General features: G+C 38.2%; 1 non-coding gene across 1 annotated transcript; it reads left to right on the plus strand.

Annotated features, from left to right (window-relative positions):
* Positions 1–24,622: 24,622 nt before the first annotated feature.
* LOC127190259 (U6 spliceosomal RNA) lies at positions 24,623–24,729 on the plus strand. Its single transcript, XR_007830755.1, has one exon. It is a non-coding gene; the product is annotated as a U6 spliceosomal RNA (small nuclear RNA).
* Positions 24,730–72,089: the final 47,360 nt, after the last annotated feature.

A 72,089-nucleotide genomic window follows, 5' to 3' on the forward strand; every position in this document is an offset into this window, starting at 1 on the left:
TATATATATATATATATATATATGTGTGTGTGTGTGTGTGTGTGTGTGTGTGTGTGTGTGTGTGTGTGTGTGTGTGAATAATCTTACATTTGAATTTTATACCACAGTATCTAGAATTACACTTATTTTGCAGCTATATATCAAATTCTATACCAATGAATTAAAAATAACCTTGTGAGTGACAATTGAGGCATTAAGTTAAGGAATAGATTTACTAATCTGCTTTTTGTTTTATCTTCACTATTTCTATATTCCACTTTATTCTTCTTTCTTTTCAACACCTATCTCCAAACCTAAGACTATAAGATAAAGGAGGAGAGAGACATTGCTGAGACTGACTGAGACATGAATGTCTAGGCATAGACAATGCTTCTTGTTGACTGCAGACCCCTATGAACTGTGGTCAGATGCCACTCTCATATGGCATGAATGAAGATTTATAGATGTCTTTTTTTTTTTTTTTTTTCTCATACAAAGAGCGGGAAACCAGCCTTAATTGTTCTGTGCATCACACACACCTACTCATTTATAATTTTAGGACTGTATAATGCTTGTGAGAAATTCTGTGCTTTCAGAACAAAAGAACTAAACACTGACATTGGATCAGACCTGACAGGATTCATTCCTCTCAGCATGCTGGACACTGACATCCTGTATCCTTCATGTTCCAGCACCAAGTGCTTCAATTGTTGTTCCTCATTAGAACAAGACAGCTCCCAGGACACTTTTAGAGAAAGCTTCCAAACTCAATTGGTCCAGCATTTCATAATGTCCCACACAGGATTCTAATTAAGCCTGGAATTTCTCACCATTTAGAAATTGGACCACAAATGCTATTCCTACTTGTTTAACCATTTCCCTATTTTATTTGGTCCCCTACAAAGATATTATTAAGAGAACAACATCTCATTTCCTTTAAGGGGGTCTGGTAGATTTTTGGTTGCTTTCTTGGGCTATGGAGGGTTATTTTCTATGGGAGTTAGTTACAAGTCCCATTGGTCTTATTTAGAGAGACAACTACTTTAGTCTCAGTGATGTCTCTCTTTTTCTTTATCTTAAATTTAAATTTATTTTTAATTTTCTCACTTTATATCTCAATTGTAGGCTTCTCCCTCTCTGCCTCCCAGTCCCACTCTCCTTCCCTTATCTCCCACCCCACTCCCCTAGTCCTCAGAAAAAGGGAGACCTCCTCTCTTTACATCTGATGTCAGCCTATCAAGTCTTATCTGGACTACCTGTAACCTCTTCCACTGTGGCCTGGCAAGGCCACCCACCAGAAGGAGGTGTTCAATAAGTGGGCACCAGAGAACATGTCAGAAGTAGCTGGGGAGATTCTTTGGATTTTTATAGAATAGAGGAAACTCACACAGAAAACAATAATGAAGGAGTGTTTAAAAGTTGACTTTGAATATTCGATTGAATGTTTTCAATTCAAAATACATGACTTCAAAACAGCTAATAGTAACAGTTGGACCTTGATAGAGTTATTGCAAACCAGAGTTGAAATAAATACAATTTTTCAAAATTTAGATTTGTCTAAATCAAATATACATATACAATGTGTAAATTTTAGTGATATTTTTACATTCTATTTTCACTCTCTAAATTGCTTCAGTGTATTTATGAAAGTACAGTAAAGAAGATAAGCAACATATTGTTTCCAGGACCATTATCAGTGAATGCAGAGAAACAAAATCATTTTCTCTAAATATGCATCTGTACTAGATTCAATATGGCCATTCCATCTCAGGTACTAAATCTAAACTAATATAAAGTCTTTTCTTAGTAGAAGAATGGACTAAGAAACTGTGGTACATTTACACTATGGAATACTACTCAGCTATTAAAAACAAGGAATTCCCGAAATTTGTGGACAAATGGATTGATCTAGAAATTATCATAATGAGTGAATTCACCCAGAAGCAAAAAGAGACAAATGGTATATACTCACTTATATCAAAACACTAGTCCAAGGGATACGTACCATGAAAAACTTTACTTACCAAAAAAGTGGGTCAGAAGAGAGGACATCCTATTAAGACTCTAGGCAAGAGTAGCATGGAAGAATGGGGAAATAGTAGGACCCACAGGGTCCTGGAAACCTACAAGAAGAACTTTATAACAGGCAGATCTGGGTCCTGGGGTCCTCCTCAAACTAAGGCACCAGCCAAGAAGAATATAGGCAGTAAGCTTCGAACCCCTACCAGGACCTAGCCGACAAACATGATATTCTCCACCATTGAGTGGAGAGTGAGATCTGACTCTCACATGAACTCTGGTGCCCCTTTTCTGACCATGTTCCCTGGATGGGGAGGCCTGGCGGCACTCAGAGGAAGAACAGCAAGTTACCAAAAAGAGACTCGATATTCTAAGAGCATATATAGGGGGAGGAGGTCTCCCTCAATCACAGACATAGGGGAGGGGAGAAGGGGAGAAGTGGGAGGGAGGGAAGAATGGGAGGAAACAGGGGAAAGGCTAACAATCGAGATGTAATATGAATAAATTAATAAAATTTTTTTAAAAAAGTATTTTCATGTCTGAGTCAGGATCAAAGCAGTTGTCAATCTTGCTCTATTCCTCTAGCTATCCTTAATGAATATTTCAAGGAAGTTACTTTCTGATATCTTTCTCTATAGGAATGGTATCAAACAGAATTGCCTGATGTAAAGTCAGTGCCCATATTCTTTAAGACATTAGCTCAAATGACATCAACTAATGTTCTTGGAAGTTAAGAAAGGCTGGTTTTCTAACCAAAAGACCCAAGATTAGAATTGTTCCCTGGTTCTTTCATACTCCTTCATGAATCTTGCCAATTGTGTCTACTATCATCCTGTTATCAGCTCTAATGATGATCAGAAGATCGTACATGAACATGACATTACATAAGAAAATGTGCATTAACACAAATCAGGATCTTAGATATTCATACAATGTCTTGAGTTGTTACTGAAGTTTGGTTTATCCCACTCTGTGTCTTCAGGAATTCAACATTTCTCTTATCCTTTAATAGGACTTTATTTACTAGTCACCTTTATATGTTTATGTTAATTTGAGAGTGTGGGGACTCATGACAAATTCTGCCATGTCAGAAATCCTGTGCTTAGGCTGTAAGCTGTGACCTTCGAGTTGCTGACCTTTTCCTCACCATGAGGTCTTGTGTTCTAGGCCATCCTTGAACTATTTACCTTTGAAAGAAATAGAGAAGTCTCAACTTGTAACCACCCAAAAGAGCTAGGAAGTTCTTACAAGGAACTGCTCAGAGAACTAGGAAGTTCTACAGGGAGCGATTTAGGCTATTGCATTCTTGCCCGGGGGCTACAATGAGTGAGATAAGAATAGATCCTCTTGACCTTGCCCTATATACGTTCCTGCTAGTCGGCAATAAAGTGAATCTTGATCAGAAATGTCCTGACTTGATTCGTTATTTCTCGCGTCTCTGTATCCTACTTTCAATCCCCACTCCCTCTTTCAGGTGAACCCTGATTCAATTCTTCCCATGGGCTGGGACCCAACATGAGAGTTTTAGCTAAGCAATTTCTCATTTAGTTCAACGTTCTCCACAGGATGATCTTTCCAAGTGGTAGGTAGAACATAGCTGTCTATCATCCTTCTCCTCACTCAGCAACACACATGGCCCTGAGCCTTGCCTTTCTATCACCGCCTAAATGACACTACTAGGTTGCCAGAGTGGAGAAGTATACTTGGGGACAATAAGAATAAAGTCATGAATTAGACCCCAGGTATTCTCAGCCCTGGCTCTTCATAGCTTCCCTCTAGAGGCATCATAAGTGTGAATAGCTAATGAAGCCTTGAAATTCCAGCCTTTCAAAACCCCTTCTGAAGACACCAGAAGAGAAGTTTCATCCAAGCCCCTAACACAGACTACAGAAAAAAAAAGGAATGTTGCTTTCACCAACTTTTCTCATATCAGACATTTTTGTAACTGGCTTAGAGGTCTTTGTATAATGAGTGGTTTGAGTGAATGCCCCATGAACTATCATTAGTCAGAGTCATAACTATATTGTGGAAGAGGTATTATTGCCTTCTTTATATTTAGTGGATGCTAGGTTTATAAATTGATCCTAAATATTTTTTATGAAGATTTCTTGCCTACTGGTTTTTAGTTTCAGAAAAGGTAGTGAATTTCATTTGCATTAAGAATGTGAGATGACATTTGACCATGTCCCCTGGAGGGGGAGACCTGGTGGCACTCAGAGGAAGGACAGCAGGTTACCAAGAAGAGACTTGATACCCTATGAGCATATACAGGGGGAGGTAATCCCCTTCAGGAACAGTCATAGGGGAGGGGAATAAGGGGAAAATGGGAGGGAGGAAAGAATGGAAGGATACAAGGCATGGGATAACCATTGAGATGTAACAAGAATAAATTAATAAAAAAATAAAATTAAATTAAAAAAAAAAAGAATGTGAGATGAGGATCCAGAGGGTCCTGGAAAACTACAGGTGGGTCTGGGCCCTGGGGTCCTCCTCAAACTATGGCACCAGCCAAGGAAAATATAGGCAGTAAACTTCGAACCCCTACCCAGACTAGTCGATGGACAGGACATTCTCCACCGTTAAGTGGAGAAGGAGATCTGACTTTCACACAAACTCTGGTGCCCCATATTTGACCATGTCCCTTGGATGAGGACACCTGGTGGCACTCAGAGGAAGGATAATAGGTAATCAAGAAGAGACTCGATACCCTATGAGCATATACAGGGGGAGGAGGTCCCCCTCCGTCACAGACATAGGGGAGGGGAATGGGGGGGGAAGCGGGTGGAGGGAGGAATGCGAGGATACAAGGGATGGGCTAACAACTGAGATGTAATATGAATAAATTAATAATAAAAAAAGGAAAAAAGAAAATAATAAAAATATTTTTTAAAAAAAGAGAATGTGCTAGATCTGTGCAATTCCCCCAGATCTAGCCAATGGTCAGAATATTCTCCACAGTTGAGTGGAGAATGTGATACGACTTTCTCACGTACTCTGGTGCCTCACATTTGACCATGTCCCCTGGAGGGGGAGACCTGGTGGCACTCAGAGGAAGGACAGCAAGTAGCCAAGAAGAGACTTGATACCCTATGAGAATATACAGGGGGAGGTAATCCCCCTCAGGAACAGTCATAGGGGAGGGGAATAATGGGAAAATGGGGGTGGGGGGGAGGAATGGGAGGATACAAGGGATGGGATAAACATTGAGATGTAACAAGAATAAATTAATAAAAAAAAATAAGTTCAAAAAAAAATAAAAAAAAATAAATGGGGGAAAAAAAAAAAAAAAGAGAGAATGTGAGATGACAGTTGAAACATCCTAAGTACATAACTCATTGCACACAGAGAAGTCAAGCTGGTCCAGCCTACAGCTTTGACCCCTGTAGGCTAGTGTTCTTGGTACAGGAAGGTGCCCTTCATGATAGCAAAGTGGAAATGTAAACAAGAACCCAACAACAAACCCTTAGATATATAATAGTATTCTGCCTTTAAGACATCCTGCTACCCCAGTGGCACAACTGTGGGACTAACCCACCAATATCGGATTTGACATAAAGCCCACTCCATGAGATGTCACCCATACCTGACACTTTGGGTGACAAAGAACCTGAGAATAGATATCAGAGGGTTCCAGGGTAAAAACAAAAACTACTGTTCTACTAAAAGAACCTAGGAATAAATTGACTCCTAATGACAGTCTGCTATACTCATAGATTTGTGCCCTGGTCAGCCACCATCAGAGAAGATATTCTTCTGCAGTGAATAGGAACAAATAAGAAACCCACACCAGGCGATGTGCAGAGTAAGAGTTCTAGGGTCACATTGTCTTCAGTGGGATGATTCTGTCAAATCCCTGCCTTAAGGGCTCAGTGAACTCTACAGTAAAGGACGTGGAAAACGTGCAAAAGCTTGAGCGGATGGAGGATACCAAGGAAATTAGCCCTTCTAAACAGAACAGGACTGATGCACATATGAACTCAGAAACTGAGGCAGCATGCACAGGGCCTGCATGGGTTACACCACAAACGGTCCTGGAGCTGAACAGATAAATGGGTACACTCTCCCCTCGCTAACCCGGAAGTATCTCCACTTGCAAATGAAAGTTTAGTTTCTTTCAGTGGAGTCTCACGGAGAAAACAAACTTACACTCAAGAGTGGACAGCATGCTCAGCACCAGCGGCCAACAGACAGGGGACTAAGCAGTATTTTGGAAGTTCCTTTCTCATAATGCTGTGTCAAGGCTTTTCCTTATTTTTTCTGTAATTCTAATTTTACATTTTTATTTTTTAATATTAACATATAAATGCATATATATACATACACATACAAATATATATTCTTTTTTTTTATCCCACAGGTCCTTTGTGTATATAGTATATCTTCCATTGTAGCCTGAGTGTGCAAATGACTGGTTCTCTTTGTCTATATATGTTTCTTATACCTTTTCCTGACCTCTTTTCCTTTTGTTTGTTTGTTCGTTTTGTTCTGTTCTCTTCTGATCTGTTAGTTTTGAGGGTTTTTTTTTTTAATTTTGTACGTTTTATTTTATTTTATCTTAATATTATCCCTTAGATGTTTGTTTTCTAATGAGAGAGAGAGAGAGAGAAAGAGGGTGGATCTGGACGGCAGGGAAGTTGGGGTGGACCTGGGAGGAGTAGAGGGTAGGAAACCTACAATCCGGATATATTATTTGTGAAAAAAAAAATCTATTTTCAAAATAAAAGAGAAAACAAAACTGAACAATGATAGCATGAGTCTGAATAGTCTTCACAGGAGTAGTGTTGCTAGCAAGGAGAGGAGATCCAGGTCTCTGGTACCCCATCTTATCCTCCTCTTCAGGTGAACATCACTGTGCCTGAGTACCTGCCTTCTAGATAGGCTGAACAGTAGCAAGGGTCCAAGGCCAACACTTGAACCTCTTTCAGCCACAGTATTTGCTATTCTAATTGTATGATTAATTTCTTTCACTTCTCCACTTTTTTTACCCAGTTTCCTAATCTTTTCCAAGGTCGTAAAGTTCTACAACCAAACACCGAAATTGCACCCTGGACTCTACTACATAACTTGGACCGTTGCCTTGGTGTTTTCACTGGTCCCTTAAGAACTGTCACGCAAACATTGTCACTGGTATCTTGTCAGAACTCTGTTATTATCTTAATCAAATAGGAAGGCTCAGCACAAGCTCCTTGAAAAGAATCTGCAAGACAATTGCTTCCATCGGTTGATCATACAAAATATTTCCTGTATACTGGATATGGTTGAAAACTGTCATAAGAACTTCTAAATATTTGGTTTGTCTACAAGAATACAAGCTTTTGTGTTTGAATTTGCATTAGCAATAATTGAAGATTTTTTTCTAACCAATGTTTTTTTTCTGCATCTGCACATAATATTTTCAGAAATATATGTGTTGCAGAGGATAAAGGACTTGCCTTAAGGCAGCTCCCATGTAACTGCTCTAATTCGGTTGATAACACAAAGCAAGCACAGCAGTGGGACATGACTATAATGATTTGCACTATAGAAGTTCCACTGGACTAGGTAGGTTGCACATGCCAGTTCCCAAGCTTAACAACAGCATCACAATATATCACTAATTGTTTCAGCTGCAGAGATTAGAGTTGAGATCCAGACATCTCGGGGCCAAGGTCACTCAACTTGCTAAGAACAGTCAAGAATGTCTGACTATAGTGCTGGCACTGTTTCCAGCCAGTGAATTGATTGATGGCTCACTGTGAATTAGCATTTCAGTACATTGTAATCTATAAGAACTGAACCACATCTTTGGGGATTCTAAGTATTAGCAACTTTGTGTGTGTGTGTGTGTGTGTGTGTGTGTGTGTGTGTGTGCTTAAAATGGGTGGTATTAACAGTATATTCCCAAATGTTAAAGGTTGTGGTTGACTTTCAGAAGGAAGAATTTTCATATGGGCAACTAAAAGCAGGTACTAGCGTGATATTGTTTGCCTCTAAGAGTGGTTTTGTCATCCACAGAACACGCTACATCAGCTTCTGTTAAAGCAAAAAGAAAGACATGTGCAAAAAAAAAAAAAAAAAAAAAAAAAGAAAGAAAGACATGTGCAACAGACAGTGGAAGCATGTGCATTACATATTTCATTTTATAATTTGCTTTATAGATATAACCTTTTCTTCAATCATTACAACTTCATGCAGACAGGAGAAAGACTGGGTTAAGAAATCAGCTATGAGGGATTCCCTTTGGAATGAGAAACCTGAAACTGAGAGTGCTTTCCTGACTTTCTGACGTCATACAACTAACTAGTCATATGACTCAGTACTCCTTACAGTACAGAACTCTCACGTGGTTGGCTCACACCCGTGTAACTGAATCAGCATTCATAACAAATTGATGTGTTTGATCAATAATTCAAAGAACTACTTATTGAACAGGGCAAAGGGTAGGGGAAAGTTTAAATGAGTTGCTTCCTAATGGCATGTCATAAAATCTCACACAGCAGAGGTAACTAAACCCGCACAATACTACACAGTCCTCAAAATAATATAGAGTAAAATACTGCTGTACGTTAGCATTCAGGGAAATGCTGATAAACACGTTTCATCCCAAGCTATTTAGGTAAAACTATTTCTTCCAAACCGTTTATATTACTGTAAGCACATTTTAAGCCCAAGCTCGGTGAAGACAATAATAGGAAAGTGCTTTTCAGCCAAGGAAAATTCTCAAATTTGCTTGTTATTTTCCACAGAACTATACATTCTGCATGCTGTTTTACACATACCAATTCAGAAACAAAAGTAAATGGTAATTAGAGCGTGATTTTACACAGACGGTACAGGCAGAGAGGAGCAGAAATGAGCACGTCATGATGTGGCTGTCTGCTCATAAGCTAAGATCTAAGGCTGTAATAGCCATCAAACATGATATTCTGAAATGTGACCTTGTTCTCTCTCACCTAGGAATTTTTCTTGTATTTTGTCTCTTGTTTCTTCCTGTTTGGCTGTTGTCTTTTGGACCTCTTCTCTTTTTTAAAGATGAAACATCAGGAAGTGGACCTGGGGTAGAGGAAGGGGGAAGGAGGGATCTGGGAGGAATAGAGGGAGAGAAAAGTGTGTTCTGGATGGGTTGCATGGGAGAATGATCTATTTACAATTTTAAGATGTTTACCTATCTACTCAGTGAAACTTGATTTCTCACTGGCAGCTTTAACGAACAAATTATACTGGAAATTGTATTCTGTGACCTCTGGATCTTGTTCTTCACTGGTTGGGCCTGGCAATTTCTGATTTCTCAAAAACCTCTGAGCACAGCTCATGTTATCAGTGTATGTTATCTGAGACCCATAAACCAAAAATATTAAAACCTCATGATCAAGCCTTGAGGATGAGCCAGTAGAGAAAGTTGGAGCTAGGCATGGGGCTGGGTAGGGAGGAGCCATTAGTGGGGCAATAGGGGCAAATAGTGAAGAGAGGGATAGATGGAGACAGGGTCAGAATGGAGGAGCCCTGACAGCGTAGACTAGTTTAGCTTGATGTCACATTATGTTTCCAAAGAAGAACTGACAAATAAGACTCAACCTAAGGTAAGAAGTTTGTTTTGGGGGTGCTTTGTTATGTTAACATTGGATAATAACTTTAAGTGAAAATATTTTTTTGAAAAAAAAATCTCTTTCTCTATTCTAATTATCATCATTATATTCATTGTCTCTTAAGGAATGTTAATCTAACATAGTTTAAGATATTGTTTTTAAATAAATCTGATATCTCTGTAATATTCATCACATAAAAATGTACTTCACTGATTTAATGTGAAAGTCAGCTTATAATTTACTGCTTGCAATCCACCTTCATTAACACTCTCAGAACACTGACTTGCTTTATAGATACACAGGTAATAAAATAGGCATTTTGCCATTTTCTCAAGTACAATAGATGGCTCTGAGGTGCTTAAACTCTTTAATGAAGAAAACAGAATTTTCAAATTCATAGGTTAAGCCATCATTTACAGGAAGTATTTACCCATCATTCTGGTTATATTTCATTCAGAAGAATTAAAGTCAGGAGATATGGCCGTTTGTTGAACTCACTGTCCACTAATGAGCCTTCAGAGATGGTGACTAAAATACTGGGCATAGCTGAGTCCCACAAAGTTCTACAGCTCCAAATATTTAACAATTGATAATGTATTATATACATCAGATCGTTCAAAATTCACATTTTTCCTATCACCCTATGAGTATTTTTGCCTCAGATGTGAAGATCATATGATTATCTCAGAGAAACTGGCTGCATCACCATTATGTAGTGAAGTCTGTACTAATAATAGGAAATGTTCATGCCATTCAGCTTTGTAGATTACCGAAAAAGAAGTCCATTTATTCGAGGTGTTCGTGAGGGTTAATTTTCACTGGACGTTTACAAAAGCATTTTAAAGTTGAACAGTTTGAAGCAACACACACACACACACACACACACACACACACACACACACACACACACACACACACACACACTTAATCCACCCCACATCTTGAAGAGTTATTCTCCTCAAATATTTACAAACTGATAGTTGATAGGTCCTCGGCTATGGATGGACCCTCATGAATTGACAGTTGATAATTCTGCAGCTACATGCAGACTTTCATGAGCTTCCTCCCCTCATCCATACTGTAGTAGGTTTTACCTACAGAAATATTTGATTGGATCCAAGACTCTAAAACTTCAATTTACAAGATCTAGACTCAGTTGTAACACATCTTCCATGAATATAGAAGAGATGAGGGGTAGCCAAATAAATCAACTGTCACTCTTCAAATGCACAAAGAATGTGCAGTACCTTTGCAGTACAGTCACCTGGACACTGCAGAAGTAGCTTAGTGGAAGCACTTTCCTAACACACAGTCGAGGCCATGGAGAAAATCAAGGGGGAGATGTTCTAATTATGTTTTAATTAAAATAAAATAAAATTAAATTGGAATGGCCTTTTTCCTGATGAAATTAATGAGGGTAATATAAAAAATATTTTTAAAAAGACAAAGGAGAATGAAATGGGGATTCATACTGAGGCTGCTGAGAGAAATTAATATGCGTGCAACCACTTGTGAGAGGGGAGGGGAGGAAGCAGGGTGGGACAGGGAAGACTAGACTGTGGTAGTATCAACCAAGCCTTGTCTCCAGGATGAGGTGTTTCTCTGAGACAACGTCAGAGACTTTAGGATTAGCCAAGTTAGGTTGTACTTTCCATCCTTGTATCAGCCATACACTCTATAGGAAATCATAATACCTTTAAAATGGCAATTCACACCAGCTAACACATCTGCAGTTACAACTGCACCGGGGGACTCTAGACAAAAAAACAAAAACAAAAACAAAAAAAAACAAACAACAACAACAACAAAATATCCGTTTTTAAGAGGATCTTAACTCTGAGGTCAGTGTAGTCTTTATGGAGAAAGCAATCCCTACCTAGATTTGTAAAATGAAATTAAGAGAGGGGCTGTGAAAAGAGCTTCGAAAGAAAGGAATGATCAATACTAAAGTTCTGAGGCCTTAGGGATGCAGTACATTGGGGAAACCAGGAACAGCAGCAAAAATCATGAATACAAAGAGTCTAGCATACAAGGAAGCAGCTCAAGTCATTGACAGGGGCAAGACCATTGTAAGCATCTTACTCTTAGCTTGGAACTGTGCTGTGAGACTAGCAGGGGACGTCTGAAATGTATACCAAGGTAATGAAGGTGGGCCGGCGGCATAAATGTGAGCACACACTTGTGCTATTATCTGCAGCTGACTGCTAGGCTAAAGCATAGTTTCTGAAAGGCAGAATTTTCTCTAAAAGCTCCACTAAAGTCTTTATATTTAAATGCATTCTTTGACAATATTTTATAGACACATAGTAAAATATAATCATATTCAGGTGCCATTTCCTTCTTCTGACTCAACTTATATTTCTCCCTACAATGTGCTCCCTCCCAACCTCATAGTCTCTTATTTTAAATAACTCACTAAGTACAATCAGTGATTTCACATTTGCATGGATATGTGACAATCCCATAGATTATGGGCAACCAACCAATAGCCTTTCCCCACCGAAAGAAGAACTTTTCTCTTTACTAGTAGCTGTCAAGGGCCAACAACTCCTCATTTGGGAGTAGAATCTCATGATCTCCTCAGTCTCTGATGGAATTTGGGTAGCTTTGACCTTGAGCAGGTAGACATATTTATGAATTCAAGAGGGAAATAGCCACATCACAACAGAGGTCACCATTTCACAGCACTCTTTGCCAACCTCCAGCTCTTACAGGCTCCCCAAAGCCTCTCTTACAATGTTCCATGAGCCTTAGTAAGAGGGGGATAAAAATGTCCTTTTTAGGTCTGTGCATTTAGTGCCACTGATGCTCAGCACTAAGTTTCCTCAAATTTATACAGCATCAATGAGGATGAGAAACTTAAACTTCAGAGTTCAAATGTTAAGATGTGATGACATTTGTTTATGGATTTTATTTATTTCATCCATTATCATCTTCATTTGGAAAGATTTGAGGTCATTTTCTTGTGTTTCAGATGTGTTGGTTTCCAGGGCTGATTGCTTTGGGATAACTGGGTTCTGAAGATGCCATAGTATTTTGGCTTTTGTTGTTTGTATTTTATGCAGCTCTTTAGCCTTCTTGCTGTGTCTCTGGTTTTGGGTGGTAGTTTCTGGTGACCTTTACTGGCTGTTGAGAGCAGTTCACAGGTGGGTGGCTATAGGTTGAGACTCCTTACTTGTGGGTATCAAGGAAATCTTCAGGTGGATCAGGAAGGTGACTTGATATCAGATGTAGGAGCTACCCATGGACCAGCTTGGTGACCTGAGGTCACATCTGCCTGTGTTCCACAACATGGTGTCTCCTCTCTGCAGGGAGACTTGTACTCTGGTGTTTTGTAGCTCACAGCTTCTCCTGAGAAACAGAGCTCAGATGGTGCACGCCCCGCCAGACTTGCAGCTAGACCTTGGAGCCCATGCTACAGCCTGCTTGGTACCGGGAACTTTCTTTATTGGCCAGGTGACCTGGATAGAACTAGAAAAGATCATCTTGAGTGAGGTAACCCAAACCCAGAAAGACAGGCATGTTATATACTCACTTGTAAGTGGGTATTAGCCCAACACAGATATCCCCTGAGAGACTCCACCCAGAGGGGTATCAGGACAGATGCTGGGACTTGGTTCTGGACTCTGGGTGGAATGCTGAGAGTAGTATGGAAGAATGGGGAGATGGGAGGACCCAGAGGATTCAGGAGCCCCACCAGGTGGGTGGATATGGAGCCAGGGGGGCCTGCATAAACTGTTGTACCAACCAAGGACAATGCATGCAGTAAACCTAGACTTCCTATTCAAATTTAGCCAAAGGACAACTCATTCTCCACAGTTGTTAGGGTAACAGGGACTGCCTCTGACATGAACTCTTGTGCCTCTGATTTGATCGGTTACCTTTGGTGGAGAGCGGGGCAGCACATAGAGGAAGGGGAAGCAGGCTATCCAGATGAGACTGATAGGCTGTGGTCATATGGTAGGGGAGGAGGTGCCCTTCTGTCAGAGGTCTAGGGGAGGGGAATAAAGCAGAAGAGGGAGGGATGGAGAGTCAGAATGGGAAGACACAAGGGAGGTGATAACAACAGGGATGTAATCTGAATAAATTATAATAAATTAAAAAATTTTAAAGATGTGATACTATGACCATATGGATATTACTGTATTAACAAAGAATTCTAATATTGAAGCTTGAGATTTATACTAGGAGATGTCATTTAATGCATATGGTAATTTATAAAATGAATCTTATCTCCCAACTCTCATTTCAATATTATATATGATCTTGTTATTTTTCTTTTCAATTTCAATAAGGTCTCTGCTTTGCGTAAAATCCCTTCCTAAATATTAGTGTGATAATTCCCTTGGAATGCAGTCTAACTATACTTGTCAATTCAAATGAAGATTCAGAAGTCAATCATATCATTGTAGGTAATATGGACACAGAAGGAAATCATGAAGCTGATGAATAACTGTGAGCAGGAAGCTTGAACAATTAACCTATACTTCTGAAAATATTTCTGACTCTTCTAACAGTTGCCACAATCTGTGTGTCATATAAAGAGCATGAAAGTATATTTCACCCCTGCATTTTAATTAGTTTCTCCATACTATCCTCCTTTCTTCACTACCTTCAGAGGCCTTTTTCTCAAAGTAGTTAGAACTCATGAGTTGAGCAGTAGCATTCAGCCCTTACATTCACATGTGTGACAGGCAGTTCTAATCACCTCCACACAGTCACCATGTCCCGGAGATAAGAAATGCATTTGTTTCTCCAAATAGAAAGACATGGAGCAATGATGGAACTGTTTTTTCAAGGCTGAGCCTGAGCTGCAGTTTCAATCTGAGTTAACAATGATAAGAAGGAATGAAAATGAGAGTGGTAGGAAGTAGAGAGCGGTTAGATCTGACAACAGAAACTGGTTATCCAGCTTGGTCCTCCGAAGCTCTCTCACTCTCTCACGTGCAGTCCCAACTCTTAACCCCATGTCTTCCAGAGGCCAGAGAACACTTACATTTTACATGGTATTTGACTGCAAATCACTGCAAGAGGCAAAAAGAAACAGTCCTCATTGACGTCTTCATGAGGACAGTGTCTGGCCACTGTGTGTAGGGCTATGTTATGTTCTAAGCCTTTACATGTCCATTAAATGTCCATTGGAATCCTGCAACCTACAAAGTACTATAAAGGCTAAGACTGTCCTAGCTCTGATGAGAAAACTCTAGGTCAATGTAGTTTAACATAAAAAAGGAAAGTGGGGATATATTAAACAAGTAATATAAAATTATAGTAACAAGAGGGTAGCATCTAATATACAATACTTAAACATTTGCTTTTACATCCAGGTAATGATTAGTTCAATCATTTATTCTTTTTTTCTCTGCATGATGTAGTGGACTGCCATTTGTACAATGAAAAACATCAATTAGATAACCTTTTGAGAGGTGTGGGTTTGGAATTCATTTCTTTATCACCCAATCACTAACTTGGGAGAAGTTTTCTATTTAGCCAATTCTTCTGATAGTAATTTTTTATTATTGCCTATATTTTTATTTTCTGAAACAATAATTAAAAGTGATGGTAAATACTTATTATGTTATATTATGGATTTGTTGATAATATTATGTGAAAACTATGCTTAAAGATGTTAAAATATTAGTCAGACATTTTAAGTGACATAATCTAGATATGATCAATCAAAAAATCTGAACTACATTTTCTAATTCTTAACAAAAACTATACTGAAAAGTTTATCATGGAGTTTGTATGCTTGTGAGTATATGTGTATGTGTACATATGTGCATGTATGTATGTATGTGCAAGTATAGGTATACATGTGAGTATGTATGTGCATGTTTGTGTATTTTTGTGCATGTGTTTTCAATGCATTTAATCTTATTTTATATTGTGAGAAAAGAATGTACATATAGCTGAAGAAAAGTTCAGAATTGTCTAAGCACAAAATAATTGAAAACGGCACTAAATGGTGCTATTACAATATCATTCATACATTTACAGGCAAGCAACTTTGTTTTTTTTTTTTTTTTTTTTTACATTTGGATATCAAATGAAATAACAGGCTTATAGAAAAGTATTTCAACTTGTATAAATGGAGAAATTGAAAAATTGAGAAAGACCTGGAGGGAGCAGGGATCACAGGATAGGAGGGAAATCTAGGAGAGAAAATTAAAATTTAGAATAAAAGTCAAAGGGAATCATATACTATGTGATTTTAGATAAATATGTGTATACTTAATTTACAGATATCCACACATATATTTTTCATGTTGTACAACTTAGGGTGACAACGCTTCTCTCTCTAGAGCCACAGATTATCTTACTAAACCCAGGAATTAGGTATGTGAAGCACCATGTCAAACAGTTGGTCAGGGGCGTCCATGAGATTCTTAAAACAATACAGGCTATAGGCTATTGCTTTTTCCCTCGCTCCCCTCACAGAAGCTGAAGGTAAGTCTTTGTTTCAGATGAGACCATGCACTCCGGTCCCGGGATTGTCACTAAGTCTAACCTGAATGCCTCTTCCCGTGAGGACTAGCTTTTATATTCCAAGATCGTGCTGCTCAAGCTGCCAAGGAAAGTAGCCAGCCATTAAGCCTCTCTATGTGATGCTTACTAATTGCAGTATTGACCACTGTGGCATGGCATCTCTAATGATTCAATAGGGGCACTCATATCTTGGTGGTGACTAATGCCTGTCTAATTGGAATTAAAGCTCACTCAAGAGAGGAGAAATCATGCTTGTCACTGGAAACATAACCAACTCCTTGGGATTAGTGGGGTCATGGATCTTAGAAGACAACCTAATGTTGCTATTTACTGAACCACATCTAAACCAAGGTAGAACAATGGAGTGGTTTAGAAAAGCTAAAACTCCAAACACATTATAGTTTCGGCTAAGTCCTTGCTATTTATAAAGAATATATCTGTGGTCTTTTGATGACTTCCAAAAATATATGAAGAAAAGAATGATAATGAGGGCCTTGAGACATGGCTCAGAGATCATGAGCACATGCTGTGGTAACCGGAATACCAGATTTCAGATTCCAGCATCTAAGTTAAAACCAGGTATGGTTCCCCACACAAGTTCAACCCCAGCAATGAGAGAGGTGGAGGAAGAAGCATCACTGGGGCTTGTTTACCTGCAGCCTAACTAAAAACATAATTTCTAGGTTCAGCTGGTACCCTACTTTAAAATTAACAAGGTGGAGTGTGAATAAGGGAGATACCCAACATCCTTTGCAGGACTTCATATAAATATAGATGGCCACAATTGCACAAATATACTCATGCAGCACAAACCTACACATACATATGTACACATTTACACATGCAAAAATGAAAAGAACAATCATGTTATTAAGGTACCACTTTTAGAAGCCAGCTGCTAACTTACCAGTAGTTCCTATGTTCTCACGGTGTCAAATTTCTCCCTTCTTTCCTCTGCACTTCTCTGTATGTTTCTTGTTAAACTCCAATGACGTTATATTGGTTACTATGCCCTCTATGTTGAAGCCGTATTGATAAAATTTGATATTTGATGAAAAGTTTTATTTATAAGTCAAGTTAAAAGTATTTCCCCTCGGGGGAAACCAAGTATTTCCCTTCTAATAAGATCATTTCTGTTGATGCATGTGTTCTGTCAGCTTGCTTCCTGTTATTCATTAATGTGTATTCTTTTGTTGTCTTCTGCCTTTACATTTCTTTTGCAACTAAATAGATACATAACCATTCCCCATAATAAATATCTCTGTCCTCCAAATACCTCCAATCAGCCACAGGCTGGTTCTAGATGAAATTTGGGCATTGATTTATAGTAAGCCTTCAACCATTGCCCTAGGGAGACAAGGTAATAATGCTGCATTTTTGAATAATTGGTTCAGAAAATCTGCCCCTCTGCTGTGGGATAAAAGAATGGAATTCATGCTGTATCTCATTTCTTTTGACAGTTGTAGCATTCCAGGTTTGATTATACAGGATGCAGATGTTAAGATGAAGGCAGAGGGTAGGGAAGGAGAACAGGTCATGTCATAGCATCCCAGACCCCATTTAATTTTGCCCAAGCTCTGTCTTTGTCCAAAGCACCTGGGATGACACTCTGTGATTTACCTTGCAATGGAAGGACTGAAAGACTGACACATTGGCTCTGTGTTTCTGGTGGCTTCTGTCTGCTTCTTTATCTGTGGTTTAGAATAAGGTTATTTTGCAGAGAAATTAACCCAGAGGCGACAAGGGCATTGGAGTGTAGGCACAAAGCTTCCTATTTCATCTCATTAAGATTCTGTCCTTGGGGTCAATGTTAAAATAGAAAAAAAAAAAAAAACTAATAAAATTTAAGAAAATGAAGATAGCTCATGAATATATAAATAATAAGGTATAGATAGGAATATATAAAACTTTTGAGTTACCCTGAAAGCACTACATTCTGAAATGATCAACTAGAGGGTAAGGCAACAAGTTGAAAATTAAATGAAACACCAACCCACCTCCGAGAAACTCTGACCAAGAACTTGCCTTGCTTACAAAGTGTGCAGGGGACAGGGATGGGGATTCAGCAGAGATTGAGGATATGTCCAGCCTGTGCCTGGCCTAGCCTGAGACCTATCCATGGGAGACAGCCAACTCCTGGCACTATTGATGATCCTCTGCTGTTTGGAGATGGGAGCCTAGCATGTCTGGCCTTGGATGCCTCCATCCAACTGCTGATGGAAGCAAATCCAGAGACCCACAGCACAACAGTGTGTGGAGAATGAGCACAGGAGTCTTGGGGAAGAGTGGAGGGAAGGATGGAGAACTCAGTGGGTCCAGGAGCTCTATGGGAGGACCAACAGAGCCAATTAACCAGGGCTCAGAGGGACCTGTGGAGACTGGGCTCCAACCAGGGACTATGCATGGACTGGATCTGGGCACCCTGCATAGATGTAGCTGATGGACAGCTAGGTCATCATGACCCTAGTGAGGGAAGTGGGGGTTGCCTCTGACATGGAGTCTTCTGTCTGCTTTTTTGTCACTTTCTCATGGTAGGACTGCCTCGCTGGGCCACAGGGGAAGAGGATGCCTTAAGCCCTGATAGGACTTAATATGCTGGGGTGTGGGGTCCCCTTCTCTGGGGAGTACGGGGTGGGGGAATGGGGTAAGCATGGGAAGGTTGGACAGGGGGAGAGGAGAGAGGAGACTATGACCAGGTTGTAAAGTGAATAATTAATAAATAATAATAAATGTATATATTTTACACTGAGAGAAAAGGTCTTTCTCCATTTTACTTCTTTTGCTTGACACTGTGATCTCCATTTTAAAAAAAGAATATGGTAGTATGATTTTGTAATTTGTTTAGAATAAATAACATTACATCATATTCATGTGTCTTCCTGTGATGCGTGTGTGTGTGTGTGTGTGTGTGTGTGTGTGTGTGTGTGTGTGTGTGAGGTGTTATTCTTTATTCATTCATCTTTTGCTTGACACCTAAGTGGACTCTCTAGCATGGTTGTTGTGAATAGTACTGACACAAATATAGATGTGTTCTTAGCTCAAAGATGAACTGACGATGATTCCTCTAGGTAATACTGACAAGTGGTGCAGATAGAGTATTGCAAGACCCCTCTTTGCTGTTTCCTTTCATTTTTGAATATATGATAAAATTATATAATTTATCTCTTTCTTTCCTGTAAACCCTGCACTAAATACTCCCTTGATTTATTTTCACTTTTTGGCCTCTTTTTCTTAATTATTGTTACATTTATATATGTGCCTGTACCTACATATACATTCCTAAATATACCCTGCTCACTCTGTTTAATGTTAATTATGTGTATGATTTCATGGCTGACCATTTAGTATTAGCTAACCAATTGTGTTCTTCCCTCGGGAAGATATCACTGAACACTACAAACAATCAGAATGTAGATTTATGCATCTACATCTAATATCGTCATATATAAAATGACTCCAAACCCTGATCTTTAGGAATATTGTAAGATACAGAGTATAAGGAGCTTACTGTGGAGCTATGTCCTCATAATGTCGGACACTGCATTCGTACGCTTTTTTTTTTACACTCCTAAATAATTCCATTTTATTTTCAACATGCATACACATACACATGTACACATCCATGTTTCTGACCTAAGTATTAAGTGATTTTAAATGTTTCCAAAAACTAGGATAGGTCTAAAATGAACATGAATTAGGTTTAAAAAAGAAAGCTTTCATATATCAACCGCATAGCATTCCATTAGAGGAAAAATTAAGGATTTGAATATGGCAAGAAGTTGTTAATCTTCCAGCCTGTGTCTAAATGTATATAGAACGGAAACAGGGTACATCCCTTACAAAATAGGCTGTGAGGTCAAAAGATAAGAGCTGGAATAAATGTAAAATTGTGACAATGCAAACACATAAGAAAAAGCAAAAGTGAAAGTGGAAAAAGTAGTTATATGTGGTTAATGTTCCAGTAAATATTTAAAAAGTAAGCTGATATGAAAGGTAAATCATTTAAATTTTACCACAAAATGGGGAGGTTTGCTCAGTAGTGATATGTTAGCATTTATATAGGTCACAGTGTATGAGTTCACGTGTGCATATGCACCTGCATTCGAAATATTATCTCTGGGTGTACCGACAGCATAGATGTAGATAAGCAATCTTCCAGAGCCCTGCCTGTACAGTCCAAGACTATGTTGTTGAGAAATTAGTACCTTTGAAAAGTATTTGTATCTGCTTTTGAAAAGCTTAGTACACAAGTGTGTGTAGAGGAATTGTAATCCAATAACATGGCTGCTATGGTGGCAAGAGACCACATCCAAAGTCCTGGTCTGTGTGATACAGCTAGAATGACAAACCTTTAATCCCTCTGGCTGGAATGATATTTCTCTGCCAAACTATTATTACAAAACAAGCTCATAGAAGGTACACTTCATAAATTGTCTAGAGTTCAGTTGAATATCTGAATAATTTCAGACTGTACATGGACTTAAATCACAAAACTTAATTTAATAAATTCCTCCCAGAAGCCAGTGCAGGCAGGTGTATGCTTTTGTACAAGATATAGACAACCCAATAATGGGCCAATTTTATTCATAAAAAGTGTTTATCCTTATTGTTTATTTTATCTATAGGAATGTTTGGGCTTACCTTTGAAGGTTACATGGCACAGGGAGTATCTGCCAATATTTAGCTAATAACTTAACAGATCTCATAGTACAGTTGTGAATTAAGATAGGTAAAAAGTCAGCTGCTGGAGGGAGCCTCTCTGAAGACAATTGTGTTAGACACCGTTCTGTGACTATACCACATTATCATTAGGAATAACTTCACTGTCTTGCTTTTTTGTTGTTGTTGTTGTTGTTGTTTTGTTCTGTTTTGTTTTTGTCAGTCATGTTTGGTTCCATGATATGTCTCTGAGCCAACCAGCTACCAGGTCCTGGCCACCTGGGCAGTGTAGAGCATGGGCTTCCTCTTGTGGCTTGGGCTAAAGTTAGATGAGTCATTAGTGTGTGTTATCAAGTACATTTTAAATCTCAGAGCTTCTTTTTGGTCAGTTCCAGCTGTTTTTTCACTTAATATCAACTCACTCCCTCTCACTAATATGAGCTTTAGATGAAAATGGGACCTTCCTAGTATATAGATGGCCTTACTGTTATTCTCAAAGCAACAGCAGCAGCAGCAACAACAACAACAACACGCACACACACGACACAAGAAATAAGGACAGTTATAGAAAAGAGGGATGTATTGGCTCATCAAAACCTAGTTCAAGTAAAAAGTGTCTTCATATCTGAGGACAATGGTGTGCAAAGTTCAAAATTCTAGACCTTGTAGTTCAGAATAAACTATGAAAGGCCAACAGAGAAACTGTAGACAAAGGGCCAGGACAAGGGTGAGCAAGACAGGGGTTACTTTTTCTATTCATGTGTCAGTGTTTAATAAAAAAAGGAACATTGGTCACCCAAATCAAATGCCTATCATAAAATTCACTGTGTTCCATAACAGTGTTTTTGAAGATTAAATGAACAGAGAGTTAAAATTTACAAAATTGTCAGAAAGCCCTCTATATTTTGGAGTATATAATTGATTGATACAAACATTAAAATGTAGATCATGAATATAATATTTGAAGATGTCACATGGTGTTTACTAATATGTTATGTCTATCCCCAAAATATGTGTGTGCAGGGATTATAAGAAGGGTGTTTATCATACACCCAAGCAAAGAATAGTGTAATGTAGAATATATTAATACATCAGACATACTTCCTCAGTAATCAAATCTCTTTTTGTCTCTAACCCTCTCTGGACAGGAGACACATACATTATGAGTTTCTCAGGTCATATGAGTAAACTCTATGTAATTCTAATTTTAAGTTTTGGTTAGTCTCCAGAACATACTTTTCAAGCTTCTAGATACCAATTTGCAATGTTACCCAATGGGGTCATCTTGAAATGGGTCAATGAAAGAACTATGTATAAGACATAAAATTGGAAGGTATAAACTAGGTTTTAAGCTATGATCAGCAGAAAAAAATTCATCAATTTCAACTTTAGCCTGTATTTAATTTTGGTCAAAATATAATTCAAAGGTAGTCTTGTTTAAAGTGCCTCAATCTGACACTTTTAAATAAACTTAAATAAAATTTTAGAAGTTAACGTTGCTATGTTTTATAGAATAAAGCTATCAAAGGTAAACCTAATTTGAAATTTGAAACTCAACTTCTTTGTGAGAGACCCAGATTACTCTCATCAACTGCAGTTGAAAAGTTGAAAGTCATGTTCTTGTTTAAAGAGATGAAAACTTACATTAGAGGACGGAGTAGACTTTAAAATTTGGATAACCCATAGTCACTGAAATCTACTTATGTTTTGAAAATAGTTGATATAGAAAAAGTCACCAATCTTGTCAAGACAAATGACTCCAAATCAGGAGGATGCAAAGTTGTTTTAATAGGGATATGGAAAAACAGAGTCCCAGGATATTAGGGGAGAAAAAGTGTTCTCTGGGTACTCAGGTATCAGTTCTTTGTGCTTTCCTATTCAGGAGATACCCTGACAAATGCAATGCCAAGCCCTGAGAAGGCCACAGTGCTCAGGGCTCTAAATCCTCACTGAGTAGGTCCTTCCAGCTGGCCCCTTACACCATCAGAGGTACTGACAAGAGTAAAAGAAATCTCAGTGTAGCATCAGAGAGAGATTCAGAGTATCAGCTGAAGCATGAAGTACGTGCTACCCACAAGGACTCCATTTTATAGCTGCAGCATGAAGCCCACGGGGACACCGTTTTGTCACAGTAGCATTTCTCTTGCAAATTTCTCTACGCGCACATCCTATGAGCACCCAATAGGTGCCCTTATCTGAGGGATGAGAGAGCTACAAGGCATAGAGTGCAGTGGGTATCCTGTGTGATATTCCTTCTCTCTGTAACTGCTCAGAATGCGGCTGATGGGAGATCATCAGTGAACATCCTGCCAAGACTTTATCTTGGTGCAAGCAACCTGTCATGTAAGGCGAGTGTGTTCCCCAGAGCAAGCTATTGATGATCATAAAGTATGCTTCCTTTGCCTCAAGTTGGAATATCCTTGAAAGGCTTTCGCATATTGGATTCCTTTCAGTAGTGGCTCACGGCTCTTCAAATTGTATCACTACTTTCCCCATCTTTGCAATCACTTTCCTCACCTCTTGACAGCTATAGTTTCCTGGAAATCTCCCAGAACACCTGTGAGCAATAGTCAAAATTAGAGCATCTCTCCTGATCAATCAGCCTATTTTGTGGCAATTCCCTTGATTTGTCCCCTGTTTTCCAGAGTGCTAATGGATAGGTGATGGAGTGGCCCTATGTTCTTTTACTCCATTTTAAGGCATTAACACTTGGCTATTACACTCAACAACAATCTCTTCTATCTAGGACTTAATCACTGTTATACAACCAACAAATGAACTTCATCACCTCATTGATAAACCTTTCTCAATGTTCTCACTCATTCATATGTATGTTTCACAATCTGATTTCAACTAATACCTGTTTATGCAATTTTTCTTTTCTTACATTAAAATAAATTAACAGTCTATTAGTTTCTTGAGACTTTCATGCACTATATTTTTATTGTTTCCATCCCTCTCACCCAACTCCTCTCAGATACTCCTTTACCTCCTTACCTACCACACACATTCCTATGATCCATCTATGATCTATCTATCTATCTATCTATCTATCTATCTATCTATCTATCTTCTCTTCTTCTCTCTCTCTCTCTCATTCTCTCTCTCTCCAAATGTCACGAGGTCTTGTGTTCTAGACTATCCTTGGACTATTTACCTTTGAAAGAAGTAGAGAAGTCTCAACTTGAAACCACCCAGAGGATCTAAGACATTCTTACAAGGAACTACTCAGAGAATGAGGAAGTTCTATAGGGAGTGATTTAGGCTATTGTATTCCTGCCTGGGGGCTAGGGTGAGTGAGATAAGAATAGATCCTATTGACCTTGCTCTATATATATTCCTGCTGGAAGGCAATACAGTGAATCTTGATCAGAAATGTCCTGACTTGTTTCATTATTTCTCGCGTCTCTGTATCCTACTTTCAATCCCCACTCCCTCTTTCAGGTGAACCCTGATTTGATTTTTCCTGCAGGCTGGGACCTGACATTAAGGGTGAGGTATATAAAGGTTCTTAGGTGTATAAAGATTACAGGAAGGAAGGGCTAATTGGTCATAATATAATTATCATATGGGTAGGCAAATAAGCAGGACTAATATGTTGAGTAATGTAGCTCTGTGAAAGGACAGCTATCTGTACGTGGAGATGATTTATAGATAAGGTCAGGCAGAGAAGAGGAAGCCCCAATGAAAAAGGAAGTCCTACAATTTGCGATGAGTTGGGAGAGATCTCCAGACATGGTGGACTGCAACCTTAATAGCAGGGTCTTCCAACATTTTCTCATCTATCAATCTCTATCTCTATCTATCTCCCAGCAAACCAAGTTTTGTTAGCTGACAACTACTAGAAGCAAGGAGTGTCCTGGAGTGTGGTCATTATGGGCAGTGTCACACCATTTAAGAATGCATTTTCTGTACTCGCTTTGGCAGCACATATACTAAAGTTGGAATGATACAGAGAAGATTGGCATGGTCCCTGCACAAGGATGATGTGCAAATTTGTGAAGTATTCCATATGTAAAAAAGAATTTATTTCCTACATGACAGTAAGAAGGCCACAATGGGTGGGACACCAGAATATTAGACGATCCTAAACCATGCAGGTGCCTATCGCCTCCCACCCCACCAACCCCACTCTGCATCACAAAACTCAACACGGATTTTCTTTTGCTTTTCTAGATTTATCATGTTTTATAGTCTCAGCCTTCACACAGGGAATCTTCTGTCAATGGAGATCTGCTTCTCATGCAAAAAGTGTGACTAAGTCTCATTCATCTCAGCTGTGAGAGGTCTCATCAAATTGGAATGTTTAAAGTTTAAACAAACCAAAATAAACACAGATGAGATATATGCTAGTTGTTTGACATCTAAATTCATCAAACATTTTAACTCTTTAATCTTTCTTTGTACATTTTCAGAGCTCAGTGCTAAACACAGTCTTTCAAAACTGATTGGTATCAAGTTAAAACAAATGGGATAAATGCTGCACATTAAATCATTATTTTAAATTTACTTGTGTCCTCAAAGATTTTCTGTTCCTCTCAAATATAGATAATGGCCTGTTTATTATCAGAATTTTACTTATCATCTATTTTTAAAACCACTTAAAATTTTATTCATATTCATGAACTCCAATAGAAAGAATTAGATGGTTCTCGATAAATGAGCAAAGGAAAAGAAAGACGCTTATTGCCTGATTAGCAATAGTGAAGGCTGGTGTTCAATAATTTTCATATAAATAGAGTCTTTTATAAAAAAAAAAAAAAAAAAAAAGAAAGAAAGTAACATCCAAATTCTCCTTGAGGTAAAATTAATATATTCTGCTATGCAGTCTTTTTAAAACTTTCTTGTTAGAAAGACAAAATTTTATTTTATAAGTAATACCAACATTAGAATATAATCAAATTGCCAAAGCAAGAAGTTATTTTAAAGTGTTATACTTTCCTATGAAATGTAAAACTGTTGTGCAATTAGTTGTAGAGATAAAAATGACCAAATATTTAAATCAGTAGCAAAAGGGTTATTTAACTTGAGTCCTGGATCATTAGCAAACACAATTAATATATCATAATTTTTCAAAAAAACCATAAGAAATGACTAATTCAAATTGTATAGTCAAACCAGATTAAAGTAAATTAATATTTTAAAAAGGCATTCAGATCACATTGAGAAAACATTTTAACTTAATGTCAGTACAACTTTCAATTAAGGGAATATGTTATTATTTTCAGCTGAGCATAATATTAACTGTGCTAGCAAGAAAGATTCTACCTTGGGCTTGAAAGAATAATATAAAAGATGGAAGTCAAGAAGGTATAGACTCTGAACCTGCAAGTCCAGTCCTTGCCTTTTCATTTTCAGGCAAGTAATAAACTTCGCATTTGGGAAGACCTTATCCAATTTTCTACACTGCCCTTGCCGACTCTCAGCTTTAGACCAGTGCATGGGCTTGATTGTGGAATTGAAATAATATGTAGAATGGAAAGATCAAGGCAAACCCCATCAACTCCAAGCACCAGCATTGCTGATGCTTTCCATAGACTTATGTGGCATTAGAACCGTGTCTGAAATTAAGGACAGTGCTGGCTGTGGACGTTGTAATTATTACCACAATAGTGCAAGGCAACTATTAGTGCTTACAACAGCACTTTCTCTAGGTGATATATTTATCCAAAATTTGTCAAGACGATGAGTACTTTAATTGGACTAAGGTTAAATTTTGATTTGAGTCTTGGGTAGAATCAGGTAGTTCTAGGAGTCAGAATACGGAAGAGGTTTTGTGGGAAAAAAAAATCTGTTTGCAGAGGTATTTGCGAAGTCAATGTACAATCATGAGGCTGAGCTTTAGCTTAAAATTGAGGCAGCAGTGTAATGAAATATATTAAAATCTCAAGAGCTCTTTTTGGTGTTCTGCATAAGAAGAGCATACCCCAATATAATTTTTCATAGACATTGATATGAGTACCATTCCATGTATGCATAAATGAGACAAGGAGCAGGATCACAGAAGGATGAGTATATCCTATCAAGTAGCTGAGTCTGTGTCTATAGCAACAAGGAGCAATTTAGCCAGGATGTGATATGGTTGCCTTTTGCACCATGGATCACCAAACTAACAGTGATAATGTAGAGAGCTTGCCAAAGTTCCAGCCAATATCAACAAAAATTATTAAAGACCTTAGATTCATAAAGCTTATTAATAAAATGGGATAAGCAGCCTAACTCAATTTTAAACATTGAGCATGAAAGAAGAAAAACTAAATTATGTAAGAAAGTATACTTTGCCAGTAAATTTCTGTGCAAGCATCACTAACCTAAAAGACAGTTCTTCAATGGTTAACTAAGACATCTTTTCCCATTTTCAACTGCCTTCTATACTTATTAGTACAAGTAGTGGGCAAGGCTTATATGGTTGTTATGAAACTGGCATCTTACATACACAAATTCAGGAAAAGAGAAGAAGAAAAGAAACTATGTAGCCTAAGCTCTCTCTGATAAGCAGAATTTAGGCCACCCCATCATTTTGCAGTTCTGGGTGAACAAATGGCTAAATAATTTGCAGATGTAATGGAGAAATACTTTCACTATTCTGGCTCCTTGCCATGGCTCAGGTGCTTACTGGTTTCTTGATAAATGCCTAGTTCTGGTGATTTCCATGTTTCACAGAAGAGAAGATATTCACAGTTATAGTTTGGATTGACTCAAGGAGATCAGTAATTACAACCTCCATTTTTATTTAATTAAATAAACATAAAAGTGCCCCCTTGCCAAATACATTATACCTTGCCAATTACTTAATTACCAGAGGACCCATAGTTGAATTATTTGTTAAGGGACTCAATTTTCTGAGAGTTCATCATTGGATTGAGTGCTGATTAGCCTTTAATCTAAAGTTACCGCCCAAAAGTCTCGAGAATTTAGAAAGCAAACCTGAGGAAAGAGAGGATATAAAAGTGTACAGTTGTATATACCAGCACTAGCTATAGCTATCTTCTACATACCTGAGGCATGGCTGTTTCACATGGAGAAGAGTTTTCCAAGAAAGTGCAATCTCAAATCAATGATCATAAAACATAAGTATCTGAAGTATTTAGTTGAGGTGTTGGCCCTTATAATTTTTACAATGACTAAAAATTCATTACTCTAGCCAGGCATGGTGGTGCCTGCATTTAGTCCCAGCACTTGGGAGGCAGAGGCAGGTGGATCTTTGTGAGTTCAAGGCTAGCTTGGTCTATAAATGAGTCTAGGACAGCCAAGACTACACAGAGAAACCCTGTCTCGAAAACAAACAAAAAACAAACAAACACACACACAAAAAAAATTCATTACTCAAATTAAATTTACTTGTTTCTTTTTATTTGATTTGCTTTAAGAAGCCGTCTGTCTCAATGTAGGTAGCAGAAAATTTTAATTCTGTACATACAATGTGTTTGTAGCTCTCACATTTCCACTGCATTACGCTAATGTAGATATTCTACAACTATTAGATGAGGCACGAAAATTAATATGATGTATATATATATATATTTCTTTTCTTTACTTATTTTACCTGCACATTTTTAGTATTATATTAATTTCTGTAAGCATAATGTTATTTGAATATATATGATTTCAGGCCTGACAACTTGGTATTGAATAAGCAAGTAAGAACTTCTTCTTTGGGGAAGATTATTTCTTCCACTTTGAGTTTTATTTATTTACCTATAATTTCTGTCTAGGCTTAGGGCCATATGAAATTCTCCCTTTCCATGTTAGCATGGTTATTTTTATTGCTCTTATTGATATAGATAGATAGAGATAGAGAAATATCACATTAATTTGAGAGAGAGAGAGAACAAAAGGCAGGAGGATGGAATAAAATGAGGGAATTATATTTTAATTTCAAAAAGTAAGATTTTATTCAAAGCTAACTTCAAAACTTTCACTTTGAATAGTTGTGCAGTCACATATCTCATATATACCATGCAATATATAACTTCCAAATATGGTTGTTATTCTCTAAACTTTGCTACAATATTACTGGGTAATACAATATTTAATACCCACTACTTTGTGTGAAAAACAAATCAGCAACAATCTCTTTGCACATACAACTGAGATAATTTATAACTCAAAAGACCAATCATGTACCATGAAACTCTCTGAACTCTCTTTATGTGGAAACATTGACCTCGTAAAAGCTAGAGATGCCTTACCTGTCTTTGCCGCTCTTCACCAACAGCTTTCTCAGAGTGTCTGAACTGAAGAAAGTTACAACCACTCTTGATACCTTGATGTCTGAAGACTACCTCGTTACTAAGTCTTCTTACTTTTGCATTCTCTTAAATCACTACCTGTAATAAGTGTTTGAGTACTGCTGGCTTTGCTTGCAGAGTTTGGCATTCCTGCTCTAACTGATGTGCTCACAAAAATCACCTTCAAAAACATGTATTACACCCTCCTCACTTATGTAGACTGAAAGTGGAGAATGAAGTAAACACACATTAACAAATGTTGATTTAGGATTTGTCATAAAATTAATATTCACTATAATTTCATGGTTCCATAATAATAACAATAACATGCATAATGAAATAATTTTTATGATACAGGATTACTAAGTTAATGATATTCTAGGCAGAAAAAAAACTTACTGTAGGGAAAAACAATGAGCCTGTACTTTACAGAAAAATATAATGTACTTTGATACTTTGAGATATAGAGAGGGAACAAGGGAGGGAGGGAGGAAGGGACGGAGGGAGAGAGAGAGAGAGAGAGAGAGAGAGAGAGAGAGAGAGAGAGAGAGAGAACAAAAGAAAGTATACATAGTCAGGTCAAACATCTTATAAGTACTGACAGTTAATCAGAGTTTAAGAAAGACAGTCAAAGAAATATTGTCTTCTGGACATGGCAGGATAGTGACAACACACACAAAACCTGTACAATCCCAAACCAGACCAAATCTCAGCATAAAAAGAGGAGTTTGATACCCAAACCCACCCCAAATCATGGAGCTTGCAGCCACTGTTAGGTACTGGGAAAAGGAGAGATGGTGTCTGTCCTCACAAGTGCCTGCTCCCAGGGAAAGCCTACACATACAAGAATATTAGGGCAAACAAATTAGTCTTAAAGGATGTTTTAAACAGAACCAGACATACTTTACAATACTACAATAATACTTGCCCAACTATGTTCATAGCAGCTTTGTTTATACTATCCAGGAAATGGAGATAATCTAGATGTTCCTCAACAAAAGAGTGGATCAAGAAACTGTGCTACATTTACACAATGGAACGCTACTCATCTATAAGAACAAGGACACCATGAAATCTGTAGGCAAATTGGTGGAACTAGAAACTATCCCAAGTGAGGTAACCCAGATCCTCAAAGACACATATGTTATGTACTTATTTTTAAATGGCTATTAGCCATAAGGTAGAGGATAACCAGACTACAATCCACAGACCCATTAATACCTATGGGAGTCTGCTTGAAACTGACTCAGAAGAGGACATAAAATAGATATTTGACGTAGATAGAGGGAAGGAACTGAGTGGGATGTGACTAAGGAAGGGAGCAGTGGTAGGGAGAATGAGTGGGGAGGGGGAAAGACTGGGAGAAAGGCTGGGAAGCACTTGCATGGGTCTTTGGGATAGGGAGGCTTCTGGGTGTCTATGAGCGTGACCCAAGCTATTATTTCTACCAGCAGGAGATATACAGCCTGAAGAGGCTGCCATTTGTAGCCATGTGGGAGTTACACTGGAAAGAGGGGGACACATGCACCCACAAAACCTTCCACTCAATATTTGTTCTGCCTACAAGTAATGCAGGGATAAAGATGGAGCAGAGATTGAGGGAATGGCCAAATAATGACTGGGCAAACTCCAGACCCATCCCATGGGAGACAGCAAACTCCTCTTTTGTGCTAACCTGCAGATGAAAGCCTAGCATAACTGTTTTCTGAGAAACTTCACCCGTCATCTGATGGAAACATATGCAGAGAGGCACAGCCAAACAAGAGATGGAGCTTAGGGAGTCTTGTGGAAGACTGGAGGGAAGAATTAAGGGAGCCAGTGAGGTCAAGGACACTAGAAGAAGATCTACAGAGTACACTAATCTGGTCCTCAAAGAAACTGAGCCACTAACCAAAGAGCATGCATGGGCTGGACCGAAGGCCCATACATATTTGTAGCAGATATGCATCTTATTCTTCATGTGGGTCCCCTAACAAATAGCACTGGGATTGTCTCTAATTCTATTGCCTACCTTTCGATCCTTTTCACATAGCTGGGCTGCCCTGTGAGGCCTCAGTAGGAGAGGATGTGCCTGGTACTGCTGAGACTGCTGATGTACCAGGGTGGGTTGCTACCCATGGGTTTCCCCTTCTCTGAGGATAAAGGGATGGGGAGTGGGGGAGGGGGTATGAGGATGGGACTTGGAGAAGAGGAGGGAGGGGGCTGCAATCAGGTTGTAAATGAAAAAGAACAACAACAAAAAGAGTAGACACAAAATTGGGTTGGTAGAAAAAAAATGAGAGGTAGGTTGAAAATAAAATAAAAATGACAATAAATTTAATATTGTTTCTACCTCAATAAAATTTTCAAAGAGTAATCCAGTCGTGGTGGCTTCCTCTTTTAATCTCAGCACTCAGGAAAGCAGAGGCTAGCCTGGTCTACAAAGTGATTCTAGGACATCCAAGGCTACACAGAGAAACCCTGTCTCAAAAGACACCAAAATAAGTTTTTTCAAAGAGTAGATAACAAAAAGTAAGAATGTCGATCCAATAGTGAAAAGTGATTACAAATGAATTTATGCAATGTTTGTTGCTTCCTTGTCATATCAAAACCTGATAAAAAAGACCTGAGAAGTTGGTTTGGTAGATGAAAATGTCTGTTGTGCAAATGTGGGGAGGTGGGTTCAAATCCCCAGGATCTAATTAAGATGCAGTTCAAAACACTAGCACACCTAAGCCCAGGACTCCTACCGAAAGAAAGGCACAGAAGCTCACATGCTTTAACAAGGGCTAACCCTGAACTTGTCCACCAAGAATGTATACATGTGGCCACCTCCACACACAGGATAGTACACCTACTTGTACACACAAACACATTAAAATTAAACACATAAACCAAGCAAATTCGCACAATTTCTCATTACCTCCATCTAAGTAATTTATCACTCACATCTTCATGACTTTTTCATTGTTTTTTTTTTCATTAATTTATTCTTGTTACATCTCAATGTTTATCCCATCCCTTGTATCCTCCCATTCCTCCCCCCCCATTTTCCCATTATTCCCCTCCCCTATGACTGTTCCTGAGGGGGATTACGTCCCCCTACATATTCTCATAGGGTATCAAGTCTCTTCTTGGCTACTTGCTGTCCTTCCTCTGAGTGCCACCAGGTCTCCCCCTCCAGGGGACATGGTCAAATGTGAGGCACCAGAGTACGTGAGAGTCATATCACACTCTCCACTCAACTGTGGAGAATATTCTGACCATTGGCTAGATCTGGGAAGGGGTTTAAAGTTTACCTCCTGTATTGTCCTTGGCTGGTGCCTTAGTTTGAGCAGGACCCCTGGGCCCAAATCTGCCTATCATATTGTTCTACTTGTAGATTTCTAGGACACTCTGTATCCTTTTATTTTGCTATTCTCCCATGCGTCTCTCATTTAGAGTCCCAATAGGATGCCTTCCCCTCTGTCCCAGTTTCCTGGTAAGTGAAGGCTTTTGTGGGACATGCCCCTTGGGCTAGTATGCAGAATGGCTAAGATCAAAAACTCAAGTGACACCACATGCTGGCGAGGATGTGGGGAGAGAGGAACACTCCTTCATTGCTGGTGGGAATGCAAACTAGTACAGCCACTTTGGAAATCTATCTGGTGCTATCTCAGAAAAATGGGAATAGGGCTTCCTCAAGACCCAGCTATCCCACTCCTTGGAATATACCCAGAAGATGCTCCAGCACACAACAAGAAAATTTGCTCAACCATGTTCATAGCAGCCTTATTCATAATAGCCAGAACATGGAAACAGCCTAAGTGTCCCTCAGTAGAAGAGTGGATAAAGAAACTGTGGTACATATACACTATGGAATACTACTCAGCTATTAAAAACAAGGAATTCCCGAAATTTGTGGATAAATGGATTGAACTAGAAATGATCATAATGAGTGAGTTAACCCAGAAGCAGAAAGAATCAAATGGTATATACTCACTTATATCTGCATACTAGCCCAAGGGGCATGTCCCACGAAAGCCTTCACTTACCAGGAAACTGGGACAGAGGGGAAGGCATCCTATTGGGACTCTAAATGAGAGACGCATGGGAGAACAGCAAAATAAAAGGATCCAGAGGGTCCTAGAAATCTACAAGTAGAACAATATGATAGGCAGATTTGGGCCCAGGGGTCCCGCTCAAACTAAGGCACCAGCCAAGGACAATACAGGAGGTAAACTTTAAACCCCTTCCCAGATCTAGCCAATGGTCAGAATATTCTCCACAGTTGAGTGGAGAGTGTGATACGACTTTCTCACATACTCTGGTGCCTCACATTTGACCATGTCCCCTGGAGGGGGAGACCTGGTGGCACTCAGAGGAAGGACAGCAAGTAGCCAAGAAGAGACTTGATACCCTATGAGAATATATAGGGGGACGTAATCCCCCTCAGGAACAGTCATAGGGGAGGGGAATAATGGGAAAATGGGGGGGGGGAGGAATGGGAGGATACAAGGGATGGGATAAACATTGAGATGTAACAAGAATAAATTAATTAAAAAAAAAAAAAAAAAAAAAAAAAAAACAAGGAATTCCCGAAATTTGTGGATAAATGGATTGAGCTAGAAATGATCATAATGAGTGAGTTAACCCAGAAGCAGAAAGAATCAAATGGTATATACTGACTTTTTCATTGTTTTAACTCACTGATTCTTTACTGCAAAAGAAGAGCCAGGATCTGATCCAAGAATCAATAATTATTCAAAGAAGGATTCAGATAAGTGTGTATGTCAGGATTTCAAATACTTAATGTCATATATGGATAACAAAAATGGCACAGCGTGATACATTCAAAGCTATTGTATCCAGACTGCTGAGGCCACACTGAGGCAGCCGGTGTCCTCTGAGTGCTGGGTAGGGTAGATGAGACAAGAAAGTGAGGTCAATCGTCTGTACTGCCCAAGTATGAAAGAGGGCTCATGCTTCCCTTCCCCACAGGGAAGCCCAAGCTTTTGACTTAGAAGTAAATGACATTTGGACTGATAAAAAGTAGCCAAGGGAAAAGCTGAAGATAACCACAGCAGAAACTGCCTATAAATTAACACATGCCTCGGAGAGAGGCATGACCCTGCATGCTGCTGCTATCTCTAGAGTGCTGTTAATACCTCTTACTTCTGGGACATGCCTGACACAGAAATAGGATAGAAACACCGAGTCTGTGTGAAGGAAATGAGTTTGCTAAACTGTTATATGGAATGTGACACCTAGTATGCCTAAACAACCGGCAAACGAGTGTTGTGCACAGAAGCTTGCACAGCCTCAGAGATGTGCTGTCAGCAGGCCACAGCATCATACCATAGACTTCAACAACGACCTTATCACCATGTGGACCGTTCCTATCCTAGGTCATGTGTCTTTGCAAATCTAGGGAAACCTTCAGTACTTTATCACCTCATACTAATCCTGTTCTCCTTTCTCTCCACAAGTGAGTGGGGCTTTCATTTCCCACAGAAGGGTATGTAACTTTTGGATGCCCACTTAGCTTTCTCACCTCTCTGCGCATAGATGTAAACTAAAAATAATAATAATAATAATAATAATAATAATAATAATAATAATAATAATAATAATAAGTAAATAATTCTAGTTTTTAAAAAAGGAATGTACAGCAAAGAGCTTTCTCAGTTTTCCTTTTTTCTTTCTTCTTTCTTTAATTTTTTTTTTAATTAGTAGCAAATGTTATCTCTTAGGTTGAGAAGGACTAAAAGCCCATGAAAAAAGTTTTCACTATTATTCAAAAATTTTAATATATTTTATTAATTTATTTATATTACATCTCAATTGTTATCCAATCCTTTGTATCCTCTCAGTCCTCCCTCCCTCCCATTTTCCCCTTACTTCCCTCCCCTATGACTGTGACGGAGTGGGACCTCTTTCCCCTGTATATGCTCATAGGATATCAAGTCTCTTCTTGGTAGCCTGCTGTCCTTCCCCTGAGTGCCACCAGGCTTCCCCATCCCAGGGACATGGTCAAATATGAGGCACCTGAGTTCATGTGAAAGTCAGTCCCCACTCTCCACTCAACTGTGAAGAATGTGAGTAAAGGCAGCTTGAATGAGAAAATAATAAAAGGAGTTAGTGGGAGAAGAAGAGTAGAGAGGGTTTTCAAGAAGGAGGTAAATATGAAACTATTCAAAATTTGATGATGAAGGCTCTGTGAATAGGGCTTCCTAAAGCCAGTGCTACCGCTGCCTGTTCTGTTTGTCAATAAATTCAACCTTCATGATTTTATTTTTATTCTAACTAGATCCTTGTTTACTGAAATCATTCCATTCCTTACCAAGACAGGAATGCTGAAGTACTAAAATTTCAGCATTTTCCAGTAAGAGAGAAATGGCTTGAGGAGACCCAACGAAACTTTGCTGAAAAGGATGGAATGAAACAGAAGAAAGGATGTAAGGGCAGAGGCATGGCAGAGGCATGGCCGAGGCATGTCATAGGCTAAGGCAGAGTCACTTGGAAGGACAGAATTATTCAAGGCAGAGATCAGTTTTCCCAGAGTGTGAGAAAAAACACAGTGATTGTATATTAGATATGTCCATGATTAGCATAGTCTAACCTCCCTTTCCAGTTGGCCAATGCCTACAGAGAGGGTTTTCAGTAAATACCCACTGGGAGATAAAGAGGACGAGTGAACATAGACAAAAGCTGGAGTGGGACGGCAAGAATTTCAGAGTTCAAGTTTATAAGAAAGGGACTAGATAAATAGAGGTAAGTTGTCAGAGCTATGCTTTTAGGGCGTGGACTTGTTAGCTGGAGGATGCAGAGAGGAGACAAGGACTGACATAAAAGGGCAGTGATGGAGGCACGGAAAGGATCCCAAGAGGATGAGGAGGAGTGCTGTGAAATGCTGCCCCCTGCATAAGGCACAGCTATCATATATGCACTATACCAACATAAGGTCAAGGCAGTCCAAATTCTACAGGTGGGAGGCCCTTTCCAGGCTAGACTCCCTACTGCATAGCTATGGACAGGTGATAGGGTGGACCGAGGTAGAATCATTCTTTTCTGGGGCATCCACTGGGTAAGATTGCCATGAGTTGGTGAATGGTGCCACACATAATCATGTATGGCCTTCCTTCCTTATTTGAGGAGAGAGAGAGAGAGAGAGAGAGAGAGAGAGAGAGAGAGAGAGAGAGAGAGAGAGAGAGAGAGAGAGAGAGACAGAGACAGAGACAGAGAGAGACAGAGACACAGAGAGACAGAGAGAGAGGAAGAGAGAGAAGAGAATGAAATAGGGATCAGAACATATTAGGGCATTCAGGGAAGTTAGAGAGGAAAATAGGCTAACTGCTGCTATGATTACTTTTCATTGTGTACATGTAGGAACTTCTCAAGAGTCTGAAAAAATAAATAACCCAATTAAAAAGTGAGCTGTTAAACTGAGCAATGTTCTCAAAAGAAGAAATATAAATGGCTAAGAAATATTTTTAACTGTGGTACATATATACTATAGAATACTACTTAGCTATTAAAAACAAGGAATTCCTGAAATTTTTGGACAAATGGATTGAGCTAGAAATGATCATAATGAGTGAGTTAACCCAGAAGCAGAAAGACTCAAATGGTATATACTCACTTATATCTGCACACTAGCCCAAGGGGCATGTCCCATGAAAGTCTTCACTTACCAGGAAAGTGGGACAGAGAGGAGGACATCCTGTTGGGACTCTAGGTGAGAGAAGCATGGGAGAATGGGGGAAAAAGAAGGATTCAGAGGGTCCCAGAAACCTACAAGCAGAACATTATGATGGGCAGATCTGGGCCCAGAGGTCCTGCTCAAACTACGGCACCAGCCAAGGACAATACATGCAGTAAACCTCGAACCCCTACCCAGATCTAGCCAATGGATAGGACATTCTCCACAGTTGAGTGGAGAGTGGGGTCTGACTTTCACACGAACTCTGGTGCCACATATTTGACCACGTCCCCTGGATGGGGAGGCCTGGTGGTACTGAGAGGAAGGATAGCAGGCTACCAAGAAGAGACTTGATACCCTATGAGCATATACAGGGGGAGGAGGTCCCACTCAGGCACAGTCATAGGGGAGGGGAGTAAGGGGAAAATGGGAGGGAGGGAGGAATGGGAGGATACAAGGGATGGGGTAACAATTGAGATGTAATATGAATAAATTAATAAAATATAATAAAAACTATAAAATAATTTTTTAAAAAAGTAATTCAAATTAAAATGACACATAAATTATAGACAGGGAGAAGTCCAGTTGGTACTAATTAGGAAACTTCCTTCCAGATGGCTCGCTTTCATCCTGGCACGGACAGGATGTAAGAAGAGTCATCCACAACCTTACCCAGGTGTGAACCTAATGGACCTCAGTAATGACCAATATAACAATTGAAGAAACACTGTCTGATTCCATTTAAGACATAATCCACAGGAAGAAACATCCTGGGGACTGTACATGTGGCTAAGAATTCATGGTAGAAAAGTTCAGGCCCCATGAATAGAAATTACTTATACGATTTTACTAAATAGGCATAGTATCAAACTGTCCTCTCAATCCGTATCCTTTTACTTTGTAATTACTGTAGTCCTCAGGCCTGTTCAGAGCAGTTTCTGTGGGCAATGGATAGTGGTTAATGCAGGAACTCACACCTGGTCCAAATGTGGGTGCTCAGGCACAAATGGAACATATTGTTCATGCCACACCCTGAGGCTCAAGGACAAATTGGGAAGGAAGAGAAGAAAGATTACAAAACAGTCATCAGGGATGAACAGACCAAACCAGTGTCTTCTGGTCATGACAGGATCTCCGCACCCACTATCTCACAGCACCTGTAGCTACTTGCACAAGACCAAGCCAGTTCGCATTGCAGCATGGGATAGAAAGAAGTCCATAAGTCTTTTATTCTTATCTGAGAACCCATGGGTAATTGGTAGTTTCTGGGAACTACAGAGTCCAATTTTTAGAAGGTATTGGCTTCTGGTAGGTTGACTAAACTCCAATAAATGACCCTCACCCTACATGTATACAGATAGCACAAATTGGAATTAATGTCTTAGTAAATTTAAAAAAAATAAAGGATAGAAGTTCAGGGATAGGGATGTGAGGATGGATCTGGAAAGAGTTAAGAGGAGGAATTTGAGATAAATATGATCAAAATATATTGGGTGAAATTCTCAAAGAGCTAAAAAAATATTTACTTGGCTCATAGAGACTAAAAGGACAACCAGGGACCCTCTATGGGTCTGAGATGGGTCCTCTGCATATACATTACAGCTGTGTAACTTGCTGTTCTTTGGCACTCCTAACAGTTGTAGTGGGTGTCTCTGACTCTTTTGCCCACTGTTGGCACCCTTTTCCTTCAACTGGGTTGCCACATCCAGCCTTGATATGAGGATTTGTGCTTAGTCTTATTGTAACTTGTATGGCATGTTTAGTTAATTTCCCTGGAGAAACCTGCTCTTTTTAAAAAAGGAAATAGAGAAAGAATGGACCTGAGGGAAAATGGAGGTGGCAGGACTGGGAGGAGTGGAGGAAGGAGAAACTGCAGGCATTATGTTATATATGAGAGAAAAATAAAAATGAGAAAAGAATGGAGAAAAGAAAAGAAAGAAAAAAGTTTCTGGATTTAAATATGTATACAAATATTCAAAGCCATTAGATATGTTCTGTTTTCAAAAATTGATGAACTACTTATACAGTCTTCAGGGGATGTAGAGACCCCAACTTTTCCAATATCTTTGACAATCTCTTGTGAAAAAAGACTTTAAAACTTTGTTTGTGTATTATAAGAATGCATTTTTGATCTTTTATTTTGTGCATTTGACGTTATTTATGTTTCATAATCATTTACATTTCCTTTTCTGTAGTATAAATTACTAATTTTTGCTTATTGGTGTATAAATTGCTTGTCTTTTTTGAATGTTTGAAACTTATCTAACTTATTCTGCATGTGTTTAATTTGCCTGAGAGTTCCTGTATCTTACACATTGCTCCTGTACAGGTCAGAGGACAAGCTTCAGGAGCCAGTTTTTGTCTCTCCACCATGGACACACAGAAAATTATGAGGCGTGGTGGCATGTGTCCTTAACAGCTATTGCATTGGCTTATAATTTTGTATTTATTTATCTTCATGAACATTATAAATCGTATCTTCCGTGATGTAAAGAAACTATCCTTGAGTTCTGTTTGACCTCAAGAAACAAAGGAAAAACTTAAGGTCTGACTTGTTCATCTCTCCCTCCTCTTGCCACAGCAGTACTTAAGCTCCTCTGTTGTTCTCTAATGTGCACAATGCTTTATGCTCTCTGTGGCATCTCGGTCACTACTATCATCATGAAACCTGATGTTTGGACCTTCCTGTTCCTACTTCCTCCTTCAACTCTAAACTATTTCCTAGTTAACTCATAGCAAGTTTTGTTCAACATCAAAGTTGCAGTTAGGCAGCTTCAGCTACCAGACAGATATTCAAATGGAGAAAGAAAGTCTGGGTTATCTCTGTAGGGTGACATGCAGAGTATTGACATGAAAAGTAGATACACATACTGACACACACAGACACAGACACACATGCACAATCACATGTACACAAACCACATATGACTGGTAGTGAATGGACCCAGCTACGGCAGACCTGCCAATCTGATATATTTTTCTTTTTTGTTGCTGTTGAGAACATAGAACTTGACATGAAACACTCTGGTTTTGAAATACTGATGAGTGAAAATATTTCTTAAAAACAGTGTGGGCCCCAGAGTCAGGGGAAAGACAATGGCACTAAGCTATCATACAGATAGCTAAACTATGAAGCTGCCACAACAGACTCCGTGAAGAATCATTTAAAGCTTCAAACACACAGTTTTGTCTGTGTGCCTTCATCACTATCTATTTCTGTGCATATGCATGGATCTCTGTCATCTTTCAGAGTTCCTCAATCAGCATGAATCTCTGTATGTTACTGTTGTGAATTTATCCCTTGTGTTTATCTGGTGGGTGAAGCCACTGTTTTGATGTGACCATGTCTGAGTTATGCACAAGTGTCTAATATTTATTTCACAAAAGCTAGACTAAAGAACACTCAATTAGCTCCAGAAATGCTTGCAAATTACACTCACTGTCATCAATCTTCTTGGCAAACACACTCTAATGTCTTCCTACACAGATGTAGCAGATGAGCAGCTTGGTCTTCATGTTTATCTCCTAATAATTGGATGTGGGATTGTCTCTGACTCCGTTGCTTGCCTCTCAAGCCCTTTTTCCCAGTTTTGATGCCTTGTCTGGCCTCAGTGTGCGGGGGGGATGTTCTCAGTCCTGCAGCCCTTGATATGCCAGGGAAGATTGGTGCCCATGGGGGTTTAGCCCTTCTCCTAGGAAAGAAGAAGGGGAAGAGGTGAGGGATGTGAGGGTGGGATTGGGTAAAGAGAGAAAGGGGCTGCAATCAGGATGTAAAGTGAACAAATAAATTAATTGGAAAATAAAATAGTGTTAATCAACGATTAAACTTTTTGGAAGAGTGTAGCTATTACTGCAGATTTGAATTTTGGAAATGAAAGAAGCATTTTTTATGGCACCTGTTCTTCATCAACCATGCATAAACCCATCTGTTACACACACACACACACACACACACACACACACTGTTACACACACACACACACACACACACACACACACACAAATCAGAGAAACTAACAGAGGACAAATAAGCAAACAGAACAACAAATTGTCACTGTGGGAATTGAAGACTACTACACACCACAGACCACAGCCAAACTTTCTGAAGATCCAGAGAGTGTTATGCTGTGTGGTAGAATGAACATAAGCAGTTTTACAAAGATTGCTAAGTGACTGTGATGTGCAGTGGGCATTTACTAAGTGACTGTGATGTACAGTGGGCGTTTCCTAAGTGACTATGATGTGCAGTGTTGGCTGAGAATTACCATGTTCACCAAGTGACTGTGAGGAGCAGTGGGAGTTGAGAACTACCATGCCCACCAAGTATCAAGACACTTCCTATCTGCCTAAAAATTTGAGGCATGCTGGACTTATCTGTGAATTTCATTTTATCACAATTCAATAGGGAGGAAATTTTAATTAAATTATTAGGGTAGTAAAAAGGTGGCCCTCCCCTTTCTTATTCACAGAAAGGTGATCTATTAGCAGTTGGTAAATCAACAGTCTCCAGAGTCTCCTCTGGAAATGATAGAGAAGAAAGTGCTCTCCAAGCACACAGCTTTACTTCAGCAAATATACGTTTCCTTTTCATTTGAACGATACATAAGTAATACACCATACCATTGCTTGAATGCCATATATCACGTTCATAGTTGTATCATGAGTTTCATAAACAGAAAGAATATACATGGTATAATAAAACATGTGTTTTATAAAAATTTAAATGTGTGTTCTGGAGTCTTCTTTACAGACAAATAAAAATAAGAATTCATGGGAAATGAGACAAAATTGCTATCCATTGAGAGAAAGAATTTAAGTACAGCAAAGACAAAAATCTCAGTTATTTTGTAGTAATTGATACTGTATTTACTATATAGATTATTTCCAATAAATGGTTTCTGCTCCAGCTTGAATGCAGTCTCTGACTGCTTCATTAGGTGAGTGCCTTCTGAAGCAGGCTACTTGACTGACTGTTTGACTGTAGTGGACTCTGGTAGCCTAGGCTGTGCACATGTCCATGTAACATTTTTTGTACTATACGTTCCCAGATCTCATGCTCAGATGTTGTAGGATTCAGACTCTTTTTCATACCCATGAGAAAAAAAATACTACTTAATATTTTGACATGAGCATCCAGCATATAAAATTCAAGTAAATGAATGGATGTATTACTGTTCAAAGGGGAATTCAATCTATAAAATTAATTAATGGTTTTTATCTCAATGTATAAAAAGTAAATGAACCTATGGGAAATATTTGTCTCCAAATTGGTCAGATGAAAACTGCTCCTTGGTAAAAAAAAAATATCTAGGAAAGTCATCAAGGTGATAGAGATTGGGGAGGCCACGTGTACATCTTGTTATTTGCTGCAATCCAATACAGGGGAGACAAAGACCCAGTATTATTGTCCTGATACTTGTTGTGAATAGACGGAATAATTATAGGTTTCTTGTATAGTTGAAGAAAAGGAATGATATAGTAGCTTTGTAATGTGTCAAGTTCACAAAACTGAACTACGTTATTGTTCCTTTAGAGGCTGTATAATTCTAATTTAGCTGAACACACACACACACACACACACACACACACACACACACACACACACGAATAAACTTCAAGAGATTTAGAAGGTGAGAATAAAACACAGACTTTTAGAAATTCACTGTAAGCCAATCTCTAATGCAAATAATACACAGCTTTTTAGGCCATATGTTTCATCATGATACTGTAAGAAAAATCCATGCCAATCACTCTAATGGCACTGAATCATCTTCAACATGGTTTAATTTTGGGCCAGATAGTTCTGTAGCCTAATCTGTGGGAGGGTGAGGAAACTGACAATGAATGTGTAATTTAGACTATGAAGTCCTGGGTGAATATACATTATACATTGCATATAGTATACCCTGTTTGATCTGGATATGGCCATGCCAAAGACCCTTTGCCTCAGACAGAAGGAGCATAGGTTTCCCCAACCTGGTGAGGCTCAGAGAAATGAAAAGGTGTTCCTCTGGTTCAAGGGCAAATGTTTACAGTGTGTGGAAAGATGAGTAATAACAGATTCCTCCTCCCAGATGGTTAAGGCCTAGGATTGCTCACTTGCAGGGATCTTCTATTGCAACTAAGGAACCCTTCCCCACCTCCATGCTGGACATAATCAATGTACTTCAGTTCTGAGTCGCTGTGGAGCTAGTGTGTATCTCCCACATGACCCCAGCTCTTCTTCATTTTCTTGAGGATCCAGTCAGCTTTCCAGGACCCAGCCACACAGGATGATGTACAAATCTGAACATTATTTTGAAAGTCATGCACTAGACAATTTTCAATCTTGTAAATAGAAGGACTCCTAATATATATCTAAACAATTTTGAGAAACAGGAAGAGAAAGAGAGAGAGAGAGATCCTTGTCAAATACTGTTGTGGTTAATTTATAAGTATGGCCTAATAAATATTTATTACTAAGCTAATATTATTATGCCAGTGTTTTCCCAGCCACTGTCAATCAATAAAACACAGACACCTGTCATATTTTAAAATATCCTTGGTTTACCCGGGGCAGGGCAGGTATTAATCCCCTCAACTACCTCTCATATTGGGGCAGGTATCCCATAACCTGCCGTAATCCCAAGCCATCTGCTTCTAATAATTTCTATCCAGCTGCTTCCAATACTTAATCCCAAATACTTGTTAATGTTCATCATCTGGGCCAAATCTTCCATTCATGCAGGTCATGTGTTTCTCCTCCACCTAACTCATGGTTGGGCTTTTCTCTTCTCTCTTCCTTTTCAGTGCCCTCTCATCTCTTCCAGTCTCTCACCCAAAAGCCTGGGAACTTTAGCTAAACCTATCCCTTTGCCATGCTCAAGTGTCTTGGCTTATTATTGGTCAAACAAGAACAAGGTTTTAAGCAAAGTTATTTGTATTTTGGGGTATGTGAGTCTGTTCATTTGGACAGCAACCAGACCAACCTCCAACAAAATAGCACTGTAAATCTTTTCTCCCACTTCAAACTTATCTTTCAACTTCCTATGGCTTTAGATTTATAACTATTGGGATAAATAATAGGCAAACTAAAACTACTTTACAAGAACTGAAAATTGTATATGATCAAACCAAATGATGGATCCGTTTTATTAATTCCCTGTGATTCTAATTCAGAATGAACTGTGGCTAATAAAGAAGTCGTTAGTGGAAGTAATTCCAGAGGTAAAAAATGCAAAGGCAAGTTCACAGAATTGATTACTGGTTATTTGAAAATAGTTTTTAGATTTGATTAGATTTAAAGACTTGGATTTAATCTACTGCCACTCCTAAATGAAATACCATTGGTCTATAGCATGTGCTGGCAAAGCTGCTTAATAAATGATCCTTTGTTGACATGTGAGGCTGTTACTCAGAACGTTTTATTGAATATAAAGTATATAATATATTATGTTGTTTTAAAATGTATTGGAGACCTTGAAATAAAATTGGGCTTGGGGCCTTAATTCCCAGGTCATGGGCTGCTTAAGGAACTCAGAAACGTGTATGACGAAAAGTAAATCTTCTTATCTTCAGCTGCAGGGTTGAGCAGTCTCTGTTTTTAATTCATAATTTTTTACTAACTCTATTATAAAGCATTGCCAATTTAAAAAAATCACATAAAATTATTAAGATCCAAATACATGTCAATGGATATTTGTACAGTTAGAGAGCCATTCTGAAGGTGTGCCTCCTCACTTAGGAATTCACACATTTACTACTGAATATATTTTTCCACTTTATCAACCATCAAAATGACAAAATCCATGAAAACTAAAAACTAGAAAAACAGGTAGCTTTAAAAATTCTCTTATATTTTGTGCATCTCACTAAGTCCTTCATTGCTCCAAATATTTAGCCTTTCTTGTTTTTGTTCTACACATAATACTGACCCCATATGTACATTTGTTTTATAAAATTTGAAACACAATCTTGCAGGATGACTAAATACCAAAATAACTCAATATCAATACTTACATATCAACATCAATGTGGCATATATTAAATTCCTAATCTCTTATCTATATACTGACACTGCTTCTGTATACTCCTGAGAAGGGTAATTACAGCCTTCATTAGGTTTTTCTGGGTTCAGAAAAGAGTTATAAAAAACTAGAAAAAGTATGTTCATTCCTACAAAAGAAAAAAATTAGAAAAAAATGAATAAGAAACACCTTTATTTGCCCTAACACATAATTAAGGCTTCAGGGTAAAGTATCATTTTGAAACTTGCATATATATTATACATAAATGAGTGTTATATATGACATATAATATATATTATGTATGGTATACATAATATCATATATAATGCATATGGATGTGTGTGTGTGTGTGTGTGTGCGTGTGTGTGTGTGTGTGTGTGTGTGTGTGTGTGTGTTAGGGCTTTAAGGGAATAGACTTGAGGTTTCATAGATACACAATACAACTGAGCTATTAGGAAGCATGAAAAGTAAAATTATTTTTGTTGGACAAAGGCCAGTTACATAGTACAGACCACATCTCTGTTATACAAATACTCTGCTCCAAACTACTGAGCACTATTCAGAAGAGAAAAAAAAAAAAAAAAAAAAACCAGCAGTACCTTCCAAACGTTTTAATCCCATGGTATCGGGCAACAGTAAAAACAATACTAGGTTGCAACTGGAAAAGCTGTAGAATAGTCAATAGAGCTAAGGACAGACATGAAAAAAATTCTAAAATAGACAGCAAAATAAGATCACAAGAGTAAATTTAAGCTGTTGGTCCTCATAGCTATTGGAAATCATATACAGTGCCAACTCTTCAGTAACAGTAAATTATCACACTACATTACAATTTTCTTGAGAGTTTATATTCCTAAAAATATTTGCACTTTCAACAACAAAATTAAAACACAAAAACAAGATAGTTGGAACAGAGATGGGAAGAAAGGCATGCCTGTATTTTCAAGTGTATGGGATGACTAGGCATATAACACAACCCCAACCTTTTCAGTTGGGACTCTAGATGAGAGAAGCATGGGAGAATGGCAAGTTGAGGGATCCAGAGGATCCTAGAAACCTACAAGAAGAACATTATGATAGGTAGATTTGGGCCCAGGGGTCCCGCTCAAACTATGGCACCAGCCGAGGACAATACAGGCCGTAAAGTTCAAACCCCTACCCAGATCTAGCCAATGGTCAGTTAAAATATAGAAGTTGGAATATACTCACTGTATAAGACTACCCCTCTTCCAATGTACTCCCTATGGAACAGACTTGGACATATACCTATTTGTAGACCCCCCCAAATTTGGCATAGATAATTTTGGGCTTAAAAAGTCACCTTATACAGAAGACACTACCAAGAGAACAAAGTAACAGCCTACAGACTGGAAAAAGATCTTCATCAACACTATATCTGAAAAAGGTCTAATATCCAAAATATATAAAGAGCTCAAGAAATTAAACACCACCAAACCAAATAACACGATTGAGAAATGGGGCTCAGAACTAAACTGGAACAGTTTGAGACCCACTCCAAGGGAGAGGGAAGATCACTGTCACTATTAATGTTACTCTGCTATGCTTGCAGACAATAGTCTAGAATAACTGTCTTCTATGAGGTTTCATGTGGCAGCTGAGAGAAACAGACGCAGACACCCAAGTCCAAACAGTGGGCCAAGATCAGAGAATGTTGTGGAAGAATGGGAGGAAGGATAGAAGGAACCAGAGTGGTCAAAGGCACCACAAGAAGACCTACAGAGTAATCTAGCCTCGGCCCACAGGGTCTCACAGAGACTGAAGGACCAACCAAAGAGCTTGCATGGACAGAACCTAGACCCCCTGCACATATGTAGGACGTCAGCATAAGGGTCTCCTAACCACAGATGTAGGGGCTGTCTCTGAATCTGCTACCTACTTCTGAGTTACTGTCCCCTAGCTGGGCTGGCTTGTCAGTCCCTGGTGGAAGATGATGTGCTTAGTCCTGCAATGACTTGACATACCAAGGTGGTTGGGTACCAGTTAGGGGATCTCTTGTTCTCTGGGAGGAAGAAGAGAGGGAAATGGAGGAAGGAGTGAGGACTCGGAGGATAGGAGGGAGGGAGGAAAGTGACTAAGTAAATACATAAATGGAATGTGGGGAAGCCTTTAAAAAAGAAATCATCAGGGCCCAAATCACATATCACATGGATTGATATATTTTTATTGATTTCATTAGTTAAAATTGTTTTAGACAATTTCACACGAGTGTGTAATACATACTATTTTCTCTAAATCACTACCTCCTTCATGCCCATGTCAATCCCTGTCCTCTGCATACATTTCTGTCATGTTCATGACTATTCATATAGTTTTTGAGCCCACTGAGTTTAAGCAGGACTATCTCTGTGACCATGAGTTTGTAGCTAGATTTTGGAACCTGGTTTACTCATCAGTGGTTGTATAACTAAGGACTGGTGTTTTACATCTCCCAGAGTCTATCAGTAGTTAACAATTCATAAATCAAGGATAACCCCCAATAGACCTTTTTTCATTCTTTTTACTTATAGTTAATAGGCTATTTCTGTGTGAGCCCAGTGGAGGTAACTACACTTGTTAGAAGGCGGTTATTACAATAGTTATGTCAGTGGTAAAGAATAATGCTTGAGATTTTAAAGCATTAAAGGAAAAGGCATTAAACATACAAAATCAGATGAACAACATGAACAGAGGGAAATGAGAAAATGTTCAACATTTTCAGCCATCTGGGAAATGCAAATCATAGCTACACTGAGATCCTATCTCACCCAGTTCAGAATGCTTATCAACAAAAACACAACACATTTTATAGGATAGCATATATGGAGGCTTTTACAGTAATTGTTTCAATATAGCTTTTTGAAAAGATCTTTAGTGGTATTCATTATCTCATGTATTTTATCCTCTATCCCTCTTTCCAACCCCTAGCACAATTCAAGTCTTCCAGCTTAATAACTCTCCTTTAAATGGTTATACTACTGTCCCCCAGCTCCCCTACTAGGTACCACAGGCTAAAAAAACAACAACAATGTCCCATACTGGGAAAGTGTTGCTTCTTTTGGAGCCACTGTCCAGTGAGTTCCCACAGAGCCCAAACATCATAGAATATTGTCAGTGCAATTGGTTACCCTCTAGAACATGAAGTAAGGTCCTGTTGCTGAAGATCCCATGCATTCAAGTCCTAGAATATGGAAAAAGTAAATTAGAACTTACCTGGGAGAGTCATCCCTATCAGGTAGTTGTTGATTTTGTTTAGTTTTGGGTTTTTTTGTTTTTGCCTTGGAGCTACTAATTTTAATTACTTTAAAATTTAAATAATTAATTTATTTATTCACTTTACATCCTGGTTGTAGCCCCTCCAGCCTCTCCTCCAAGTCCCTCCCACCTGCTCCCATACTCCACAGAAAAGAGGAGCACCCCCTTTCCCATCTCCCCCCCAGCTCCTCAAGTCATATCAGGGCTGAACTTGTCCTCGTCCCCTGTGGCTTGGCAAGACAGTCCCACCAGAGGGAAGTAATTGAAAAGCTGGAAAAAGAGTCCATGTCAGAGAAAGCCCCCCAACCCCTTACTAGGGGGCCTACATAAAGCAAGAGATGCCTATAGGATACATTTTGTAGAGGCCTAGGTCCACTCCGTGAAAGGTCCCTGGTTGGTGCATCAGTCTTAGCAGGCCCCCTTGTGCCCTGGTTAGTTGGTTCTGTTGCTCTTCTTGTAGAGCTCTTGTCACCTCCCCATCCTTTTCTCTTACTGCTGGGTGAGGCCTCTCAGAGGACAACTCTGACTCCTGTCTGCATGCACAACAGAGTACCATTAATAGTGCTCGGGATTAGTGGGTCCAGGATGTAATTTTAAGTGGGTATGGGAAACTAGGAGCTTTCTTTTTGGATTCCAGGTCTTTTTAAATCTATTCAAGTACATTTTTAAGCCAGGTTTGACATGACATAGTTCTGAGCCAGATAGATTCCAACTACATTTGCCCAGAGCAAATCCCAGCTTACAGACAGAACAGGAGACTCATACTGCAGACCCACTCCATCACAAGCTTGCTACCAATCTGAGAACAGGTTAAAGCTTTTCAGGAAGTGCACGGCAGGAGCATGCACAGGTTCTCAGTGTAGGACTGCATACAACGTAAGAGCTGCACCTTTCATCAGCAACTGAAGAAAGTGTCCTTGGGGAGGACAAGGAGGGTGTGAAAGGTGCTTCAGCTTCAAGGCAGTTTTCATAGACCAGACAGTGAGTCCACTGTGGCACAATAAAAAGCTTGGCAACACATTCCCTCTGATACAACAGTGACATAAATATAATGCGACTAACCAACTACTTCCTGTTCGGTTAAGTCCCCTACACAAGAAAAAAAAAAAAAAAAAAAAAAAAACCCTGTATTTAAACCAAGTCTTGCCATGAAGCTTCACTAGACAGGACCTATGCCATAGCAGGGAACATACTACTCTTTGTTGTTGATGCTTTGTTTTGTTTGTTGTTTGTTTGTTTGTTTGTTTCAAGACAGGGTGTCTCTGTGTTGCCTGGCTTGTCCTGAACTCCCTTTGTAGACCAGATTAGCTTAGAGGTCACAGAGACTGACCTGCCTCTGCCTCTCAGAGTGCTGAGATTACAGGCATCCACCACCGGCCTGGTCTGAACATACTACTCTTCCTCTGCCCAGGGACAAGTTTTGATAGTTCCAGTTTGAGTCATTTGCACATTGTGCTCCTACCACAGAGCAGTCTGGTCCTACCACAGAGCAAATCACCTGGACAATCTGATTTGATAGATGGAGGAACATATTATCTGAAACAGACATGCTATAAAACTGATTCTCAATGACTTCCCACCATACCCCAGATTAATTAGTCTCCCAGCTCTCACCAGAGAACCAACTATTTTTAGTAGATGACAATTAACACAAAGATTTGCAGTGGTTCAAGCAAAAGAGAATAAGAGACCATGGCATGTCCAGGCCTAACTGGGACATTTACATCACACCCCTATTTCCAAGGCTCAGAATCATTGTGGAACATGAGGCAGAAATATTATATGTCTTGGAGGCATTCAGAGACTGCAAGGAAACAGTGTCTTCCAGATATCGCTAGGCAGTTGCCCATATTAATTCACAGTAGTTGTTATAGCGTGGATAATCCTATGCATGGACAACTCAAAGAATGGAGAGGGTGTTGGTCATGGAATTCCTCCAGCCTCTTAGCATGAAAGCTACTGAGGACTGATAGGTTTTTGGAGAGCAGAGTCTGTTTGGTTTTGTTATTGTTGTTGTTATATTTGTTTTTTAATGTGTAGCCTCTGGTATGTCAACCATGTTCTCCTGGAAGACTGCAAATCAAAGAATAAATGGACATCACATGTTGGACTTGATAGGTCAAAAACCAAACATAGAATACAAATTTGAGTGGGTAAGTTGCGTGGGAATGTAGGGCAAGCAATGAATATAATCAAAACACACTACATGAATTTATCAAAAAACCCTCAATTATGAAAAAGAAGAAAGGTGAGTAAATTAAAAAACAAAAGGAAGCTAACAAATATTGTTGAGGATACTTGGCAAGAAGAACCTGTCTTCACAGAGTCACTACAGATGGGAATGTAAATTTTCCCAACTATGTGCAAATGAGAATAGAAGTGTCTCAAAAACCTACGTATATAACTTGACGTAGGTTCTGTGTTCATGTGACTTTAGTACATGTATTCCAAAACATCCAAATATATGTATGCATTCATGTTTGTTACAAGAGTTCCTATGATAGTCAAATTATGAAATCATATTCTCTGTATATCAATATAGAGGTGGATAAATTGCACATATATATGTTTTATATATACATACATACATACATACATACATACATACATACATATATGTATTAGAGCTTTACTTTTGCCTAAATAATTAAATTAAATCATTTGAAGTAAATTGAAGGGAACTAAGGATCACTCTATTAATAGAAATAAACCATGTTCACTCTTATATGAGGAAGGATGAGGAAAAAACAAGACTAAAAGGGAAAGTAATAGAAGGTAGAAAGGAGTTGGAAAACAAGAATTGGGAAGACAGAAGAGTAATAAGATAAAATGATCAAGCCATATGGTTTTCAAGTGTAGAAATATTTTAATGAAACTCCTTTGTGTAATTTATGTAAATTAATAAAATCATTTAAATAAAATGAAATAAAATCATTTATATGTAGTCTAAAGTTCATCTTTAAGTTTCATTCTGGCCAATAGATAGGTAGTCTATTCCCTGCCCATTGCCTGGCAAAGACTAAAATATAGAATCTGTTTTATAAAGAAATACTTCATCAGTTTTCAATCAGTCTTCAAAAAAGATTCCACACTAAGTGGTTTGATATAATTTAATCTCTTATGGTTCTGAATAAAAAGCCATTGACAAAGAATTTCTGAATATGAGAAAGATATTTATATTTATAATAATAATAATTGTTGTTGTTTGATAACTAAAAATTCCAATGTTTTTAAGTTCACAAACATTTTCTGTGGTGTGCTGTATGTGTACTTGTTCTGTGTAAATAAAGCCAGAAGTGGATAGTGGATGGTGGGTGTTTCTCTCTCTCTCTCTCTCTCTCTCTCTCTCACTCTCACTCTCCTCTTTATTTTGAAGTCTCTAAGTGAAGTTGAAGCTCATCATCTGGTAAGTAAGATGTTAGCAAGACTGGTGATCCACCTAACATGGAAGAACACCTAGATAGACACTTTTGAGGTTTCCCTGGTTCTGATCTCAGATGATCATGTGTGTCTGTATGTGTGTGTGTGTGCATGCATGTGTGTATGTATGTTTGTGTGTCTGTGTGTGCACACACATGTGTCTGTGTGTGCATGTGTGTATGTGCATGCATGTGTGTATGTGTGTCTGTGTGTCTGTGTGTGAGTGTATGTGCATGTGTGTGCATGTGTGCACATATGTTTATGTGTGTGTCTCTTTGTGTCTGTGTATGTATATGTGCATGTGTGCGTAGCAAGCACTTTATCCACCAAGAAATATCCCTACTTTTGATCTAAATGAATATTATTTTATCCAGATTTTATGGAAGAGATTAGCTGCTAAAGCCATGACATTTAAAACATTATGGATTTTCAATTTAAAATTAGATAAAACCTTGAACAAATGTAGTTGGAAGGCAATTCAAGGGGAGGGTGGAAATAAATGCTCTCTGCGTCTTTGCCAGGCTTGAGAAGCCAGCACCTGTGGCTGTGAAAGACTGTCCAGATTTGTGCAGTCTGGAAGTGTGCGGTGTGGAGTAGAAAAAGCCTTTTCAAGGTGACTTTACTCTTATGGCATTTTGCTCCTGCGGCCTAATTCTCTTTCCTTTTCTTTTTTCTTTTGCATTTTATTGCTTCTAGAAAATATAATCTCGATAACATTTCTTTAATGGTCACTTTCTGATTAGCTCTTTTAAGCTGAGCCAAGTTAAAACCTCGCATTTATTTTTCTTCGTCGTCTGGGTCCAGTGATCTTACATTGTATTTCAAACAGCAGAAGTCCCATCAATAAGTTGCCTTTTGAAAGACGGTGGCAAAATAGAGTGATAAGTTTGGAGGGGAAATGTGGTTTTTAAGAGATAACTAAAAATATTGGTCACATAAAAGGCTGCTGGATCTATTGGCTAGGTGGGAAATTTTCAGTTTGCTTTACTTGAATGTCATGATAACATAATTCAAAGCCACCCATATTGCACAAAAGGTAACATTCTGTGACTATAAATGCTGCTCAATGTGCAATGTTCAATAAACACATCATGTGTTGAAAAAAATAGCTGGGAAAGCACTTGATACATCTGAGTTATGAAATGTCAGAGCTTAGCCTAGAATTCTCCAAATCTACTCATGGCATGCTAGCCTCTGATGCTTTGATTGTGGAATGGTGCATATCTACTGTCATTTCACTAAACATGGAAAAGCATGGTTGAATAGCTACACTTCCCCACCACTGTAAAAAATAGAGAAATAGTAAATATAACCATGTGAGGGTCCTATGAATTTTGAACTGATTTACTGGTTTGCTATTTTTAAATATGAAAATATCTGGTTGACGGGACTGTAATTTGAACTTTTGTGAAAATATTTTAATAAACCAAAGCACACAAAGACATGATTTATTTTACTTTTCTCACAAGGTTCCTTTATTCTGAGTAAGAAACCAGTGCTATGAAGAATGAACACATTGCAGAAATCCATGCAAAAGTCCCATACAGAAAAGGCAGTCCAATCCCTCCCTTTGTACGTATACAAATATTGTTTATCAATGCAGACACTTGGAATGAGGGGGCAGGCTTTTCACTCAGGTTCTCACAGAAAAAATATCTATTTTATTCTCATAAAAATAATAATGTTGGAGATTAAAATCTCTTGGGACTACAGTGCCCAAGAATTGTGAGGTCAGCAATTCTACTTTAGAATATTAAATAGAACTTTGAACTTTAAAGTAGGTATACTTAAATCACTCAAAAGGAAAGGCAGAGTAATATAGTCAGTGTGGAATCATCACTAAGTCAGGAGGATTCCATTCTCATTTTGCTTTGGTCACTGGGTGAATATTTCTGGGTACTCATTTCTCGAATCCTCAAATGATAAATTAGATTTGTCATTGCCAGGGTCATTGTCTACAGTATCATTGCTTATGGCTTATTATTCACTAAGAAATATATTCACATATCCTTTCCATCAAACCACTATTCAAACTTGGCAGATAACAATATATTTTGTATTTTTCTGAACAATATTAATCTGTGGAATATAATGGATATTATTAATACAATTTTTGGGAGGTTTGTTTATAATTATTTCCAGATAGCAAGTACACTGTTGTCAATGAATAATGTCATCTACTTGGTAGTTAACCAACAATCCAGTCTGGGTACAAGAATTGGAAGACTGGAGTTGGAAATTCTGGCTTCTTTGTTTTCCGCTCATGTAAATTACAGAATTCATTGAACAATGAATTGGAACTTTAATATCTTAGCTGCGAACCTGGCATATTTATTGTTATTCTTTACGGTAATCAAGAAAATAAAAATCCAATAATAAAATGAAACGATGTATATTGCATAGAATGAAAATTCAAAGCTAGAACTGAATGTTATTTTGGGTCACTACCTGCCCATATTGGTTGTTTATTTTTCCTAACAGTTAATTCATATCTGAACCTAATACAGTTAGCTTTCTCTTGATTAGTGGTATGATGGTGTCTTTTACCAGTCCTTTTTTTGTTGTTGTTGTTAATCCAGCTGATACTTCTCTTTAAAAAGGATCTTTTAATCATTTGTGTGTGTGTTTCTGTTGTATGTCCTACTTTCCTATCTCAAGTAAAAACCAAATAAGCACAGTGCTTGGTAGGTAGTGGCAGAAGGATCCAGAGGTCACGGCAGTCTCAGTTACCTGAGACTTTGTTTCAAAAATAGCAACAGGAAGAACACACATTTATAGTAGCAGACACATGCTACTCTCTGACTGATTAAATAGAGAAGTTTTCTGCACAGTGAGTAACGGTGAATTCAGAAACTCATGTTTGTCTAGGGAGCTGAGAATAAAGGATAATTGAGGGCTCAGCCCTAAAAAGGCTATATATGCTTTCCCTTCTAGGTCGTTGGCACTATAAAAGAATGAAAACTTGAAGAATATCTTGCATCCTATTGTCTGTTTCTTCACTTTTATTTTATTTTTTCCTATACTGAATCTTTTAACTTCAATGCAACCCAGCTTGCCAGTTCTTACTGTTTCTTAAGTTAAAGACAGTGGAGCCCATGGCCTTTGCCTATACTTGGATTTTGGCACATTTGCTCTGTCTTCCTCTAGAACTTTCAAGGTTCACATAACAGATACGCTTCACTAAAAGATCTTGAAACAACTGAATTCTAATGTCAGCATCTCTGGTGTGGAAGTACACCGTGTCTCGGTTTCCTCTGATTCAGACTTAATATGGTGGTTCTGATTTCATAGAGAGCATGCTGGTCTCAGTAAAGGCAAGAAAGGAGAGGCATGAAATCTGCAGCGTGTGTGATAGACGTGGGCCTCTTATACGAGATTCCACAAAGGCAATAGGAGGTTTAAACCCAGATCCATCCAAAAATAGCAGTATGTCTCTACTAAAACCCCAAAATTTGATCACTATTCACTGTAAGCAGGAATACTTGAATTCATGCAAGCATAAGAAAACCATAAAGTGGCTAAATTCATATTAACAATCTAGTTACTACTTCTCAATAACATTTCTTTGTCTTTTCATTTTCTTTTTGGTCTTTGTTCTTATTTTGAGACCGTGTTTCTCTGCGTAGCATTGGATATTCTGTACTCTGTTTGTAGACTAGGCTAGCCTTAAACTCACATCCCTGCAAATGCTGAGACTACAGACATGTGCCACCATGCCCGGCTTCAATAATGTTTGTTATTTGCTATATTCTGCTCCAATGTGAACGGTTTTGTCCCCCCTAAAACTCATGTAGAAACTTTAGTGGAACACTGTTGAGAGGAACAAAGGAGATTCGAGAACTCTCCTCTCAGTAAAAAAAATGAACATGACTATAAAATTGTAACAGCAACCAGTGTGGCTCACTGTCCTTCCTCCTGCTGTATGTGATGACACAGAAATAAGGAATTCACTGAATGCCCATGACTTGATTTTGGAATTCTTAACTTCTAGAAATGTAGCCTACAAATTTCTGTTTCTTATAAATTATACAATATCAGATATTTTGTTACAGTAATATAGATTAACACATATTTTATTATTAATAATACCATTTCCTAATAATACATTGAATGAGATTAGATTCAAGTTTCTGATGTCAGACATTGTGCCTTTTTTCTGCCATTCATAATCTAAGCATAACTTTCATGAGAACACCATGAAAACGATTCATGGAATTATGAAATTATGGATTTTAGACAGTTTCCAAAAATGATCTGATAAGGGAAGGAAACAAACATGTAATTAATTGGTGTAATCAGTATAGGTAAGTGTGGACAGCTGGTATAGATAAGTAAAGTAGAATGGTATAGGCAAGTGTGTTAGGCTAATATAGGTAGGTGTGGTAGGTTGGTGTATGTAGGTGTGGAAGGCTGGTGTATGTAGGTGTGGAAGGCTGATATAGTTAGGCGTGGAAGACTGGTATAGTTAGAAGTGCAAGGCTGGTGTACTAGGTAGATGTGAAAGGCTGGTATAGTTAGAAGTGGAAGGCTGGTCTAGTAGGTAGGTGTGGAAGGCTGGTTTAAGCAGATGTAGTAGGTTTCTATAGGCAAGTGTGGTAGTCTGGTTTAGGCAGGTGTGGTAATCTGGTATAGACAGGTGTGGTAGGCTTATATTGGCAGGATCGAAGGCTGATGTATGTAGGTATGGAAGGCTGATAGAGGCAGGTGTGGTAGGGTGGTATATAGGTGGGTGTGGAATGCTAGTAGAGCCATATGTGGTATACTAAGGACCTTAGATAGGTAAGCAAGTAGATCGACTGATTCTTCCATCATTATACTTTTTTCTCCTATCTTTTCAAAGACCAAAGCAACAGTTGTAATATTTCTGAGTGTCAAGGAACATCCAGCCTGAAGAGGGGCTATGATATGGCTCACTGAGATTGGAGCACTGACACCAAGATGATTATATTGTATGTGTGGGGCTGGGGAATCTGCTGCTATGCAAAGTTAATACATAAGAAAGCATTTAAATTGCAAGCCTTTACTCCCAAGATACATTGATAATCCATCCCTTGAGACTGTAATTGTACATTTGCAAAAACTTGGCACCTTATAACTGCCTGACTCCTCCTCCTCTGTCCTCCACTTCTTGTGAATGAACTGGAGCGTGTCTGGAAACAGAAACAAAAAGAACTTGGATCTTTTGTTTTCTTCAAAGCCATAGTAAAGTCTTACTTTGTGACTTTGAATCTCACTTCAAAGGTTCCCAGGAAGTTTACAGTTTAAAGAAACACGGATTACTCCTGAAAAGCATATCCTCACCTATGTATGTATGTTTCTCATTAACTATATTTTCTAGTTATATCTTTTCTTAGAAACACTAACTGAGCAGATGTTTTCTTAGGAATATTTGCTTGTTTTGTGCTTGATTAGCAATGAAAAGAAATACAGTAATTAAAAAACAAAGAATGGGTTTATAATCATCAATAAGAAATGTATTTACATGCTCAGATACTCTTCACAATATTGAAAATGAAGTGTTCATTTCTATTAGGAAATGTTTGATGTAAGGAGAAAAATAGTGAAAAGTATGACTACATTTACCTAAACTAAGATGAAGAAAACACAAGCATATGCTCAATAGGATAATTTTGTGCTTGGTAATAGAATATCTTTCAAATTATGTTTTCAACCAATAGGATGTTGTAGTTTATTCAAGACAATATATGCACAATGTTCCAAGTTTTAAACAGAAGATGACCAGAACGTCAGAGAGTTTAATAACTTTATTAACAGATATCCTCCCCATGTCAACTGTAATTACAATTAAGTTAGGAAGAAATACTTGTCTTAAATAACAATATATTGAAAACTGTCACAATCATTTTGTAATTATTTTTATGTTGTTAATAGCCTTGTCATATATGAACAAAATACATACCCTTAACTTTAAGTCCAAGGTAATACTCTATTCTGTTCAAATTTTTCCTTCTAAAGATTTTATTTTGTTTTTTGGCATATACATTTATATTATTACATATATACTAAAAATTACATACAGCAAAACAATAAGGGATTATATGAATGTTACATTTATGGTGTCTTGCTCATTGTATTTGGCAATCTTGTAGGAAACATCGTTCCGATCTTGGTGATTCTAAACTTCTGATTGAGAATCAATATCTCATATCTCTTCTCTGCCAACTTAAAATATTTATTTTTAAATTTTTAATTAAAGAGTAATTCATCACTTTTCTCTTTCTCTTTTCTCTCTCAAACCCCTCCTATCACCATGCTATACTCCTTTTCAGTTGATTCCTTTCTTGTTTTCTACTATAGAGAAAACAAAATATTATGTAAAGTTGCACTTTCAGCAGATTTTCCCTGGTGGTACATTAAACTGCCAAACATGTCTTCTTCTAGCTATGGAAGGGAAGATGAGAAAGTTTACATGTTGCTAACAAGCAACAAAATAAATACTCTTCTTTCATCATCTCTGTCACAAAAGGATCAGTCATTAGCAAGAAAATACTGATTAGTAGAATTTCCTAGAAAAAGAAGGTGTAATCTACTTGAAAGCAACCATGCGTCTATCAGGCAAGGTAGACATTGGCCAGGGTATACGTAGAACAATTTAGGGCTGAATAATAGCCTTCCATACCTCTCTCTTAACAAAAGTTCTGTCTATATAATGGATCTGTTTGATAGTAACAATGCAAGAGGAACTATATAGAACAGATTTATCTCCAAAAGAGCTCTACAAAGAACTTTTGCCAAATAATCAAAGAAGGAACAAATTCATCAAATATAGATGAAGATTCTCAGTGCAGACTAGTTTATTAAAGTCCCTGATTTTTATTTGTTTGTATTTTGAGATAGGGTTTCTCTGTGTAGTCTTGGCTGTCCTGAAACTCATTATGTAGACCGGACTGGCCTCAAACTCAAAGAGATCCACCTGCCTCTGCCTCCCTGACTGCTGGGATTCAAGACGTGGCACCACCACTGCTCAACCTCCTGATGGTTCTTACAGTTTAAGATGCAAGCAAACATACTATAATGTCAAAATAAATTGTTTTATTTACCTACTAACCTGGAAGTGTCTTCAATGTAAGGAAAGCAAAACTGAGTCTGAATAGATATTTATGTATCGTTATATGAAGGAGTCCACTATGCGTGTTGAGGAGTCCTCAGGTCATTGCTCACAGAACTGCACATCAAAGCTGGGCTTGCCTGAGACTCCTTATTCTCCAGACACAAGTCAACCTGCAAACTGCAGCAACAAGAGGGAACCCACATTCTCCACCTAATGAGGCTCCCATGGAAACAAATGCAAAATAAAAATCCTGTTGCTGGCATTTTAAACTGCTCGGTAAAACAATGATTTCAGGTGAGATTTTGGAGTAGTATAAAAAGGGAGTCATGTTTGTTTCTAATGAATTTTTCAATGAATTGACTTTAGTCATAACTAATGCAAAAAAGCTCAGCAGTGTTCAAGAGATATTGAAAAGGCCCAGTTTTGAGACTACGAAATTCTCTTTTTATGCCTTCTCTCTGCTTTCTCACTCAATTTCTACTACATTAAAAAAAAAATAGTTTTTCAAGACAAGATTTCTCTGTGTAGCTCTGGCTGTCCAGGAACTCGCTCTGTTGACCAGGCTGGCCTCAAACTCAGAGCTCTGACTGGCTCTGCCTTCCAAGAGCTGGAATTAAAGATTTGTGCCATCACTACCTGACATCTATGAAACATATTCAAGCATGAAAACTCTAGCAAAGCAAGAGTTTAAAATCTATTGTCAACTTCAGCTCTCCTTAAGATGGGTCCAGTCCCATGGCCTAACATTAATAGATGTAACAGTCTTTGCAGACTATCTCAACGCCACTATTCGGATATATTCAAATCCAATCTATTCATCTGTAAGTTTTATCAGAGTGTATGTATCATAAAAGTCAGTACATTAACCTCTTCTAGGAACAACTGAGTATCATTAAGAACATTCACACTCTTGTGCACCCATAATGATCAATCACTTATCTGGTTATTCTGTAAAACTTAAGTTTTCTACTAATGAATTGATAATTCCCCATTCCTTTCTATCACTGTTTTTCATACCCACCATTCTACACTTGATCTCTATAGCTTGGACTACTCAAAATTCAGATTAGTAATGTTACACAAAAATTTTAATTTAGAAATAGATTGTTTAATTTAGCATATATGTTTAAAGTTATGTCAATATGGTGGTAGACTGCATCAGATGCCCAAAAATCACTTTTTTCCCCTGCAGAAACAGAGATCCCTCTTAGGGCCTCCACACATTAGATGAACAGTTATCCTCCAAGGTGCACCCTGAGCTACTGAATGCAACATTTCTAGGTACTTGTTCCCACTATTACTTTCTGGCCCAGAAAGATACAGATTAAAATCAGGGCACAGTTGTGGATAAGATAATAGGTTATTTAATGGTGAGATAATAAATGACTAATAGAGAAGTGACAAGTCTCCAAGGGTTCCCACTGAACTTCCAAACAAATTTCTTCAAAAGACAATGATTCTGAGGGTTATAATTATTTTAGCTATTCTGAAAGCAAGTCCACAGCAAGTGTCTGACTAAATGATACCAAAGCTTTGGTATTAAGAAAAAAAAAAAAAAAAAAAACCCTCAGCCAGCTTCCATAATAAAAAGTTGTCCGGTAAACTGGCAATATGTGGATAGAATGAGCAATAAGAAAATGAATTTAATGACAAAAAAGACCCAAGCTTCTTGTGATTAGGAAAGAAGGTTACAAACAAAAGTCGAGATCCAGAAGGACACAAAGTGTGCTGAATTCAAATTCCAGTACTGAAGCAAACTCACAGTCTTTGATAAATTGGGATACAAATAGAATACAAAAATGTTTGTGATGACATCATTTCAAACTCTGTCCAATGAAAAGCCTTATCATCAGTGCCCATAGTGATCAGATTCCCATTTCTAAATGCCATCATCTAGTAAAATAACTATGGCCCCATAGAGAAATGACTCTAAGACATTGACAACAGATGTCTGAAACTGAACTGAAATATTTTGTGACAACGAGGAGAAATATGTCCAGAACAAAAGAAAATGTCAGAAGAACTTAGAAGTCACATTGAAAGAGCTCCATTACCAGGTTGGGTAACTTGAATATAACACTGAACCCTGCCCATAGCCGACTCAATTACATAAGAATGCAAATCCCATATGTGCATTTTAAGATTATTTCTTTTGTTTTGAGACCATGATATAATTACATAATTTCTTCTTTCCTTGTCCTTTCTCCAAACATTCCCATATGTCCCTGTTTGTTCCCTTTAAAATCCATGGCCTCTTTTTTCATTAATTGTTCTATTATCCATGTGCGTGAGTATGTTTGTGTTTGTGTGTGTGTGTGTGTGTGTGTGTGTGTGTGTGTGTGAGATCCTAAATACATAAGTATATCCTGATCAACCTGTATAATATTGTATCAGTACATTTTGATATGAGTTAAAGTTTAATTAAGTAAGTGAAAAATGATACTCTTTAGACTAGGATAAAAAGGTTCAAGAGAAATAAAAGTATTAGAAAAAAAATTTGAAAACTTTCATAGTAATTGTTGATTCAAACAGAAATTCTTAAGAAAACAAAATATGGTATTAGTGTGTCTTCCTGCAACGTATTTATTAGTTTTAAATGAGACAGGCAAGAAATGCACAGAAGAGAAATCTTAAAGGTACCAGCTTTCCCAAATAGCAATAATGATGACGTCACTGATAAGGTGTCATGTCCATGCACTGTGACAAAGTGGACAATTTGCAGGTTTCCACCCCAAAATAGTCTCAATTTTCTGAATACCAGGAGAACAATTGACAAACTAATACTATAGTCTTCCACTCTCACAAAAACAAATCAAAAGAAAAAAGTACTGAAAATATCTTAGATATATTGTAAATGTCATAACTATATTACTTATTATACCTTTCACAAAGTAGTTTCTAAAACAAATATGCTCAAGAAATTGTTCCATTTTTAAATAAAATTTGTGGTCCCAATTATATTATGCTAATATCAGTGTTGCTTTGGATATGTATAAAATCACATACAATGTGATTAGTAAATGTGAAAGTCGTCAGGGAACAGAAGCATAATTTCTGTAACATATTTATTAATCATTCAAAGTATTGTACACATACTGGTGTATTTATATGACAGTTTTAAAAATTTATGAAATAAAAGGTGACAGATACCAAGATTTGTGAAACCCAAGTGGAAGACATAGGAATATTTTCTTATTTTTACAATATTTTTATATCTGAAATAATTTAAATGAAATAAAAAAATTTAAGGTGTTGATACCTTGACAGATAACACCTTTTTGGGAGAAATATTTATGAGATGATCTACAATAGGGAAAGAATATCAGCTGCCTTTTTGTTCTCTGTGTCTTGTTTTCCTTCCTGATTCATTCTATGTTCCTCACATTTTTTTCTGAAGGCCTCAGGTGAAAACCAATGTTTTATTTAAGAATGTTTGCTTTCCCTTTTTTCATTTCCTTTTTAAAATTTTTACTAGTTATTTGATCAAAACAATGTGTTTTCTTCACATCCTTCCTTGCCTAAGTCCTCCCATACATACCCCCTTTCATTCCAACCCAGCTATTTGTCCACTTTCATTTTTAAAATTCATTACATCTCTCATTGTGCTGTCCTCATACTCTTGGCTGGGTGGCCTTCCACTGGAGAGCATTAACCTTACCAGGGGCTACACTCTTAAAGGAAACTCAGTCTCCCCTCCAGCTCTTATCTGCTGCCATTAGCTCCTCAGTTAAGGCTGGGAGTTCATCTCTCCTTCCTTCTCAATGGTGGGGTTTTGTCTGGTTTTAGCTTGTATGGTTCTTATGCATGCTGTCAAAACCATTGTGAACCTAAATGTGTACCTGCCCAGTTACATACAGAGCAGTTTCCTTGTAGTCATCACCACCTCTTCCCTTCGTCCCTTCTCCCATGATCCCTAGAGTTAGGTGGAGGGGTGGTGATACAGACACCCCATTTAAGGTTGAGCATTGCTCAGCCTTAATCTCTGCACCTGGACCAGCTGTGGGTCTCAGTGTTAATCTCTATTCAATACAAATAGAAGGAGCTCTGCTGAGACTTGAGAGGTATCTTAATCTATGGGTACAATAAGTTTAATTCCTTTCTTTGATAAATATAGTAAAGCTACTAAATAAAGACTTACATAGTACTAGAACAAATCTTAAATATACAAAGTACACTTTCACTCATGCTCACTCCTGGGCATATACCCTAAAGATGCTCCACCGTACAACTAGGACGTCTGCTTAACTATGTTCATAGCAGCCTTATTCATAACAGTCAGAATCTGTAAACAACCTAGATGTCCCTCCAATGAAGAATGGATAAAGGACCTCTGGTACATTTACAGAGTGGATTACTACTCAGCTGTCAAAAGCAAGGTAATCTTGAAGTTTGCAGACAAAAAGATGGAACTAGAGACAATCATCCTGAATGAGGACCCAGAAAGACATGTATGGTATATACTCATTCATAGCACATATTAGCCATGTAATACAGGATAATCACATTACAACACAGAGACTGATGTGCCAGTCAAGGACCATGTATGACTTGGACCTAGACCCTCTGCCCAGATATAGTAGATAGGCAACAGTGTCTTCTTGTGGGTCCCACAATATGCGGAGTAGTGACTACTTGTGACATAGACTCTGGCCTAAAAACGTTGAGCACTTCCCCCCATGGCAGGGTAGCCTTACCAGACCACAGAGTATTAAAAATAACCTTATTTGTGAGTAACAATTAGGGCCTTGAGATGAGGAGTAGATTCAATTGTGGGAAAGATTAAGCTTTGTCACAGGTGGAAGCAGTCTTGGCGAGCTTTACCCTTGGGGAACCCCATGAATACCTTGTGACAGACTGAGTGGAGCCATCCTGGGCCTGGAATTCAGGAAGCAGACCTGGGAACCCATCCTGGGCTATTGTTTTTCTAATGGACCCTCAACAGGAGAAGGAGACTGCCCTTCCCAGTGACTCAGGCAGGTGGGGAGGAGAGAACAACAAGTTCAGGCCCCGCTAGAGTGCATGGGGAGCAGCAAACAGGCCAGACCAGCACGCCGGCCAGAGAGACATCTAAGGACCCATCCCGTGGAATGGATACCGGAAGGTTCACTCTTTTGTCCCTTTAACATTTTTTCCTTCTTGTGTAAGCTGGTTGGGATGTATAATAAAGTTTAATTGTTAAGAAACAGAGCCAACATTCAATAATCTACCTTTTGTTCTATCCTACCTCTATATTTCTATATCTCCCTTCTTTTTTAGCTCCTCTCTCCTTACCTACAAAAGAAAGATAAAGCAAAAGATATATGTCCCTGAATCAAACCTGGTTGCTTCTCTGTAAAAGACCAATAATACTTATAACCAACTCCCAATGAAAATAAACATCCGAAGGACGATGTGCAGATGCTTTATTCCTGCTCATCCAATGAGCAGAGAACGGCCCTTAATTGCTCTGTAAATCCTGTACGCCTCACACCACCACAACGTTAGAACCGTATAATGCTTGTGAGAAGTCATGTTTTCAGAACAAAAGAACTGGACACCAGCACTGGATCAGACCTGACAGGATTCATTCCTTTTAGCAAGCTGGATGCTGACATCCCGCACCCTCCGTGTTCTAGCCCCACCAGGCACCTCAGTTGCTGTTACCCATCAGAACAGGACAGCTTCCAGGACAGTGTTGTAGAAAGCTTCTGATCTCAATTGGTCCAGCAGTTCAGACTGTCCCACACAGGACTCCTATTAAAGCTGGAATTTCACAACTTATGAAAAATGGACCACAAATGCTATCCCTGGCTTACTTAACCATTTCCCCTAATTTGGGGAGGGGGGGTCTTCAAAGGAATTATTTGCCCTAAATCAGCCTGAAGAAACCTTAAGAGAATGATGTCCCATTTCCTCTAAGAGGGGTTGGATAGGTTTCTGTTTATTCTCTTGGTCTACAGATGCAGATGTCTTTCTTCTGCTCATACAAAGAGCAGAGAAGCAGCCTTAATTGCTATCTGCATCCCACACACCTCATATATTTATAGTTTTAGGACTATATAATGCTTGTGAGAGCTATTATGTTTTCAGAACAAAAGAATCAGACACTGAAGCTGGATCAGACGTGACGGGATTCATTCCTCTCAGCATGCTCAACTCATTCATTTATTAATAGAGACATGGTTGGAATAATTTGACCCACCGTAGGTTCTATATCTTAGATGAGTGGAAATTTATTCACATCTTGCCAGAAAAAAAATCATGCAGCCTCACTCTCAGAAGAATTGATTTGCTATTTTTTGTAAATAAATGGGTTGAGCAAACTACTAAAACAAATACTTACTAGAAATTCTTTCAACACAACCTCGGGCCTATGAGCTGAAGGTGACAAGACCATATAAAGGAAGGAACCAGATCCACCGAGTCTCCACTTGTAACCATACAATCTGACTTCATTGAGATGCATTCAAAACATGGCAGTTGGATCTGTAACAGCACCAGTGAGATCTTTCCTCCCTCCCTCCTGCCCGCATCTACCTGCATGTGGTAACTTAGCACAATATGAAAAATTGTGGCTCCATCTTTATGAAATCTTGAGCTTCTTATTACAGAAGAAAATGTTGCATCTGTGAGCATTTTTCCAGGAATGCCCTTTCCGCATTCTTACTCCACTGCAATGCCTTGGAGTATTCCTATGCAGAGCAGAAGAATGGTTTTGCAATTTTAAGTTCTCTCTTGGTCCAAGTGGAACCTAAAGTACTTCATAGTTCCATGTGTTTCTGCCTTCAATCAGTCATTTCTAATTCAGATTTATAAGACTTAAGTTTGGAAACCATACTTGGCTGGTGGGGTAATGAAAGTAAGACAGGCTCACAGACATGCTTACAGAGAAGCTGAGGTCAGGGCATTAAGTACAGGAGAGTGAGGAGTAAGCTAGTCTCACTGGAGGTAGACAAGTAGTCTGAGGCAGTAAGCATATATAAGGAGAGGAAGCTGCTAAATTTTGCACACACTGGTCAATTGGTGTAGAGGAAGCATAAGTGTGCAGAATTTGACCCATATGAAGAAGGCTTTGTTAATTTCTCATGTGTGTGAAGCAATCTTATGTTTCTTTCTGGGAACCAAAGACATGTTTCCTGAAATTAATCTAGAAACCAATGAAATGGACATTCATTTATGCATTTTACCTTACTTCCAGTGTTTCCCCAAATCTTCTCAAAGCACCAATATGTATCTAATTTTTTAGATTCTGTTTATCTCAAGTTTTTCAATGAATAGAAATGTGCTCTCTCTATTCCTTTTATTTTCATCCCTGAATTTACCTTTATTTACCCACTGCTCTCAGGAGTGCCCTGTCTTTGATTGACACATTCAGGAACCACTTATCTCAGCCTGCATGACTTCTATCTGGAAACCTAAACTGCAGAGGCCCATTTACTTGGCTGTGTTTCCAAATTTCAGACAAAATCACTACATCTAACTTTTAATCTGTGAATTTCATATGCAAAAATGTTTAAACAGTTTAGAAATATGTCTGCTCCAGAAACTCTTCAATTATTTTCACCTAATTTCCCAGATATTTCTTGCTCTTTTTGTCCCTTCAAAACATTGAAAAGGAGTGCAAGTTAACAAGATCCAGGAACTTTCTTGAAATCATATTTTCTCTGTACTTTAGATTTATTTCATCTGCCAATGTGTACTTAAGTGAAAAAGAACAAAACAGAAAATGAATAAATATAAAGTACCTCAGAAACATCCAACACTACCCCATAGGGAATCCATCAAGAAGGAAATATACTGCTTTAAAGCAGAGGGTATTTCTTAAAACATATAGACACAGAAACTTCTCTTCAGAATCATTTTTAGGAGATAGTCAAAGATGAGAACAAAGTATCAAAGAGAACCAATTTCTTTGTAAAAACAGTATCTTCTTCTATGAGCAAATAAATGCAGATAGTTACTCTGTGTGTAAAGAAAGATCACAATAAGAGGAAAAGGACAGGTAAATATCAACTAATATAAATTCCAGTTACTCCGTAGGTGTTTGTTTCTTGCTGTTTCACATACAGATTGTAGAGGCTCATGTATATGAAAGATCTCCTGAGTATTAAGTTGCCAAGAAAGGGACTCTGGCTGAAAGGCTAAGCCACCTAGGGGCACAGGTAGACTTGATTTAGCTTTCACATAAGTCAGTCATAAAGACAGAAAAGCATATTCACTTATTTTTTCTCTCTTAAAATACTTCAATTTATTTTTTTACTCTTTGATATTAAAATTGTTATCAGTAAGAGATTACAATGGTATACTGCTTATAATAGCATATTTCAAATACATATTATGTAGCATTATTTTATGAATAAGTCATTTTAATTCCATTGGCATCTGTGCAATTAGTGTAAGACCTGCACTGTATTTATCCTTAAACAAAAGTTTGCTAGTACTTGACCATTGTTCATTTTGAGATGCTTAAAGAGATTTAATACAATATATATATATCACTGCTATGTCTTTTAAAATACTGAGTTCATCTATTATCTCCAACAAAGTAACTACCCTTTATACAACATTACAATGAAACAATAAACAGATAGATTGCACGTTTTTAGTAAGAAATAATTAAGTAAGGAAAAAATAAAATATGCAAATGAAAGTAGATGTCAGGCTACTTAGTTCATGTAAAAGAACAAGAAATAAGAAGTTGAAAAGAAGAAAAGTAAAACTTCAGTGCATATATGTACCTATACATATACGTGTGTATAAATGTAATATCTATTATATGCAGGCACATATATATGTAACGTACACACTTATACATGAATGTATATGAAGAACCAGGTGTATTATACTTGAAAAGGATGTGTTATTATCTTAGTTTTTGAATAGAAGATAATTAGACTTTGTGGGTTGTCATTAATGTATCTGAAGGGAATGTGTCTTGTACACACAAGTAGGACATCTGGACCACACTGATGCTTGATAAAGATGCTAACTGACCATTGGAGGAATATTGAAGGTGATTTCTGAGGTGGTGCTAAACTCTCTTCAATTTTCAGTAACACAGATATTTTTTCCTTTTTCAGTAGTGATACAAAAGAAAATAATAAAATATTGAATATATGTTGCTTAATAATTCTAGTTTTTTCTTTTCAAGAGAATAGACAAGATAGCATGAAACAATATCTTTAAGAATATGTTTTCTTCTTGGTAGCCTGCTATCCTTCCTCTGAGTGCCGCCAGATCTACCCTATGAGCATATACAGGGGGAGGAGGTCCCCCTCAGTCACAGTCATAGGGGAGGGGAGTAAGGGGCAAATGGGAGGGAGGGAAGAAAGGGAGCATACAAGGGATGGGATAACCATTGAGAGGTAATATGAATAAATTAATAAAAAAGAATATGTTTTCTAATGCCATTTAAAATAGTAATTACCTGAAAAGACCCTATATGAGTAAGTGGAGAAGATTATTGATGGCATAACATTTTAGTAAAAAATGCAAAACAAGATTTATAGTTAGAGAAACCCTAGGCAGTGGTACCAAATGCACACTTTGCCTGCCACACTCAGGTGGGAAACAGAAAAAGCAGAGAAAAAGTTTCTTCGGATGATTTGTCTTGTCAACAGCAACTACTTCCTGATTTCATTTTCTGGTTTAAAATTCTCTTCTTTTTTCTCTCTAAGCTTGGAAACTTTGGGCCATAAAGAGGATTTGTACCTTCCCAAACATACTTCCTTTTGGGATCCTATGCTTCTCCATGAACTAGTGTTAAATACAAAACCATAGGGAGATATTTCCTTCTTTATTTCTGATTATTTTTGACTTTGTATGAATTTAGTGAACCCTTAGGACCCTGAACCAACAGCAGTACTGGACAGAGAATATTCAGACTCTTCAAAACTGCTTAATGCCTTTTACTTAAGTCTTTGCTTAAGGGGCTGAAGCAATATACATATATATATATATATATATATATATATATATATATATATATATATATATATATATATTCTTGGTATGCTGAGAGTTAGCCTGTGAATTACACCAGAGACAATCTAAGCCTTTCAGATAGTCCTTTAGATATGCCAGAGCTGTGCCCTGAGGGAGGATGCAGATGATGAGTGGTGCCCGGGGCTTGTAATGACAGTCCTTTTACTCAAGCAAAAGTTACCAGTGGGGCTGCGTGCTGCAGGTTGCAATCTCCAGAAGCAGATGCTGAGATGAAATTGGGTACTAATAATACCTCTTAGCTATCAACACCTGTGAAATTGAGGTTTAGAAGCAGGATAGGGCAGAGGGAAATCTGAACAGTAATTCAAAATTCCATCACCTGATGCAGTGCTCAGAGGGCCTCCAGCCTCTAGAATTACTCAGGGAGTTAGAAAAGATAAGGACCTTCTGTACTTCCATCAGGACCCGCCAGTGAACACCAACATCCTCCTATATGGCATGTCCATTTCCAGTTCACACAAGCAATGAATGACCTGTTGACAGGCCCTGACAATGCCTGAATAGAACACTGTTGTTCTATTTTCACACTGCTGCTCTCAGAGATTGTATTGAGATTAACATATTGTTCTCTTAGCATTTACCCACTTCTGGCTTCAACTCTCCCAACATGACTTATTGAAATGAAGTAGCTTTTTAAAAATATTTATTTATTCACTTTACTTCCTGACTGCAGCTCCTGTCCTCCCAGCCCTCCACAACTCCTCCTCCTCCTCATTCTTTCTTCTTCTTCTCTTCAGAGAATGGGCTGGCGCGGGGGAGGGAGGGGGGAGTCACCCATGGCTACCAACCCACCTGGGCACATTAAGTGGCTGTAGAACTAGAAGCATTCTCTTCCACTGAGGATATTTTTAATTATTTTTTTCTAGATATGTGTCATAGTTACTTTTTGTTGCTGTAATATGACACTATAACCACAGAAATATATACATATTTTTCCTGTGGATACACACACACACACACACACACACACACACACGAGAATATATATATATATTTTGACACACACACATATATATATAAAGCTTATTTGGAGCTTACTTTTTCAGGGGTTTAGAGTCCATTGACAACATGGTAGGGACCGTGGAGCAGGCAGGCATACAGGTATGACACTGGGGCAGTGGCTCAGAGCTCACATCATGATCCGGAATCATAAAACAAAGAGAGCTGGTTGGCAATGGAATGGGCTTTTGAAACCTCAAAGCCTGCCCTACACCCCAGTGACACACCTCCTCTAAGTCCACACCTCCTAATCCTCTGCAAAATGTTCAGCCGAGTAGAGACCAATTATATAAATATATGGAGATGCCATGTAAACCTACATGGGCCATTTTCACTTAAATCACCACAGAAGGAACACAGTATGATTAGAGAGACAATAGGACTTACCGGTTACTCTTCCCTGGCATTTAGTCACTTATCCTTTGCTCTCACTGAAATTTGAAAAATAATAACAAAATTTGCTGCCAGGCTATTTCAATCCAGTTCAACTGCTTTTCCTTAATGACAGCAACAAGAAATGGATTAAGGCAGCCCTATCGATATCTGTGTCATCCATTGCAAACCTGTCACCTCCCCAAGACATGTGAGAAGCAACCAACCTTAAGGTTTTTTTTCTCACTCTCTGAATCAGATTCCTTTCAACAAAGATATACAGAGAAACCAATATACACCAGAAGTGCTTTGAAGTTACTGTTCACATATTTTACTTCTCCTTTCCCAGCCTCCCTCATATCTACAACTAGGACCACACTTCTAGTATTTTAGGAAAACGTGCCATTTTGATGCTTCTCCAGGGATTAGGCATGCTTCCTATTAACAAGGAGCGATGGGAACTTGTAAGTCTTCACTCATTTCCCTTCCACTTGAAAAATAGGAGTAGAATTTAATGATATCAGACGACAAATTAGAAAGAGAGGGAAACAGATTAAAAGGTGACTGGGCAGAAATTCACAGATACCGTGTTCTTGATCAACTGTGTGAGTGCAGGAACTACATCTCTTGGATCCATCCCATCTTCTTTTACTTCTAACCTCATTGGACAAATATTTATTTTATGAAGAAACAAAGAAAATGGCTCTATCAGAAAACTGAAAACCTCTTTCAGCAAATGAATAATCTTTTTAATGGTTATAAACACTTCATTAAACTATTTACTCTTCTAAAAATAATAAGACTTGGCTTTGAATACATAGTGCCATCTTCACAGAAGCACTCTCACCATGGACAAGTAAGGTTGTGGATAAAGAAGAAACACAGAGAGCTGAAAAGAGTTACGGTTAGACAAGAGCAAGAAATTCTCAGGTTCTCTTGAACAGAAGGGTAACCATAGAGAGCAGTTTTATGTACTCTCTTTCGAAAAGGTGGAAGAAGGATTTTAAATATTTACATCATCAATAAATGATGAATATGTGAGATATTATATGATAAACCTAATATAAACAGCATATAATGCATCCAAGTGGCAAACCATGGCATGGCTCCCTACTAATGTGTGTAATTTTCATGTATTTATGTATCAGTTAAGAAATAAATTTAACTTAACTAAAACTGGGAAGTCATAATTCCAATTATATTTTCACCCACTGGGTGTGTTTTTTCCAATAAATCTTCACTTGCAGAGAGATGTTACTCCCATGGGTCAAAAGCTCAGAAAAAAAAATTGCATTTTATTTATGATTCTTTTAAAAATAAGCATTATGTCTTCTCTCGCTATATTTTATTACTTTTATTTTTATGTTATGTTTTAAAATAACAGACAGTGATTTTTCACCTTAGGAGGGTGAGGAATTGCGCATAGGTAGATAAAAGGGAAGACGTCCAATATTAATAAAGCCAAAGTAAATCTACTTTACTTACCCCGTCAATTGGTGTCCTTCACAGTTCAATGAGAGATTTTATTTTATTGCACATCTCATGCTTTAATTGGATAATTCTCTTCCATGGGGTATTTAAATGTGAAAGCAATAAACTGCTCTCTACACCAAATGAAGAAACCTGAATTTGCCATCACTCTTGACAAATGTCCAGCTAGTTTCCCAAGAAGGTCCCAGCCTTGTGTGGCACAGTAATAAAGTGAGCATCAGACTTTAAAAGTTTATAGTACAAAATTTTTCTGTGAACCTCGGCATCTGATTTGATCCCCTGCATAGAGGTTTATCTGATCAAAGCTGAGAGTAGCGTCTGTCTATGACTATAGGTAATCAGAAAACACATTGATCTTATGACAATTTTGGAAATGGAATTCTGTAGAAGGCCAGTTTTCTGTCAAAGCACTGGGCTCTTTAATGGCAACTGCACAGGACCTCAGAAAATATGGGGTAGGGAGGGTAGAAAGAAAGGGATGATTTTCCAATGGAAGCAGGAAAAGAGGCTAGGTTGTCACTATCAGTTATCTTTCTTTGTGTAGACTGAGAGAATAGGAGAATTAAGTCACCAGCCACAGAAGAAAACAACTGTGTACCTGGTAAGAATATCAATAGAATTATTAGGGTCCAGCATTAAACTTTTCCTTTGCTTAAAGAAATGTCAAGGTCTGTAGATGATTACTGTATTGATAGTGAGTACCATTTTTACCACTTTGCACCTGTTTCCACTTCTAGTAAGATATTCAGCCCAATTTCTTAAAATTGAGAATTGAATTGCTGTCTAGATAAAGAGCTGTCCAATGTCTTTTACTGTGAAAGAAGACAGCCATTGCAATTATCAAGCCAGCAGTAGATGAACAACACAAAACGAACTCAACAATATATTTGG

This window comes from Acomys russatus, chromosome 5 (genome assembly GCF_903995435.1).
Source record: "Acomys russatus chromosome 5, mAcoRus1.1, whole genome shotgun sequence".
Taxonomy (NCBI): Eukaryota; Metazoa; Chordata; class Mammalia; order Rodentia; family Muridae; genus Acomys; species Acomys russatus.